A 72,089-nucleotide genomic window follows, 5' to 3' on the forward strand; every position below is an offset into this window, starting at 1 on the left:
ACTATTAATATGTGTCAATTATTTTTACCTAATGTCAAGTGTAATTAGGCAAAGGTAATACACATAAAAGGAGTAGGCTGAAAGTGTTCAAGGAAAAGGGAACAGTTTATGCAAAAGCCCTGAGGCGGGAAAGAGCTGGGCTGGTTCCAGGAACTGAAAGGACAAGAAGTTTAAGCTCTGTGGGCGAAGGAGAGAACGGAATAAGATGAGCCTGGAGAGGCTAGCGAAAGCCACATCATCCATGGCCTTGTAGGTTGTAGTAAGAAGTTCTTAAAATTTCACTTTCTAACTGGGTGAAGAGATGCAGGTTGGGGTGAAGGTGGTAAGAGATGTGTCAGAGAAGTCAGTCTCGAGGCTAGGTGTTAGCTTAGACCAAAGTGGTAGAAGAGGAATATAGAGAAATTCATTTAAGATTTTTTGTGAAGGTAGAAACCATAGAGCTTAGAAACCATGGATTAGATGTAGGGGACAAGGGAAAGGGAGAGGCTTCTGGCTGCCACAATTACATGAAATTGAATATACCATTGACTGAGTTGGGAAGACTGGAGGAGGACAGGTTGAACTGGGAGATATTGAAAGAGAATCAGGAGTTTGACTGGGGCTATGTTGGGTAAGGAGATCCAACCAGTCCATCCTAAAGGAGATCGGTCCTGGGTGTTCATTGGAAGGACTGATGTTGAAGCTGAAACTCCAATACTTTGGCCACCTGATGCAAAGAGCTGACTCACTTGAAAAAACCCTGACTCTGGGAAAGATTGAAGGGGAGAGGAGAAGGGGACGACAGAAGATGAGATGGTTGGATGGCATCACCGACTCCATGGACATGAGTTTGGGTAAACTCTGGAAATTGGTGATGGACAGGGAGGCCTGGCGTGCTGCGGTTCATGGGGTCGCAAAGAGTTGGACACGACTGAGCAACTGAACTGAACTGATGTTGTGTTTGAGATGCCTGAGAGAGATTGAGAGAGAAATGGCAAGTAAGTAATTATTTGTACCATCTACAGCCTACTGGATATATGGTTGATCAGTGTATATTAACAGTATTTAATGATATGTTAGTGGGACTCTGTATTTTAGAGATTGAAGAGGAGAGGTTAAGAAGATAGAGAAGGAATGGAGAAAGGAAACAGAAAGGAAACCAGGAGGTACAATGTACCAGAGGTCAAGAGAAGAAAATGGTCAGCTGAGAAGTGCGCAGCTCAAAAGCCACTGAGAAGTGTAAGGAGAATAAAGTGACTATTAGATTGGCCAACATCAAGGTACTGGAGGCCTTAACTAGGTCATTTGGAGAGCATGACAGAGCTGAGCAATTTGAGACAGTACAAGCAGATAACTCTTGGGGGAGATTCAGAGAGCACATAAAAAGGAAATTCAAGAGGAAGAGATTGATTTGGGGAAGGGATATGGGATGGAGATGAACTAAGTTTTTAGGTGTGGAGAGCTTCGGATAACTGTGGAACATCTAAGTGAAAATATCATGCTGCTGCTGCTAAGTCACTTCAGTCGTGTCTGACTCTGTGTGACCCCATAGACAGCAGCCCACGAGGCTCCCCCATCCCTGGGATTCTCCAGGCAAGAACACTGGAGTAGGTTGCCATTTCCTTCTCCAATGCAGGAAAGTGAAAAGTGAGAGTGAAGTCACTCAGTCGTGTCCGACTCTTAGTGACCCCATGGACTGCAGCCTACCAGGCTCCTCCATCCATGGGATTTTCCAGGCAAGAGCACTGGAGTGGGTTGCCATTGCCTTCTCCGAAAATATCATACATAAGGCTAAATTATGACTTGAGAGGGAACTTTGGAACCATGTACGTGCAGCCAAAGTGGGGGAGCAGGCATCTCTGGCCCAGATGCCCTTTTAACATACCCTGTCCCCTTATACAAGCCTTTGACTGTGTGGTTCACAATAAACTACGGAAAATTCTGAAAGAGATGGGAATACCAGACCATCTGACCTGCCTCTTGAGAAATCTGTATGCAGGTCAGGCAGCAACAGTTAGAACTGGACATGGAACAACAGACTGGTTCCAAATAGGAAAAGGAGTACGTCAAGGCTGTATATTGTCACTCTGCTTATTTAACTTCTATGCAGAGTACATCATGAGAAACGCTGGACTGGAAGAAACACAAGCTGGAATCAAGATTGCCGGGAGAAATATCAATAACCTCAGATATGCAGATGACACCACCCTTATGGCAGAAAGTGAAGAGGAACTCAAAAGCCTCTTGATGAAAGTGAAAGTGGAGAGTGAAAAAGTTGGCTTAAAGCTCAACATTCAGAAAATGAAGATCATGGCATCCAGTCCCATCACTTCATGGGAAATAGATGGGGAAACAGTGGAAACAGAGTCAGACTTTATTTTTCTGGGCTCCAAAATCACTACAGATAGTGACTGCAGCCATGAAATTAAAAGACGCTTACTCCTTGGAAGGAAAGTTATGACCAACCTAGACAGCATATTCAAAAGCAGAGACATTACTTTGCCAACAAAGGTTCATCTAGTCAAGGCTATGGTTTTTCCTGTGGTCATGTATGGATGTGAGAGTTGGACTGTGAAGAAGGCTGAGCGCTGAAGAATTGATGCTTTTGAACTGTGGTGTTGGAGAAGACTCTTGAGAGTCCCTTGGACTGCAAGGAGATCCAACCAGTCCATTCTGAAGGAGATCAGCCCTGGGATTTCTTTGGAGGGAATGATGCTGAAGCTGAAACTCCAGTATTTTGGCCACCTCATGTGAAGAGTTGACTCATTGGAAAAGACTCTGATGCTGGGAGGGATTGGGGGCAGGAGGAGAAGGGGATGCCAGAGGATGAGATGGCTGGATGGCATCACTGACTCGATGGACGTGAGTCTGAGTGAACTCTGGGAGTTGGTGATGGACAGGGAGGCCTGGCGTGCTGTGATTCATGGGGTCGCAAAGAGTTGGACACGACTGAATGACTGAACTGAACTGTCCCCTTATACAGTCCATGTTCAAGGTTCTGATGTTATATGGGAGACTTAGCATCTTATTTCTCTTCTAGACATAAGTCTTGGGAGACTACCGCTGAACTCAGCTAATAACCACTGGCTCCTTCCTCTCTCCATATGCCACCCTAGTCCTTTCTGTGACCCTTCATTTTTTTTTTTTTTTTCCTGTAAGTGAAATTTCTAGAAGTAGCATTTCTGGGCCACAAGATACATATTGATCTGACATGTCAGAGGCATGATCGTGGGAGGTTGGAGATAGCTGAATGAGATTAGCTGTCTCTCTCTGTTCCTGCTCTCAGTGGTACCCTTACTTCTGCTTAGTTTCTGTAGTCTTTGCTAAATAAATCATGCTGTTCCTCTTTTTTTAGTCAGTAAGTGTGGCCTCTCGAGCCAGTCAGTGGCCCAAGACTTTCTTTCAGTGTTGCGAAGGAGAGAATAGCTATGAAAATTAGAGAAAGTGGGAGGATATTTGGAAGTGGAGCCCATTATGTATGATTGCTGAGAACTTTTCTCAACGCTTTGGTTTAGACTATGTTTTAAGATTCCTCATGGGAACTCTTTCTTGTGAGAATTGCATGCAGGTATATTTTACAGGCTTCTTTTCCTTTTTCCAAAATAACTTTAACACCCACCTACTCACATAAGCTACCCGTCTTACATGAAATGACTCATTTGTCAATACTAAGTGCAGAAGCCAGTGTGGAGGCTGACTGTTTCATCAAGAACACAAAGGGTATTGTATTTCAGCTTAAGCGTGTCAAGTAGTGAACTTTTTCTTGTTCTTAGGACATCCTTTGACTTACACATGAGTTCTCAGTGTCCTGAGAGAGACTGTGGTGGTGGTGGTGGTGTCACTCAGTCATGTCTGCTCTTGCAATACAGTGGACTATAGCCAGTCAGGCTCCTCTATCCATGGGTTTTCCCAGGCAAGAATACTGAAGTGGGTTGCCATTTCCTTCTCCAGGGGATCTCCCAACACAGGAATTGAACCTGGGTTTCTTGAATCACAGGCAGATTCTTTACTCACAGAGCTACAAGGGAAGTTCAATGAAAAGGAGACAGGGACGCAAAATGGGCAGAATGTAATAGAGATAGATGATTTATGGTGCATCAAGACAGGACTGTCTCATTGTATTCATTATTGTAGTAGTGTCCTAGGGCAATCATAACAAAGTACCACAAATGGGTGGCTTAGAACAACAGAGATGTATTGTCTCCCAGTTTTGAAGGCTAGGAGCCCCAAATCAAGATGTCAGCAGGACCCTGCTCTCTTCTGAAACCTGCAGAGGAAGTCTTCTTTGCTTCTTTCTAGCTTCCAGTGGTTGGCTAGTGACCTTTGGCATTTATTGGATTATAGCTGCGTAACTAGTCTCTGCTTTCATCACTAAGTGCGTTCTGGGTTTGCCTGTGGCTGTGTCTTTCAAGGACACTATTATATTGAATTAGGGCCCACCCTTCTCCAGTATGATCTCATCTTAATGAATTATATCTATTTTCAAATTTTTGTGGCCCTATTTCCAATTAAGTTCACAGCCTAACTTACTAGGGATAAAGACTTCAACCCATCTTTTGTTTTTTTTTTTTTTTTTGAGGAGACATAAATCATCCCAAAATGCTCATATTCACAGGAAGGAAGGCAGGGAGAGGGAAGGGAGGAGGAAAGAAAAGTGATAGTTATGGGTAATGCATTGGAAGGCTAATGTTGGAAGTGGAAGTGGAAGTAGACCACTACTTTCCTACCCTTTTTTAACAAAAAATTGCTTCTAAGGGCCTCTGTTATTTGGGTAAATTGCCTTCTCTTCCTTTCTTCTGGTAGAAACTGTTATGTACTGAACAATCTTCTGTTCTTTGCACTAAATTTTGGGCAGTGGTTGTCAGACTCTGCTGGATATTTCAGATCACCTGGGAACTTGGTAAAAATAAACAGATATCCAGTCTCTATCTTACTTCAATAAGCCCACCTCTGTATCTTCTAAATGGTGCCCTCAAGTCTGAGAACCTCTGGCCTTGGGCATATATGGCTTGCAGTCTTTCTACCCCAATCTTTGCCAACATTGTGGATGCGTCATTGTCCACAAAGAAGACTTAGCTAACACCAGACCTTTCCTGTCTTAACCTCTTCACCCTCAGTGACCTTCTAGTCCAGGCCTTTCAAGCCAGCCCCTCCCACAGGCACACTGTGGACCTCCTCAGCACTATCACACTAAAGTGTGAAAGCAATGTCTCTTGCCTCCTACTGGCTTCCTACAATTCCCTCCTCAACCCCAGGCCATCTGGTGGCCACTCCCTCTAGCCCATCTTGAAATCTGAGATAGCTCCAGACTGCGTCTTCCCACAGGCCCACGTCTGGTCCAGGAGCAATACTCCCCCACCTCTGGCCCACTGCTGGGAGATGGGCTCCCAGTACAGCCCAACGGCCCCCACCACCTCCCATTTGGCCAGAGCTTCTCTTACCAGTCCTTACACTCTTCAAACTGAAGGAGGCATGTTGTAAGCTCTTTAGGTGCTTTCTTAAATTATCTCTCTTACTTGGTTTGAGAAGAGAGGAGAACCATTCCCTTCGCCTAGGAGAGGGGAGAAGAAAGAGCCAAGGTATTCCAATTCTTAAAAGAAAATGTCTCCCAATTTTTCAACCCCTGTGCTTGTACATCCTCCAGTTGAGTGGATTTAAGGTCACAAGACCAGTTTGACCCCCTTTACAAGTCCTGCATTGGTGATACAGCCCCTCATTATAGCACCTATTGTTTTCTTCTTGATCTTTAGGGCTTCAGCCAAAAGGAAAACAGAAAGAGCCCCTACTGAACATCCTGTTTACATACAGCACTGCTCCCTAATTTAGGAAATGGCTAGTTTGTTTGTTAAACAATTTTCACTGGGCCCATTCCTTGATCTTAAGGGGACCTTTCCTTGATCTATGGTTCCCTTTACTTTCACCACAGGACTTGTCCTGCCTCCCTCCATCCCAGGTTAGATTTCATGGTTTGTACTTTCAGTAATCCTCTTGCCAATTCCTGAAATTCCCTTGTCTCCTTAACTCTGGGAGTTGGTATGGACAGGGAGACCTGGTGTGTTGTGGTCCATGGGGTTGCGAAAAGTCGGACACGACTGAGCAACTGAACTGAACTGAGCTCTGGGCCCTCACTGCTAACAACACTGTTATATTTCTTTGGCCAATTGGCTCTCTTATTCTCTGCAAGGGCCATTTCAGATCTTCTCCACTCTCTTCAATCTCTAAACTCCTACCTTGCTGCTCACTCTCAGAAAATATCTTTTATTTCTTAGAGAAAACGAAAGTCATTATACTGTAACACCTTCTCCCTGGCATATTTACCACCCAACTTACATGGGCACCCTTGGTATTCTCTGTCCCTCCTGTTAAAATAGAGGTATTCATACTTTGGCCCAAGACCAATGCCTCTGTTTCTTCTTCAGATCTCATTCCCTCTCACCTTCTTAGGAATCATATCCATTATCCCTTCTTCAATCTGGATTCCTATGGTATCTGGATATATTAAAGTCTCCCCTAGATGAACAAACCTGCAATAGCTTATACTTATAAAGTAATTACTGTGTATCACTATTGTGCTAAGTACTTTATATATGTAACCTATTTATTTATTTTTAAAAATTTATGTATTTCTTTATTTTTGGCTGCACTGGTCTTTATGACTATGCTTGGGCTTTCTCTGAAAATGGCACCCCACTCCAGTACTCTTGCCTGGAAAATTCCATGGACAGAGGAACCGGTAGGCTACAGTCCATGGAGTCACAAAGAGTTGGACACGACTGAGCGGCTTCACTTTCACTTCACTTTGGGCTTTCTCTACTTGCTGTGTGCTGGCTTCTGAATGTGGTGGCATCTCCTGTTGCCATGCCAATGCTCTAGGGTGCGCAGGTGCAGTAGTTGTGGTACACAGGCTCAGTTGATCCAAGGCATGTGGATTCTTCCCAGACCATGGGTCAAACCTGTGTCCCCTGCATTGGCAGGCAGATTCTTAACCACTGGACCAACTGGGAAGTCCATATACAACTTATTTAGTCATCATATTACCAAGTGAAGTAGGTAGCATTTTTAACTCCATTTTTTTAAGAGGAAATCAATTCAAAGAATACATAACCTGTCCCAGATCATACAGCTGATGGGTAAAGTGGAATTCAAACTGAAGCAGTCTAATTCCACAGCCTTTTCTATTCTCTGGATTCCCTGTTGGTCTGTTTTTGTTGCCTATTATTTCTCTACATTTTTTTATTTCCTTGTTTCCTCCACGACCTGCTTATTTCCCCCTGTCTTGCTCCAATTTTTATTATGACAAATTCGAAATTACAGAAAGCTGCCAGAATAGTGCAATGGGTATCTATATATCTTTTATTGAGACTCACACACATAAATAGGTGTACACACACAGAGAGAGGCAGTTACACAATGACATGATTCAAATTTCAATTAACATGGTATGCTGCTGCTGCTAAATCGCTTCAGTCGTGTCCGATTCTGTGCGACCTCATAGATGGAAGCCCACCAGGCTCCCCTGTCCTTGGGATTCTCCAGGCAAGAACACTGGAGTGGGTTGCCATTTCCTTCTCCAATGCATGAAAGTGAAAAGTGAAAGGGAAGTCGCTCAGTCGTGTCCGACTCTTAGCGACCCCATGAACTACAGCCTACCAGGCTCCTCCACCATGTATACTAACTATAATTGTGTAAAGTACAAACTTCACTGCCAGAGCTTCAGTCTTCAAATAGCTACATAATTAACAGATGCTTGTAATGACCAGTGACAGTGACCAATCATGACACTCTTTCAAATCTGTTAGAATGGTCACTACACATCTGTTACTCAGTTCATGCAGAGATAGCACAGCATACAATTGTATTGCCTCCTTGCCTCTCAGTGATAAATTCACATGACATTTTATAAAAAGGATATTGACCAAAAAAGATGAAAATGCAGGAAAGAAATTAAAAGTAATAATGATGAAAGTGAAATTCAAATCAAACATATATGGAGTTATGCAAGACTTAACTGGGAATATTGACACTGCTACCATTAGATATGCTCTGGAAATGCAGCCAGAGGAACTTAGTGGAGGCAAATCTATCAAGATTAATGAGGAAAGTGGTTGTGATAAAAAGGATTAAGATGTTCCAGGGAAGTGACATTATCAAAAACTTCACATTATAGGAGCGTTTGAAGATATTTCACAACATTGTAAGTGAAAGGGATGAAGGGCGGCAAACTGACTCAAACTTAGGAGTATGACAACTTGAAAGGCACAGAGAAGATTCCATATAGTTACATGATCAGAAGAACAGTTCAAAGTACTCTTCAGTTTTTTATGAAGAAATAAAATACTTTAATCCTCGATATTTCTAGTGTTTTAAATTACAGTACCACTTCATGGCAGATAGAAGGGGAAAAAGTGGAAGCAGTGACAGATTTTATTTTCTTGGGCTCTCGAATCACTGTGGATGGTGACTGCAGCCATGAAATTAAGAGATACTTGCCCCTTGAAAGGAAAGCTGTGACAAACATAGACGGCATATTAAAAAGTAGAGACATCACTTTGCCAACAAAGGTCTGTACAGTCAAAGCTATGGTTTTTCCAGTAGTCATGTATGGATAATAGAGTTGGTCCGTAAAGAAGACTAAGTGCCAAAGAATTGATGCTTTTGAACTGTGGTGTTGGAGAAGACTCTTGAGAATCTCTTGAACTGCAAGGAGATCAAACAGTCAATCCTAAAGGAAATCAACCCTAAATATTAATTGGAAGGACTGATGCTGAAACTGAAGCTCCAATAACTTTGGCCACCTGATGCAAAGAGCCATCTTATTGGAAAAGACCCTGATGCTGGAAAAGATTGAAGGCGAAAGGAGAAGGGGGCAGCAGAGGATAAGATGGTTAGATATTATCACCAGCTCAGTGGATATGAATTTGAGAAAACTCCAGGAGATAGTAGTGGACAGCGGAGCCTGGTGTGCTGCAGTTCATGGGGTTGCAGAGTTAGACACGACTTAGCAACTGAATGATATCATACTAAACAAAAATTGAAAGTGAAAGTGAAGTCGCTCAGTCATGTCGACTCTTTGTGACCCCATGGACTGTAGCATACCAGGCTCCTTTGTCCATGGGATTTTCCAGGCAAGACTACTGGAGTGGGTTGCCATTTCCTTCTCCAAAACAAAAATTAGTTTTACTAATTTTTCCTTTTCCTACATTTATAACTGAACATAAGAGTTTATAGTGTTTTGATATAACTGTTTAAAAGTCATAGAACAGTGGTAATTTCCCCCACTGATCATTAAAAATAATTGTGCACAGTTTCACTTTACACAGTCACTTACTTTTTTATTGTTTTTATTTTTGGTTGCACTGTGTAGGCTTTCTCTAGTTGCAGTGAGCAAGGGCTACTCTTCACTGCAGTGTGAGGACTTCTCATTGCAGTGGCTTCTTTTGTGGCAGAGCACAGGTTCTAGGGTATGTGGCCTTCAGTAGTCACGGCACATGGGCTTAGTTGCTCTATGGCATGTGGAATAATCCTGGACCAGGGATCACACCCATGTCCCCTTGCATTGGCCGGTGGATTTTTATCCACTATGCCACCAGTCTTTTTTTTTTAACGTGGTCATTTTTGAGTTTTACACTACCAGGCAAAATGAGGACTGCATATATGTATACATTTTTTTTTTTGCCTGAGCCATTTGATGTCGTGATGCTTCATCCCGTAAATATTTCAACATGTATTTCTGTCTCTTAAGAACAAGGACATTCTTCTACATAATCACAATACCTCTCTTACCACTCTCAAGAAGTTTGATTAATAACATATCTAATATTCATTATGTATTCAACTGTCTGAATAATATTCTTTGCAGCATTTTTTAATATCCAATGTCTATATAAAGCTCAGACATGGCCTTTAGTTTCCTTTAACCTAGAATAGTTCTGCTGTTTTTGTTTTCTTTTCCTCTCATAACACTGCTATTCTTTAATGAGTTCTGCAGAGTGTCTCACTATTTGTGTGATTATTCTCTCATGCTTAGATTAAGACATTTATGTTCTAGAAATTGTTTCCTCCACCTGCCCTACTCCCACTTCCCATCCAGGCCCCTGGTAGCTGTGGGAAGGTATGCTGACATTTCTGTAATGACCTTCTCTTCTTTATATTCCTTTCTTTCTCCTTAACCAAGTAACTAACCAATCCTCTTCTCTCTAAAAAACAAAACCAAACTATTCTACAACTAGCTCCCTCAACCCTCCCACACATTCTTAAGAAGGACTGAAATTCCATCATGCACTTCCTTCATTCTATTGTTTCTAGGGCAGTTCCTCTTTTAACTCCTTGAGTGCTCAAATGCCTGCACATTCCATCAAAATGCACTCTCCAGAAAAGACTGAAAAGTCTTTCACTAAACTTGAAATGACTACCAGCAGTTTAAAAAAGACACATCTCCCAGAGGAGAGTTTGCCTTTTGAGAAATATGTTCAGCGCCCAGCCAGTTGCCAAGGCATAATAGAATCTCTAATTTTTTGTTCAGTTAAATTGCCATATAGCTCAGTAGGTGAACTAGAGATTTCCATATCAAACTCTGTCTTCATTAAAGCACTGCTTTCAGAGTGTTAACACTTTCTATTGGTAAGTTTATATAGGAGAGAGCTAGAGTCTTGGATGATTAGCTGGGCATTTGCAGAGGATCTTTGTGATATTGCTGTTTTACCCTTGGTAAAGAAAGTAATTCTTATAATTTTCATGGATGGCTTATCTCATGAACTATTTATAAACTTGAATTCAGAGAAGACAAAGTTTTATCTTAAGGTCTCATTCATCTAAAGCTCCAAACACATGCCTTACACAGTAATCAAAGTTCAATATATTTGACAAGAATACTACATAGACGATGGTTTGTCTTCTTTTGTTCCTCATATCAGAAGGTTTATAATGTCTGTTAGCAGTCATTTAAGTTTGACCATTGGGTTAAGCTGGTGTGTGATTTCTTTAATGGTCAGATTACTTCTTTACTTATTTTTAAAAAATATTTATTTGGCTGCATCAGGTCTTAGTTACGTCATCTGGGATCTTTTGTTGCCTTGTGTGGACTCTATAGTTGTGGAATGTGCTGCTCCGAAGCATGAGGAGTCTTAGATCCCCAACAAGGGAACCCAAGTTTAGAACCCAAGTCTTCTGCACTTCAAGGCAGATTCTTAACCACAGGACCATCAGGGAAATCCCATCTTTCCTTTAGTTATTAATGAGTAATGTTTGGGCTTCCCTGGTGGCTCAGACAGTAAAGAATCTGCCTGCAATGCAGCAGACCGAAGTTTGATCCCTAGGTCAGGAAGGTCCCCTAGAGAAGGGAATGGCAATCCACTCCAGTATTCCTGTCTGGAGAATTCCACGGACAGAGGAGCCTAGTGGGCTACAGTCCATGTAGTCAAAAAGAGTTGGACACAGCTGAGCGACTAACACTTTGACTTTTTCTTTCTATCAATGTATAAGGAGATACTTGAGACTATGTGAATGTTTTATCTTCCAACCTTTCACCCAGTAGTGTTAACATCCATTGATGATCTTTCCTTGTCAATTATTATATTAGTTGTTATGAAATGATGATTTTCTAATCCTGTCAATCCATCTACATTTATTACCTGGAACCCTTCTGTAAAGAAGAGCTTTCTTTCCCTCCTCCTCTGTGCCCTGCCTTCACTCCCTGCCTTTTTTTTCTTTTTTTGAGTGTTTTGATTGACTCATGGATTCTTTTTCATTCAATATATTATAATGAATTGCCGTCATTATTTTTAGAATTCAAATTGCCCTGTTTTGGCCAGTAGGAGAACCTTTAAATCTGGCTTCTGTGTCCTTTGACATATCCCATTAGTTTGGAATGCTTATCTGGTTGCTTTTAATTGAGTGCCAGATATTGCATTTAGATAATTGTAAAAATAGTTTGAGGCCTACAATAATATTATCTTTCTCCAAGGAGGATTTATGTTTGCTTCTGGCAAGAGGTTAAGGCCACTAGCAATCCTAGATCATTTTAATCCAACTGCAGAACCTGAGAGGATTTGAAGCTAGGAGGGCTGGTCTATGTCTGGTTTACCCTCACTCCCCATGTAGTCCTTTGGGTCCCAACCCCAAACCTGGCGTCTTTCCTCTTGACCTTCCCTGAACTTCAGTTTTTATACCTCGATCCCTGCTAGGCTGTCAAAAGTTCTCTTCAGCTTCTCAACCACCTCTTTGGGAAAAGTGGCTTGAAATGTTCTGCTCACCTCTGAGTCTTCTTCTCTCAGGTCTAATTACCATAATTCTTTATGTTAGCTCTTGGAATAATTAAAACAAAATTTTTTTCCCAACTTTGTGGGTTGTCTGGGTAAGAGGGCTAACCTGAATTACCTAATCTATTACTGGAAGTGGAAGTTCTCCTGACCCCAGAGCTGACTTTTAAAAATAAACTATGGTCACATCATTTTTATAATTTAAACACTGAAGTGACTGCCTATTTTTCTGCCGAATTCTTAATCAAGCCTGAAGGTCTATATCCCCACAACATCTCTAGCTACTCTCCTCACTTTCTACTTTCTAGACATACTTTCTGTCTTTGCATGCCACACCTTCACAATTTTGGCTTTGCACTTGGCAGTTCCTATCTCCTGACCTCTGTTCATTTCTCCCACTCAACTCGCTCTGAGCTAGTTAATGCTTCCTCAATCTTCAGAGCTCAGTCAAATGTTTCTTCATCAATGAAGCCTTCCCTGGCTCCCCCAGCCTAGGTAGGTCTCAGTGATGACACCCTGCTGTTCTTCAAAGCATTTAGTAAAGTTTGTAATTTTAGATTGATTTGAGTGATTATTCAAGTAATGTCTGTCATCTTCCATATCCTATATGAAGGCAGGAATCATGTCTGTTTTGCTCACCATTACACACCCAGCAACTATTTGTGGCAGGCATTCAACAAAATAGAAGAATGAATAAAATTAATTGTCAATCAACACTCCTTTTCTAGGTCACTTACATATGCAATTAGCCCACTTATTTTTTTTACCAGTGGGTCCACATACAGGATTTTGTTGATGCTGTTACAGTTTCCTGGCTTTTAACTTTGAAGCCTGATAAACAGTTTCGGTTTCCTTTTCTCTTACGGTCACATTGATTTCACGTCTGTAGAAGATCCTTTTTAACCAAAGAAACATTTTGATGTTTTTTGATGACTTTACATAACTCTGAAACCAAGAGGTTTCCTTCGTTTCAATGTAAACACACTGATGGAGAAATAACCAGTTCAGAGCCTTGATTTCCAATTAAGTGAAGTCTTCAGAAAGTGAAAAATAAAAGTCAGAGTGTCAGGTAGGTGATAGAGTCAAAAGAATTCAGTTAATAATGTTGCAAATATTTTCTTTTGTTTAATATAGATTTCCTGGTAAATTTCCATCTGCTTTGTATTTGAAAATAAAAGACAGCTGCTTTTTAAAAGTTTGTAGGCAAGAAGTCAATAAATAATGGGAACGCTAATTGATACTATAGGTTTTTGTTTTAAAACCAGACTTTGGCTTACATTGCTAGAAACTTATACGCACCTGTGCCAATTTTTTTTTTTTTTTTAATATTTATTTATTTGGCTGCTGCACTGAGTCTTAGTTGCGGCATACAGGATCTTTAGTGGTGGCATTTGAACCCTTAGTTGTGGCATGTGGTATCTAGTTCCCTGACCAGGAATCAAACCCCAGGACCCCTGCATTGGGAATGTGGAGTCTTAGCCACTGGACCACTAGGGAAGTCCCTCAATTTTTTTTAAAATAAATTTGTTTGTTTTTCATATTGTAATATGCTTGACTTGACTTGGCTATTTTTCTTCCTCTAAACCCATAGAACCCATACAAATGTCTGTTGTTTCTTTAGACTCAAATTAATTTCTTAGCTTCCCCAAATGGGGTCTTCATTAACAAAGTCAGATAATAAGAACTGTAAATTAGCTTAGATTTATAGATGTTTTTTTCCCTAACATGTCAAGCTTGCCTCTATCTCAGATGCTATGCCACCTACCTGAAATGCTCTTCCCCTAATATCCTCATGGCTAGTGACTGTATCTTCCTCAGGCTTCTGCTTAGATGTTTCTCTTGAAGGAACTGCCTTTCTGAATGGCACATCATTTTTTAAAAGGCCCTCATTATTTATTCAAACTATGTTTTTTAACATCTTGCCCAGAGTGACTATATATCTTTATCCAGGACAGTCCTGGTTTCATTTGCATTCTCTTAACATAATTATAAATAATTACTCTCAATGTGTCCTTGTTTGATGCATTATGTGGCTTGTCTACCCTTGAAAAAAAAACGTGAAAGTGTTAGTCACTAGTCACGTCTGACTCTTTTTGGCCCCGTGAACTAACTATAGCCCCCCAGGTTCCTCTATCCGTGGAATTCTCCAGGCAATAACACTGGAAGTGGGTAGCCATTCCCTTTTCCAGGGGAGCTTCCAAACTGTTACCATGTCTTATTTTTATAGCACTCATCACTACCTGATACCATCTGTCTGTCTCCTCCTATTAGAATATTGATAGGAATTGAGCATTTTTTCTATTCTCTAGTATCCCTAGCACTTAGAAATGCTTAGAGCACAAATATTCAGTAAATGTGTTGAATGAATGAGGGAATAGGTCATTGAGTACGTGCTAATGTTAAATGTTGAATCCATTGGATCATAGAAAAAGCAAGAGAGTTCCAGAAAAACATCTGCTTTACTGGCTATGCCAAAGCCTTTGACTGTGTAGATCACAACAAATTGTGGAAAATTCTTAGAGATGGGAATACCAGATCACCTTATCTGCCTCATGAGAAATCTGTATGGAGGTCAAGAAGTAACAGTTGGAACCAGACATGGAACAATAGACTGGTTCCAAATTGGGAAAGGAGTATGACAAGGCTATATATTGTCACCCTGCTTATTTAACTTATATTCAGAGTACATCATGTGAAATGCCAGGCTGGATGAAGCACAACCTGAAATCAAGTTTGTCAGGAGAAACATCAGTAACCTCAGATATGGAGATGACACCACCCTTATGGCAGAAAGCCATAAGAACAAAGAACAAGAAAGCCTCTTGATGAAACTGAAAGAAGAAAGTGAAAAAGTTTGCTTAAAACTCAACATTCAAAAAACTAAGATCATGACATCTGGTCCCATTACTTCATGGCAAATAGATGGGGAAACAGTGGAAAATAGTGAGAGACTTTATCTTTTTTGGCTCCAAAATCACTGTAGATGGTGACTGCAGCCATGAAATTAAAAGACACTTGCTCCTTGGAAGAAAAGTCATGACCAACCTAGACAGCATGTTAAAAAGCAGAGACATTACTTAACTAACAAAGGTTCACCTAGTCAAAGCTATGGCTTTTTCATTAGTCATGTATGGATGTGAGAGTTGGATTATAAAAAAAGCTGAGTACTGAAGAATTGACCCTTTTGAACTGTGGTGTTGGAGAAGATTCTTGAGAGTCCCTTGGACTGCAAGGAGATCAAACCAGTCAATCTTACAGAAAATCAATCCTGAATATTCGTTGGAAGGACTGATGCTGAAGCTGAAACCCCAATACTTTGGCCACCTGATGTGAAGAACTGACTCATTTGAAAAGACCCTGATGCTGGGAAAGACTGAAGGCAGAAAGAGAAGGGAATGACCGAGGATGAGATGGTTGGATGGTATCACCGACTCGATGGACATGAGTTTGAGCAAGCTCTGGGAGTTGGTGATGGACAGGGAAGCCTGGAGTGCTACAGTCCATAGGGTCTCAAAGAGTCGGACACAACTGAGCGATTGGACTGAACTGAATGTTAAATGCTCTCCTGTGAATTAGAGAGGAAAAGCTAAGACGGTCTATGTTCAATGCACAAGTCCCAGCTGAAAGATTCTGGTTTGACTGGTCTTATGTAAAGAATATATATATATATATTCTTTATATATATAAACAGATATGTATATACATAGGTATATGTGTACACACACACATATATATAATAAGTAGCTGAAGTGATTCTCAGGCCAAGTTGAAAACCTATGGTCTAGGTGTTACATGCCTAGAGGAGTCAGAGATGAAAGGCAGGTGGACTTTAGAGCCATCTCTTTTCAGTGAATAGCTAGCATATCCAGTCTATCAAAATCAACACACTGAACTTGGACAGTAGCATGAAAATTTATGCTCTGTACATGATCCTGCCCAGTGTGGCCAGGGCTAATGATGAATTAAATTCCTAAATTCTGTTTTTGTCACTGGAAAACGTTTAATATAGACAGAGTACGGGCTTTGCAGGGCCTGAAAAGAAATGGAAACTATTTATAGTCCAGAATGCCTTATAACAATATATAAGTGGGAACAGGGAGGTTGTCCATGGAGAACTAATTCTGAAACTTGGTGAAAATGGACACTTGGTCACAATTTATTCACTACAGGCAATAACTTTGTTATCAAACCTGTGCATACACCCTAATTATATCACTAGGATAAATTCACACAGAGAAATGCTTTTAATTCAGATGATGCTGCTGCTGCTGGAGAAATGCTTTTAAGTCAGATGATACCTGTATACAATTTTCAAGATTACTTGGGAATCTTTAATTACTTGGGAATTCACTTTTTTAAAAATATAAACCTTTTCCCTATTAAATTTAGGTGTACTTCAAGTATAAACAACTGAGTTGCTTAACATGCTAAGAAATAATATCAATAATACTAGATACAATAATTCTAGAAATCTTAGTAATTCTCTGACAATATGTGATTCAGCTTAATTCTTCCTCACTATATATTCTTAGCACTTTGCATGTATAACTCTATTAAAGCACCCACCACACTATAATGTATATATTTGTTTTCCTTTTTGGTCATACCCGCCAAGTCTCTCTTCCCTCCTAGCATATGTACCTCCCCAAATCCACCCCCCTCCACCCCTTCCTCCAACCCCAGAGTGTTTTAAACTCTGAACTCTTAAAGCCGCAGTGTCTGGAACATCTTGAAAGTGCAGAATCCTCTGCCTTCTGACATTTCGATTTCAAGAGGTCTAGGGTGGGGCTGGGCAATCTGTAGCTGACTTTTCCAGGTGATCTGGGTGGTCAGTTCACAACCAACCAACAGAAAGTAGGACTTATCTTAGTCATCATTGCATAACTAGTACTTGGTATGTACACACCCAATAGAAGTGAATTGAATAAACTGAATGAATGGCCTGGTAAAAACGTGGGACTTCTCTGAAGGAATCATTTAATACAGATGAAAACCAGTTAGATCAGACAGCACTTTGATTGTGTGCTGTATGAATTAACCAACAGGTCTAAAATGAAGGGGATTAAAGATTACACCTGGCTGTCATGGATTCTGTGAAGATAAGAACAGTCCAATAAGCAACTAAGCCTGTGCACCACAACCATTGAACCTGTGCTCTAGAGCCTGGGAATCACAACTACTGAGCCCACGTGCTGCAACTGCTGAAGCCTGCGTGCCCCAGAGCCTGTGCTCTGCAACAGGAGAAGTCACTGCAATGAGAAGCCCACACATCTCAAATGGAGTAGCCCCTGCTTGCCACAACTAGAGAAAAGCCTGAGAGCAGCAACAAAGACCCAGCATAGTCATAAATAAATAAAATTATTTTTTAAAAAAAGAACAAGCCAATAGATTATTAGGCACTTTACAAATAAAATTTGGATAAACACAATAGATTGTGATCTGGCATAAGCATTTTAGAATTCATTCTATTTTCTCTGTATCATTTTCCAGTAAGCCTTCACTTTTCCCAGACAGAAGTATCTTGTTGCCTCATCAGAGGTGGAGAAAAGATGTGAGTTTCAAGAAAGGAGATTATAAATGAGAAATATTTTTAAAACTTGGAAATGGTCTGCAAAGTGAACATTCTATCACTTTTTGAAAATACGAATCTTAAATTTACATTTATCAAAACATGTTCATGTCAAGCTGTAAGCCATCCTACCTCTAAGCTTTATTCACCCTTCATTCCTGCTGATGAAATTCTCTACTTTTAGTTGCTGTGACATATTGTCTAGTAGCATTTTCCAATCTTCTCCCACCAACACTATATTTAAGATCCACTTGAGGTAAATAAATTTCAGCCAGAATCTTTTCTTACTCTAGGATCCAAGAGTAGAGAAGTGCCTCTCAGGAAAATAGGAAATCTTCCTTCAGATAAATTCCAAGAGTGGCCCATTAGTAACAACATCAAGATAGGGTTTTCACCAATAGGTTTCATGTTTTAAAACATCAGTAATTCAGTTGCATAAAAATAGTATGACTTTTCTTTCACTTTGAATATATCACATACATGCACTTTGAGTTAGACAATAAGCTGTCCTTATATACACAGCCAGAAAAAATTACAGCTTGGACTTAGCACTCAAAGATAAGGAATTGTCAACCTGCCATTTATGCAAATTGGCTGTTCTCAGAACAAAGTCGCTGAGAGCCCAGCCCTCCGTTTTCAAATCTCAGGTCTTCATTGTGCTTTCTGAGTCATGCTAGTCACTGTTTCCTTCTTGGACTGGTAACCAGAAATGATTGTCTTTCCACCAGAAGGTTGTTGGGGAATTAACTATTACTAATAATTGTGAAAACAGAAAGCAAGAAAGAGATATTAATACTTTACAGCACGCATTCTGTTAATAAAAATGAAAACAGGAGATCTTCAGTCACTTGAAGTTTCGAGTAATCTCAGCTTTTACATGAATAAATTGTTCATCGGAAGTACTATACTGAACTGATCAGTCATGCTAAAGTAAATCCAGCAGAAAAGAATCATGGGAATTAGCAATAAAAGGAGTACGTGTGTGCTTGCTTAGTCGTGTCTGACTCTTTGTGACCCCACAGGCTGTAGCCTGCCAGGCTCCTCTGTTCATGGAATTCTCCAGGGAAGAATACTAGAATGGGTTGCCATTTCCTCCTCCAGGGAAAAAGGAGTACATTGAAAAGAAATTGGAATATTTCAATCCTATAAGCATATTTAAAAACAAATGACTTAGGGCCACATATAGAAAGTATGCACGTGCATCTGCCATATATGTTGCATGTATGTTTGTGTCTTGTAGTTTTGAAGAGCATTCAAATAGGCACTTCTTCATGTACACAGTTAATCTAGTGACTTGAATGTAGTACTCAGTGAATAAATGATTTTTTTTTTAAGTGAAAAGTTAAAAAGTTTTTTAAGTTGAGTGACAAGAAACCAGTTAAGTAAAACTTAGTTACTCAGAATGTTAAACAGCTATTTGTTTCCACATGGAAAACTGCTTATAATATAATGTTAGGTAAAATACGAATATACTGTAACATTATAATAAAAAACCTTTGAATAAAATAAGACAGAATAACTATAGCAGGGCTATACCAGGGCTTCCCTGGTAGCTCAGTAGTAAAGTATTCGCCTGCCAATGCAGGAGATGAGGGTTTGATCCCTGAGTTGGGACTATCCCCTGGAGAAGGAAATGGCAACCAGTTCCAATACTCTTGCCTGGGAAATCCCATGGACAGAGGAGCCTGGCGGGCTGCACTTCATGGTGTTGCAAAGAGTCAGATATGATTTAATGACCAAACAACAACAGCTATAGCAAAGTGTTAAAATGGGACTTGGGAAGTTTCACCTATGGGTAGTCTTATGTCTCCTCTCTGCTTTCTATCTTTTTCTTTAATAAACATGTATCATAAAATGTTATATAATATATGTACTATATAACATGTGTATAATTTGGCATATCTGGAATTGGCAGGAAATGCTATAGGAGTAGAAATATTGCTTTGTGACAGTTCTTATGTTTCTGACATTCTAGGTCATGCTGCTGTCTAATTGGTAGAGCCTGCAAGCAGGAAGACTTAGTTAGAAGATAACTTGTGGCAGTTTCTGCTTTAGCCAAGAATATGTTTAGCTACATGTAACAGAAAACAGTTTAGCCAAATTGGGGGTTTATTTTTCAGATATAACAATGAGTCCAGTGGTAGCCATTCTAGGACTACTGTAGCAGCTTTAAGAGGCCATGAATGACCCAGCTCCTCATATAATTCTGCTCCAGGGTCCTTAGCTTGTAGATACCATCTTCTTATTTTCCACATCATGTTTGCCTTCATTTTTGTCATGAGGTTCCAGTTCTATCTTCATGTTAGTATTCTATCAGGAAGAAAAAAAAAGGAAGTAAAGAATTGGGGTATCTTTATTTAGGAAAAAAAAAATCTTTCTTTTAGAAATCATCACTCTACGTCTAGAACCATATCTCATGGCCACCTACACGTGTACAGGATGTAGGGAAATGCATTTTGAGGCTAGGCATATTGCTAGCCCTTCTAAAAAAAAAAGTATCAGAATCTTTCTATTAAAAAAGGGGTAACAAGCAATGTCATTCCTTTCTTCTCATATAAGGAATACTCAACCCCTCCCTAAGAGAAAAAAGAAATCCCAAGGTTTCTGCAATGAGCTTAGAGTCCAAGATTCAGAAATCCCAACGATGTGGGATACTCTGCAGTAGCAATGTGTATCTTCACGTACCAGCATCAGTTTTTTTAAAAAGTTATCTGCAATGTAATGATAAAGTAATTAAGTAATGGTGAGAGTGGAAAAATTTGCTTAAAGCTCAACATTCAGAAAACTAAGATCATGGCATCTGGTCCCATCACTTTATGGCAAATAGATGGGGAAACAGTGAAAACAGTGGCTTACTTTATTTTGGGGGCTCCAAAATCACTGCAGATGGTGACTGCAGCCATGAAATTAAAAGACGCTTACTGCTTGGAAGCAAAGTTATGACCAACCTAGACAGCATATTAAAAAGCAGAGACATTACTTTGTCAACAAAGGTCTGTCTAGTCAAGGCTGTGGTTTTTCCAGTGGTCATGTATGGATGTGAGAGTTGGACTATAAAGAAAGCTGAGCACGGAAGAATTGATGCTTTTGAACTGTGGTGTTAGAGAAGACTCTTGAGAGTCCCTTGGATTGCAAGGAGATCCAACCAGTCCATCCTAAAGGAAATCAGTCCTGGGTGTTCATTGAAAGGACTGATGTTGAAGCTGAAACTCCAGTAGTTTGGCCACCTGTTACAAAGAGCTGACTCATTTGAAAAGACCCTGATGCTGGGAAAGATTGAAGGCAGGAAGAAAAGGGGATGACAGAGGATGAGATGGTTAGATGGCATCACCGACTCAATGGACGTGAGTTTGGGTAAACCCCAGGAGTTGGTGATGGACAGAGAGGCCTGGTGTGCTGCAGTTCATGGGGTCACAAAGAGTCGGACACGACTGAGCGACTGAACTGAACTGATAAGGAACATGTTGTTGTTAAAACGCCTATTCAGAAAAGGGAAGACAGAAACACAGTGGTCACTGGTCCATGCTGCTGCTGCTGCTGCTAAGTCGCTTCAGTCGTGTCCGACTCTGTGCGACCCCATAGACGGCAGCCCACCAGGCTCCACCGTCCCTGGGATTCTCCAGGCAAGAACACTGGAGTGGGTTGCCATTTCCTTCTCCAATGCAGGAAAGTGAAAAATGAAAGGGAAGTCGCCCATAGAGCATCTCAAATCCTGCTGGCTAGAGCAAAGAATCCATGCCAGTTAGTTAATCTGTCAGCTCCTGGTTCTGTTCTTCAGGAAGATCTTATTACTGCATTATATTCCAGGGATCACATCTGAGGCAGACATTGTGGAGGAGATACATTTTCGGAGCAGTAAAATTTTAGCAGTACAAGAAGCCTAGATCCAAGAGTGGTGAGTCCAGATTTTGGTGCAATTTTTCCCTTTGAGCCAACTGACACTGAAAACAGTAGTGGAGAGGGTGAGAACTAGTTAGAGTTCTCTGTTGCCTCAAGGGGAGTAAGTGGGGAGTGGTGGGTAAAAAACAAGCTGGAATTCCAAAGGGCTACACCCTGGGAATAACTTTTGATTATTAATCCTTGATTGGATTAAGGTGATCTGCTTTTATTCTACGGAGAAGGCGATGGCACCCCACTCCAGTACTCTTGCCTGGAAAGTCCCTTGGATGGAGGAGCCTGGTGGGCTGCAGTCCATGGGGTCGAAAAGAGTCGGACACGACTGAGCGACTTCCCTTTCACTCTTCACTTTCATGCATTGGAGAAGGAAATGGCAACCCACTCCAGTGTTCTTGCCTGGAGAATCCCAGGGGTGGGGGAGCCTGGTGGGCTGCCGTCTATGGGGTCACACAGAGTTGGACACGACTGAAGTGACGTAGCTTTTATTCTAAGTATCTCCCAATATTCCCAGCCTCCAGCTGTCCCCTCCCATGTAGACTCTGAGCTTGGCTGTGTGATTTGCTTTGGCTGATAGTACATTACTAAGCATGATTCAACCAAAGGCTTGTGCATTGAGACTTGTCCCCTTGAAATGTTCCCTCTTGGAAACCCGAGAAGTTTCCATGTTGTGGGGAAGCCCAAGTTAGTCACATGAAGAATTCTTGTAGGAAAAAAAACAGGGAAGTCAGCCAAGAGCCAGAACATACACATGACCCTCCCTGAACCAGGCCCCAGCCATCTGAGCCACCCTAACTGAGACTCCAGATATGGCGGAGCAGAGATGAGCCATCTGCACTATGCCCTGAATGAATTCTTTAGCCAGAGACTCCAGAATCATAAGTAAATAAGAGTTGTTGTTTTAAGTCATAAGTTTTGGGGTCATTTGTTCACAGCAATAAATAACTGAAACACTACTAAAAGAATAAAGTATGTATAACAAGTAACCTAATTGTTGAGAGAGAATAGAATTTAAAATACTTTAAAAGGCATGAAAGGAAAAAACACAGAACAGATGAGACAAACAGAAAGCAAACAGTAAACTGGCAGATTTAAACTCAGATACTTGATTCTAGGAAACTCCACATATGAGTAGGCACAGATCAAGATTTGTCTCAATACAATTAAAAAAGTTTTATTCATTTTTGGCTGCACTGAATCTTTGTTGCTGCACACAGGCTTTGTTGAGTTGCAATGAAACGGGGCTACTCTTCATTGTGGTGTGCAGGCTTCTCACTGCGGTGACATTTCTTGTGGAGCACAGGAGCTCTAGCTGTTCAGGCTTCAGTATCTGTGGCTTGCAGTCTCCTAGTTGCAGCTCAGGGGCTCGAGAGCCCAGGTTCAGTAGATGTGGCACACAGGCTTAGTTGCCCCCTTGCATGTGGGATCTTTCCACACCAGGGATCTAATCTATGTCCCCTGTATCGCTGCTGCTGCTAAGTCGCTTCAGTCGTGCCCAACTCTGTGCGACCCCATAGATGGCAGTCCACCAGGCTCCTCTGTCCCTGGGATTCTCCAGGCAAGAATACTGGAATGGGTTGCCATTTCCTTCTCTGTCCCCTGCATTGGCAGGCAGATTTTAAACCCCTGGACTAACTGGGAAGTCCTTCAGTACAATCTTTAAAGCTTGGAAATTCTTGTCTTTTACTTAGCAGTTTCTGAATTCTGTCCATAACATTCTCACCTTAAAGACCCTGGGGGAGCATATTGTTGTCACTGTGTCGTGTCTGACTCTTTATGACCCCATGGACTATAGCCTGCCAGGCTCCTCTGTCCATGGGACTTCCCAGGCAAGAATACTGGAGTGGGTTGCCATTGCCTTCTCCAGGAGATCTTCCTTACCCAGGGATTGAACTCGTGTCTCCTATATTGGCAGGCAGATTCTTTGCCACTGAGCCACCTAGTAAACCCAGGGTGCTAGGGGAGATACTACCCTTAATCTCTTCTTTGCTGGTGTGTCACTCAGTTTGGTTTATAACAATTTAAGTAAGGCTTGGAATTGTAGTATTTATTATTATCCCTTCTTATTTTTTAACAAACTTGATAAGGTTATATTAATACTGACTTTTTCAGCCCATAATGGCTCCAAGCTATGGAATTAAGTCACTTTAGATTTCAGGTCACAGGAGAGCAACTCTTTGGGAACTGTGTTCTTTTTCTACCACCTGATGGGGATACAGTCATGATTAATTTCCCTTGATTTTGACCAGGGCCTACTTTCTCCATAGTGAAGTGAAAAGTCGCTCAGTCGTGTCCAACTCTTTGCGACCCCATGGACTATATAGTCCATGGAATTCTCCAGGCCAGAATACTGGAGTGGGTAGCCTTTCCCTTCTCCAGGGGATCTTCCCAACCCAGGGATCGAACCCAGGTCTCCCGCATTGTAGGCGGATTCTTTACCAGCTGAGCCACAAGGGAAGCCCAACTTTTTCCATATATAGTGATTATATAAATAGTGCTTCTTCCTCCACCGCTAAAGAAATATTCAATAGGTTGATTCACCACCCAGGATGTTTTACAATCCAGAAAATATGGCAAATTCGGGATATATGGCAAATATTTGAGAGGCGAGCACATGGTACTACGAAAGCTCCATGAGGACAGAGAAGGTGTCTGGGCTGATCAGGACAGTAGTCTAAACCTCCACTTCGCCCTCAGCATGCAATCCGCACTCGAAAAAATATTTGTTGAATGAAAAGACAAGTCATCATGGTGTTTGTATCCTTTAAAACACACACCTCAACACCCCAAAAGTAAGTTTCCCTTCTGCAATGCTGCGAATGTTTCCCGTGAAACAGGAATGCCTGCAACCAGGTAGGGCAAGCGCTGGCGCCGGTGCGGTGCGGGCCCGCCCGTCCGGAACGGGGCGGGCGACCCCGTCTGGCCGCAGCAGCCATAGCAGCCGATCACCTCCTCTCGGGGTCGGCGGCTTCAGCGGCAGGAGGCCTCTGGTGAGGAGGCAAATAAACAAAGCCAACCGCACAAAAACGGGTTGTTCTGTTTCACATCCTCCCTCGGGTTTCCTCCGAACAAAGTGACCCTCCATCTGTCCGCAGGCAGGTGGAGCTCGCCCCACCCACGCGGCGCGCACCTCCCCTCCTCACAGCTGCTCGACCCTAGACGCGTGTAGATGCGGACCCTCCAGGACAGAGCAGGCGGCTAAAGGACACGCCTCCTCCAGGGAGCACGCGGCCCCGCACGCACACCTCTCGCGCGCCTCCTCGCGAGTGAGCGCGCACGCGCACGTGGGGCGGGCCGCCTTCCCGGCACCCACTGAGCTCCCAGTCCCCTCACCCCACCCCACCCTCCAGCTGCTCAGGCTCCGCCTCCGCGCCGGGGCTGCTGAGAGGAGGCGACCGGAAGCCACTTTAAAGCAGAGCTCGAGGTGACAGGCGAGCGAGCTGCTTCGGGAGTGCAGTCGCGGCTTTCTGCGCTCCCCGCGGCAGAATGGCCCGAGTGCCGCTCGCCGCTTCTCCAGCCTATGACCCCTAGACGCCGGAGCCCACCCTCCGCGCCCACCCCCTGGCGCGGACCCTGCCTGCGAACCGGCGTCGCCCGGCTCAGCTCCTGTGGTCAGTTCTCTCAGACAACCCGTTTCAGGTAAAGGACTCGGTTCTGAGGGGCCGATGAGGGACCCTCGCTGGGATGGTGGTCACGGAAGGGGGTGCCGGCCTTGCTGCCTGCTTTCACAGATCTGGGGTGATTGGTGTTTAGACTACCTTTTTGTACCGAATTCACTTGGATCCAGTCAATATCAGGATGGCATTGATTTACACTTTTAGTCACTTCGGGTCTCTAGCAGGTGTATAAATTGGAGTAAGACACTGGGTTTAGTCGAGGGCGCCGGCGGCTCCCCATTTCCCACTGTGTAAGGGAGGCTCGGGGGCGCGTCTATGCGGTCGTTCCTGCCGGGCAGACCCCTGGCGTTCTGAGGCGCACATCGCGGGGGAGAGCACGGCTGCTGAGGGGAGCCTTCCGGCAGACCCGCGTTACGGCTGCAGCCCAGAAGTTTGCAAGCTGTTTTCAGATTAACTTTAAAGTCCTCGCTTTCCTCCCCGCCAGCCCGAGAAACGCCCTTTGCGTTTCCTCCGCTCTGCTCAGGTCGGTCCTCCGAGCCTCGCAGGACAATCTTCTCGGGAAGGTCGGTCAAGGAAAGAAAGAAATTGAGGCGCCGCGAGTGGCTTCTGGAAAGGGGAGGGCAGCCGGGGCGGGGGGTCGCTGGGGGGTGGGAGGAGGCTGGCCCGGGGGTATAGGAGCAGGAGGGGGTGGGATCCTCGGGAACACCAGAGATCTGGCCGCGAATAGGCGTCGCCGGGCACAGTTCGTGCGGTCCCGGGCGCCGAGCTGCGCAAACCGCCGCGGCCGGCAGGAGGCGTCCCTCGGACCCCCGGCCGAGATCCGAGCCCAGACGGAGTCATGAGTCGGGAGCGGGGCGGTTTCCCCGACGGTGGTGGGGTGCAGAGTGCCTGAGAACTGGGCCATCACCCGGGGGTATCGTGAGGTGAATGGTGAAGCTATAGGTCGCTGGCAGAGGGACTGGAGGAAGTGTCCTTCCAATCTTTTTTTTTTTTTTTTTCTGTTATGCAAACTAATTGAGGAACTAGGTTCTAGTGACTTCCTCACTCCAGCCACTCCTCCAGTTCTCTGCCTCTTTCTCGGTTTTATTTCTGAGTTTGACAGAGGGCAAAAATAGGAAAAGTTGTGGCGTGTGTGTGCCCTCGTATAAATAAACTGGGTTTCGTGTCTGTTTTGCCTTGACTGGGTGTGATAGGAGTGGTTATTGTGTGTGTGTGTGTGTGTGTGTGTGTGTGTGCGTGCGTGGGGGGAAGGCACAGGCCAGTTTGGTGTGGAGAGGGAATACCACAATCTGTGCCAATTGTGCCTTAAGGCAAGAGCACCAAATGATGAATAATAACGCCTGGCTTGGCTGCTTTCCAGTTGATTTATGTCTTATGTCAAGTCCCTCCTTCTTCGTGAAGCTTTCCCTAACAATGCCAGCTCACACTGAACTCTCCTTTTTCTACCTTTTCTTTTGTACTTGCCCTGTACATTAACGCCTTGTTATATACTGTTTTTAATTTTTCTGAGTTTGATTTATTATGCACTTTTTACACATGTAGACTTATAAATCCCTCCAGTTAGATCTTTTATTCTTTTTTCTGGGGACTCAATTTTTTTCATTTTGTTGCTTTTCTTGACTCATAAAGGCTCACGGAACTTGCCATTTAATTGGTGCTTTTTCTTCAATAATTCAGCTAGAAAATATTATGGAGCACCCACTGTGTGCATGTGCTAGGCACTGTACCCTGGATGCCTACTTGGTGAAGTCATGAGCCCTTGCGTCAAAGATTTCTTTCAGTCTATTGGATAAGGGAGAAGAGGATTAATTGCTCATCACCACCCCTTTTCCACCTGGCATAATGCTCAGTAAATATTTTCAGAATTAGTTAATGAATGCTAGATTGTGGAGGAGACACCATTCATCATTTTACAAAGTTTTCTTTGCTTTTTAAGTTCTAGTTTTTTTCAATGGGTCTGATTCTTCAAAGAAAGCACTATTTAAGTCCCTGAGTAGTTCATTCGGAATCTGAAATTTGGTGTGTTTTGTTTTCTTGTGTTATTTTTCTGTGCCTTCTTTTTTTTTAATTCACATATGTAGCTTTTCCAAAGACAGGGAGGCCCCTTTCTGTATTAGGAAGTTGTTTTTGGTTTCTAAAAGTGTGCAGTGGTTGTTGCTGATATAGCTTCTGTTGCTAAATCAACCCTGGTATTCTTCCGCTAGTAGTGGTAATGTTTTGGGGATTGCAAAAGTAAACCCTTAACATCCTTGGGGAATGTATTGGAACTTTCTGCATCTAGACGTGCTTCAACAGGTTCCTGGTTTTCTCCCATATAATATTTCGGTTGAGAGCCTGCTTCCTGCATATAGCCTCATACTGCAAATTCACTCACAGTTAATTTGCGGTTTTTCCTGCATTTGACAAATTTTTTTTTTTTTTTTTTTACAGTTTTTGTCACCTCATGAAACAGGAGATACATAAACAGCTGTGAAGAGAACCACAAAGCAATAGAGATGTGGTTTCCTCACTGTCATAGATGCACATATTTCTACCCCTCTCTCCACTCCATCCTAGACTTAAACTGTAAAAATTCATATCCCAGCAGAATTACAAATCATTATATATTAAGTCCACAAATAAATGTCAGGAGCCTCGTAGAAGATGCTCTCTCTCTTTCATCTTTACCTGTCTGTGGGCTTTTGAATAACCTTGGCTCCTTTGGAGCCTTGATTCTCAACAAAATTAAAAAGTGACCTGTAAAGATGAAATATAGTATAGGAGGAAGCATTTCAGGAACTTAGAGAATAAAACAAAATGTATTGATGAATGAAAAGGATTCTGTTGTTGTCAGCTGGTAATTGATCTTCTTTCCTTTCCTGGTAGGATTTTTAGACTGAGGAGCAATTGGAGCTAATCTACATCATGGAAGTGGAAACCACCGAACCTGAGCCAGACTGTGTAGTGCAGCCTCCTTCTCCTGATGAATTTTCATGCCCAGTGAGACTCTCTGAGAATATCACTCCATTGAAGACTTGTTTTAAGAAAAAAGATCAGAAGAGGTTGGGAACCGGAACCTTGAGGTCTTTGAGGCCAATATTAAACACTTTGTTAGAATCTGGCTCACTTGATGGGGTTTTTAGATCTAGAAACCAGAGTGCAGAAGAGAGCAGCTTACATGAACCTATGGTGAAGAAACCCTTGGAAATCAATACATCGTGTCCACCTACTGAAAACAGTATGCCTGTCCTGATTCCCAGTGGGACAAATGTTGGGGCCCAGATGCCAGAAGCCCATCCTCCCACTGATGCTCCGGAGCAGGTGGTTCCAATCCAGGATCATAGCTTTCCACCAGAAACCATCAGTGGGACAGTGGCAGATTCTACAGCAGGGCACTTCCAGACTGACCTTTTGCACCCAGTTTCAAGTGATGTTCCTGCTAGTCCTGACTGCATAGACAAAGTCATGGATTATGTTCCAGGGGTTTTCCAAGATAACAGTTTTACAATCCAGTACATTTTGGACACCAGTGACAAGTTGAGTACCGAGCTCTTTCAGGATAAAAGTGAGGAGGCCTCCCTTGACCTTGTGTTTGAGCTAGTGAACCAGCTACAATACCACACTCACCAAGAGAACGGAATTGAAATTTGCATGGACTTTTTGCAAGGCACTTGTATTTATGGCAGGGATTGTTTGAAGCACCACACGATCTTGCCATATCACTGGCAGATCAAGAGGACAACTACGCAAAAGTGGCAGAGTGTATCCAATGACTCCCAGGAGCACTTGGAAAGATTTTACTGTAACCCAGAAAATGATAGAATGAGAATGAAGTATGGGTATGTATTCATAACTACTCTAAAGCTATTGTTAAATCCTAGAGAGAAGGTAAAAAGGCTAAAGGCTTAGTAGGGTGGTTTCTTTCAGTAGTAACCTAACAGGTTTTATCCTCTTTCTACTTTTGTTCTTTTGGCTGTGTGCTATCCTGATTTTTCATGGCAGTTGAATGCAGGCTATTTATCTAACCAGACAATGAAGGTTTTATGATTTGAACAGTTCAGATGTCACTCTGCGCAATATGTGTGTGACTGAGAAGTTGCATATACATTGAATATTGTGAATCAAATACTGTTTTAATCACACAGGAGAGCTTGCTTTTGAAAGAAAATCTATGGTGAATCTTATAAATTATGAATGCTTAATTTATCTAATTTTAAAGTTTTGCATACTGAGAAGTTGCTATATTTTTAAAAGAACGTAGTGGTAGTTGGAGATTTTCATGACCCTCTTTTCATTTTGAATAGTTCAGAAAATTTTTCTGTGCATGACTCTGAGACCTTCCCAAACTTCTGAATTATGCCCAAACATGTTAAGTTTCTTTTTTAGTTTCCTTAAAGCTTTTTATCATTAATTTTATTATTCTATTTATCTCACAGATAAATTGTTCCACAACCCAGTATTTTTTTAAACCTGAAAGAGTCTTTTAACAGTGAGTGAAGGGAAAATCTATGCTAATGGACATATTTATTTGTCATTTACATAAAAGCAGTTATCCTCATGTTTTTGTAGGCAAGACCTATATTGGGTTGACCAGGAAGTTCATTTGGAAAAAAGATTGTATAGAAAAACCCAAATGACCTTTCTGGCCAACTCAATAAGTACATTGGTTCTTTTAGTACGGATATCCAAGCATTATTCACTGATAGGGGAACTGAAATTTCCACATCTACGTTCTTTAATGAACTTGGAAATAGAGAAATAATAGTTGCTACATATAATGTTGCTAGTGCAAAAATGGTTGTATAATAAGCACTGATCTTTTGTTTCTCCTGTAGTATAAAGGGACTTACAACAGGCGGACTAGCCTAACTCAAAAGTTCAGAAGAACTTTGTGGAGAGTCAGTTTTGTTCACTGATAAGTTATACGACCCAAGTGTCTGGAGAGTCTGAAGGCAAATGGTGGTAGTGAACCATTTCCATGTTGTCCAGTGCTATTAGTTTTGATGTTAACCTTCCGTGTTCTAACAGTGCCAGAGCATTGTTGGCATCACAGTAACCTGGCCTTTGTTTAACGTCTCTTGCTCCCATTTAGTCTTAGGTAAGTGGTTTTCTTTGAATATTTCAGTACACAGACCCATCTGTCTTTTTAGCAGTTTAATTATCATCAGACTGGAATTTTTTATCTTGTGTTTCAAAAGCTACCTGTGGAGCAAGATGTGAAGCAATATAAAGCCCAAGTTTAGAGGCATTATTATGTAGCAGACCTTGGGATAAAAGTAAAGTTTATGTCCAGAATACAGTTTTCCTGATCATAAATGTATTCTCTTAATAATATAATGCACTCAAGATCCCGTCCTGCTTGGGTAGCAGAATTCTTAGATCCTGTAATAAAGCTAACTACTTTTGACTTATTTTTTTAAGCCAGCATTGAAAGACAGAAAAATGTTTTCCATTTTGTCTTAAAAATATTTTTAATGTATTGTCCAAAATCTCTGTTGCCTATGAGCTAGCAATTCTAATTGGTATGTCAAGGGTAATTAATTTTATATACTCTCAAAGCCACTCTAATCCTTCCATCTGCAGATGGCAAAACTGTGCATAACAGTGGCCTCCCACTTCACTCTTATGAAGCAGATTTCCAGTCTGCTGAGTACTTGAGCATCTTGGTACATTAAGTTTGTCTGTTTGAATTGCTTGGGAAGAAACTAGCAGAATTATTGTCCAACACATTATGTTATCTTACCATGAGCAAGACAAGACAGGTATTTTGATCCCAGAAAATCCAGGAACTCTTAGGACAGCAGCGTATTGAGTATTTTATCCTTTGGTAAACTTTCTTTACTGAAAAATAGACGTAGAGGAAAGCCCATATGCATTCATTGTTGGATCAGTTATAAAGTGATTACAGTGAGTGCTTGATTTCCAACCCAGTTTAAAGGAAGTAAATATTTATTTGACACTTCAGAGGAAAAGTTTGAGAGAATTGTCATTATAGTTACTATTGCTGGCACTGTATTGTTACTGGTGGTAAGTGGTCCTGCCCTGATAAAAATAGCCAAAAGTATTGTTAATTACTAGTAAAGTGAAGTTCTCCGTGGACTACAGTAAGAAATGTTGTAAGATTGTAGATAGCTAAGTGTCAAAAATGGGTTTTTGGGAAGTTGACCTGTGGTCACTGCAACCTGGTTTTCCTTGTATTCCAAAGCGATGTTGTGTTTCCTGGCAACAAGATGCAGATAACGGCATGTTGAGCCTTGCTGAGAGATTCACAAACAAGCTGGAGCAGCCCAGGTTCACATGGTTACCACATTATTTGGCTAAAGCTATTAATCTCTGTGGTCAGGCCTGTAAAGCTGGTCTGTCTGTGCAGATTGCACATAACCAGGAAGTGTGTGTTCAGCTGTGTATATGCCCAGGTCGAACCTGGCAGTCTCTGGATTCAGGAATAATGAATGGCAGTTGTTTATCCCAGTTGTTTTCAGCAGTTTATATGACTTGGTAAATCATTATTATATACTATACCCATAGTAGTTCATTGTGTGGAACTTGGGGAAAGTTCACAGTTCTGCGTCTCTAGCAAAGATAAGAGTTCATAGTTTCAAACTGTGTAGATGAAATTCTTTGGTTTTTGCAAATGGATTTAACATCTGATTTAACTCAAATGAGATGTGCAGTGTTCATTTTATTCTTAAGAGTGAATGGAAGGAAAGTTGAGCTAGGTAAGTTCACAGGTACCTTCCAACTATTAGTCAGGATGCTTAGCTACTAAAAACACTTACGAAAACGGGATTTCAATAATAAAAGTGTTTATATGGTTCATTATAATGAAATTATTTTAACTATTCTTTTCCAATTTTGCCTTCACTCCAAATTGTATTATTCCACTTTGCTTTCGTACTGCTTTTGTAACATCAACTGAAAACTAGTTGTATGTATGAACTCCCCATATTTAGTTGCTGAGGCTTCTTTTGCACACAGGATGAGCTTTGGAGAATTTCCAAATCCAAATACACAGTTAAGAAAACAACATTGAATGTTGTGTTTTCCATTAAGAAAACATAGTCTCTGACAGTTTAGGCACTCATCCTTAGTAGAAAATGGTAACTAAATGGCAGGACTAAGCGGTTTTAAAAGGGTCTCACTAACTGTGCAGAATACTGTTGTGGAGGATGTGCAAATCTCCCTTTAGCAACTGAGATCGCCATTAGTTTTCACATTACATTCATTTTAAAGTGTGCCAGAATAGTCTCCTAGTTATTATCACCCATAAGGAAGAGGCACTGTGCTGACCTTATTTTGGAGGTAACCTATAGTTGAAAAATATGACCAGTGATTATTTCTAATTCTGAATTTCCTGGAAAAGGGAAGGATGAAGAAGAAAGTTGCGAACACTGAGTCCATGGTTAATTTTTGTCAGAAGATAGTGTTTTCTCCTCTTTAGAATTAAAACATTGATAAAAGAAGTTTGGGGCTTAAGCCTAGAATGTTGTCATAGCTGTAGTTCATTAGTTTTGAGTGATTTTGATTGCTCATTGCTCTTAGAAGTTTGTTTCTGTTTTTTAAAAAACTGTCCAAGGGACAGTACCATTAGAAGACTTCACAGGAACTGTGTGAAAGAAGAATTGCTTATTAGTGATAATGAAGAGCACTTGCTGTTCTTTTCTATATGACTTGCAGAGTGGATTATCTAAAGTAGACCAAGCTCCTGACTGAACTCTGCTGGAATAGTTAAATTAGCCAAGTTAGCGCTGGCCTGCACAGCTGTGATGATGTATGAACTAACTCATTATGTGTTATTGATAACACAGAGAGAGGAGAACAGCTGAAACTTACTATGCCTTGTGACTTTTTGGTATTTCTTGAATATACACAGCTGGATGAGTTTGAATTTATTTAAAAAATTCCTGCCGAAGAGAAAGAGAGCTCCATAAGCAAGAACTGTGTTTGAAGTGACTTTCAAAATGTGTGCCTTGTGCTTCAGGAGAAAGCAATCCAGTGAATTATTTTCTGTACCTCTTTATGATGTTATTTACATATGAAATAAAGCTAATTGGCTTCTGTCTATACTAATCCAGGGAAGTTACTGGGTCTGTGTAGCGCCTTCATGGGAATCAATAGCAATCATTCATTTATTCCCTTTCTGGTTTTGTCAGTAAGCAGATTAGACTTTTTGAAGCAGCTGTCACCTGGCTTCAGGTTGGGGTCAGTCTGTTCCTGATATATTCATGGTCATGAAAATGAATCTTGTAGAGAGCAAAGATGTATAACTTTTAAATCAGACAGTTGGAGGAAATAACTTACAAGGTTATCTGATAGTTCCTAAAAATAATTGCATGATACATTATACATTTTCTTGTTGAGTTGACTCTAAAGCTTTTACTTTTTATTATAAATAGAAAAAATAATAATTCAACATTTAAAACTTCATTCTGCATATATGAACGTGCAGAAAATGCAACTTTTGAGTGATTACTCTGTTCCTGTAAAACTACTCCCTAGTGTTAGACTAGAATTTCTAGATTATAACTTTGCATTCTACCATAAAGCAAAGGTAAATTCATAAATTTCTTCTGGGTGCATCTTTGATCTTAGTGATTCTTAGTTTCATATTGGGTTTGGGGACTATTTCTAAAGGGTGTGAAGCAGTAGGTAACCCTTACAAACCTTGCCTACTTAGGGAATTTGAATAAAATGCAGCCATTTAAGACTGTGACTGCCTGTAGCCTCTTGTATCTTATCCCCTGATATGAGGCCACCAGATTCTGCATCCTTTGTCAAAAAATAATTTTTTTCACATTTAAAATTAGGACCTGAGATCCTCTTAACCTAGGTCAGTACCCTTTGATACTTACCAGTATCCTGTTAGTTGCAGTTGGCTTCTTGTGAAAGGAAAGCTTATTTTTGAGTTACAAGATGATTCTTGGTTATTCTAAAAAATTTTTTTGTAAGGCTGGTTCAGATCGGACATGGTAAGTTTTACAAGAAACTCTCTTTGTAAAAGCAGTAGAGTTTCTCTTTTAAATAAATCTGAGAATATTAAGCTAAAAGGAAGTGAATATGAATGATGTTTGTACCTTTGGAAGATAGCAGAGTGCTGAGGGTTGAGACATTTTGTGTTTCACTCTGGGCTTGAAATCTGTAGGTAACAGCTTAAGATCTTGAGGTGAACTGCACTTTGCAACACCATCAGCAGAAACTGTACAGAAGAATAAAATATTTATAATTAAAGTTCACCATTTCTAGGAGCAAACAAGTTATGTTTTTAGATATGAAGGGACTCCCGTAGCAAAACAAAATGTTATTTTTATATTTATAGATTATTTATGGCAGTGCTTTCTAGGGACCAGGGATCATACTGCACAGACTCGCCTCTCTTTAAAATCCCTGTAAGTGTTAAACATAATCCAGTCCAATCCCCAACACATTAGCTGAAAGCCTCAAATTTCTAATGTAGATTAATTTCTAGTTAATAGGAGGATTTGAAATTATAAGGGATAGTTTCTGAGATACATTTTGAGATCTTCAAAAATGAAGGATTTTATATAAAAATAAATTCCACTTACTGAGCTTGGTATTTTGATTTATATTTGATTTGTGCAAAAAATAGTATTGTAGTAGTGTTGTGCTAAATAAATATGAGTAATTCTGTGAGGAGCTCATTTTAGAAAGTTGATTATATTAATAAACTTCTGATTATGAAAATTCCAGGTTTCCTTGCTGACCTAGCCTATTGCTGTTGCTAAGACAAGCATAGAAGGGAGTTAACTAAGCACTTCTGTTTGCTGTGACCACACAAGAAAATATGTCTGTCTCCTCTATCTTTCTCTGCTTGGTGCTGTTTACTTACTGGTAACACCCACTTGACCAGTAAAGAACCTTTACATGGTCATCACAATGAAAGGATAAGCATGTTATGAGAGTGAGAATGCTAGAGCAACTGTTCTGTTTCATGTTCTACAGAAACCAGTGATTTGTGAATGTGTGTACCACAAAATGTGTAAGGAGTGCATTAAAATCCCTCATGACTAAGTTGTCTGAGAAAGAGTTTGGGAAATTTGTATTCTGTATGCAAATAGATATCATTTGTTTTGGTGCTGTTGCCTCTGAGCATAAGGAAGGATTTGTCAATAGTCTTATGTTGAAACCTAGCACTTCTCATAATGATTGGAAAATAGTTTAGGCCACATTTACAGGAATTTCTCTTCATTAATTTTTTCCTCTTTTTGGATTAAGAGCTTTTAAACTGTTACCTTCTCATTTGACGTATAGCCATAAAGTTTGTGTGATTTTCTTTGCTCTAAGTTTTTACCAGCACTGAATAGTCAGTGAAGAATGGCAGGGGTAGGTCCAAGAGTGAACTTTGCTTGCAGTGAACTTTCAGAATCTTGCCTGCACCCTGTGATCTTCACAGTTCTGCAGCTGATCTGGGCCTAGGGAGGGCAAATGGCACAAACTACTCTAAATAATTTCCTGCTGCGGTTGGTCTTTGGTTTCTGACTGTCACCTGGCTTTGCTCTTTCATTTCCAGGCATTGCAAGAATAAAAATAAGCACAGGAGAAATACTAGGTTTGCCTTCCAAGGTAATATAAGAAAGACATCTTTGAATGGAGGGCAGAGAATGTAAAACAGAAGGAACTTTGCTTTCTGATGTTAGGATCGTCCAAATGCTGCCACTCATCAGTAATTAATGCCACTTATGTAAAGTGTTCCACAATTAATTTGTTACTAAAAAATAATTTTTAATTTGGTCATTTATCAGTTAGTTTGTCTGTACTGAGGAAAAAGGCAAAATTTTATTTTTTTTTATTGGAGTTTAAATGTTCTACAGTATTGTGTTAATTTCTGCTACACAACAAAGTGTATCAGCTACATGCAAAATTTTAAATAACCTTTCTTTAAAGGAGTTATTTATAAAAGTCAATTCAGAAATTAACAGATTGTACCTAGTCTAGGGGCTACTAGGAGATAAATTTTGTAATTATTTATAATTAGTATTTCATTTATGAGTAAACAAATTCTAAATTGATATTATTTGAAAATTATTTTTAAGCAGTTTGCATAGTTGATTTTATAATTATGTAGAAAAGTTTTATAAGTAAATAAAATTCAGCCTACTTTAAGTATTGTCAGATTTCATATCCACAGAACTTAATCAGTTGAGTACATGGCAGACATTTTTTATTTTCTACTTTGAGATTAGAAACCTCTCGTTTTAAAAATACTTCACTTGACAAGGGGATATTTATTAATCTTCATAAAAAGTGATAACTACTAATTTAAGGTAGTATAAGACATGATACATTTCTTTTTAATCTGCTATATGTTTCTTATCCCAGCTGTTCTTATAGAAATTGTTTCACTTCCTCTTCAGGCCATGATTGAGATGTCTCACTTAAGTTGCCTTCTGAGAGTCTCAGGACATGTGACTGAACAGGGATAAAAGTTAAGGCTATATGACATTTTTGATGTCTTCAGGGTGTGAAATTTAGGCCCCTGCCTCCATAAATAGATAGCTGCGAGATCTTCTGATCTCAGAATATAATTTTTATTTATGAAAGATTTTAGGCTTATCCACATATTATTAAAAAGTTCTCTTGCATTACTTGCTTTGAACTGATAGTTTTGTAATTTAAGGAAAAGCCCAATATAACAGTGTTTTAGTAGGTTCTCTTCCTCAGGTAGCTATTGTAATTTGCTTTCAGGGGTTGCCTGAGGTAGAGAGGGCTTATGATTTGTTAGGGGTTTAGGAAACACTTAGGTGTACTCAGATCTGGGCCATGTCCTAGTACAGAGTTCTTTGAGAATAAACTGTTACGTGTCTGTTTAGTTCCCCACATGCTTTTGGATAATATAGAATTATAAAAACTTAAAAAAACAAGGTATCCTTTCATATAGACAGCCTACCTGCCTGCCTTTTTTCTCCTATTTCTTATCCTCTCATTTTTATTTCACTGTGTTCACTTCTAGAATCACTTTAACACCACAGATTAGATGTCTGACAGTTTGTAAATCAAGCATGCGGTTTAGCACACAGATTATCCACTGTGTGGATAAATCCACTCATTAACTTACTGCCTTCTCATTCGCCTGTTTCCAAGATGTCCTAGGAGGGACCAAGAGAGCAGCACACACAGCTAGAAGTTTGCTCTAAGACAGCTGATCCCCGGACACTCGAAGCCCCATTGAATCTTAAAGTGGGAAATATTTTTACCTACCCCCCAAATCTTTTGCGGTAAATATATCATCCAGGTTTAATGTTAATTGTTTTACACAGTGCTCTAAGTCTAAGCAATCCTGCTTTGAATAAGTCAGGGTCTCCTTAGAGGTGGGCAGATTTAATTGCGAGTCAACATTTGATTCTTAGCTTGCTTATAACTACTGAGGGTCATACGCAAAGTAACGTTAAAATAAAAACAAAACAAAACTCTTTGAGTTCTGATTTGTAGGTATGTCTGTATTTACAACTACTTCTGGATACCAAGTGGGAAAACCCAGTTGTTACCAGGACCCAAAGTCATACTGTAGAAGTTAAGTAGAGAAATTTAACCTCTGGAAAACAGTGAAAGGTGTTGCTTTGTATGTAGGCAACATACAAAGATAGATAATTTTTATTGCCTCCCCAAATAACTTCCTGCTATGTATTCAAGTCAGTGTTAGCAAAAATCTTAATTAGTGACAGAATAAATGACAGTTATTATGCTTCTAAAGCAGAAAGAGTACATAGTCCTCTGAAGTTTAATAACTACACTGCTTTCACAGTGTATTTTGGTATTATATATGCCATGGCTTTGATTCTCATCACCTTGTAACATATTTGAAGGAATCTATAAGCTTCCAGATATTCCAGCACTGCTAAATGAGTTCCTGGAAACATCAAAGCTAGGTATCAAAAGCCAGCTATATTTTGTGCGCCTGTGGAATTTCTTTAGCAGCAGCAAACATACCCCATCTGTCATGCCTGTCTCAAGTCTGTAGCAGAAGAGCCTAAATAACTCTCGATACTGCATTTGATCTTTATCCTTCTCTCATCGTGACCTTCAGCTAGGGGTGACATTTTCCCTTTATATCGTAGTAATAAATAATTGTGTCTGATTAATCCAGCTGATTAGGGTGGGTGTTGATTAGTTTGAGGTCACAGGTTTATCCTTACAGAAACCAGTTAACTTTTATAGGCAGGAAGCCAGGGTTCCGAAGTCTAACTCATCTAGTTAAAACTGTACAGAGTAAGGTCCAGAAAACTCAACTTAACTGACGTTTGCTAAAGTCTGAGTTCTGTATCTTATTTGCATCATCTTCCCACTTAAATGTGTTCCATCTTCTGTGATTCTAGTCTCATGTAATGGCACCATTAATCCAGTCACCAGAATATAAACGTGGGACACATCCTGGACTCCTTCTGCTCCATTCAGCCCCTCCATGCAGTTAGTCTAACTCTTAAATACTCTCACATCATCCCCATTGTTGCCTCTTCAGTTCTTTGCCATAATTTGTCTCATTTGCAGTTTTAGTAGCTATAGATGGCTAAGCATAGAATGATAAATATTTATAATAAACATGCTAATAAATATTTAGCAAATAAGTGCCTATCTCCACCCTTCCCCCACCTCCCTCTACCAAAATAAGCAAATCAGCCCTCCCTACCACTGCTGTTGGAGTGACCTTTATAAAAGGCAAATCTGACCCTTGTTGAAATCCACCGGTGATTCCTGTAGCCCACAGAATCAAGTCCTAACCTCTTAACCCAGCACACAAAGCTCTTCATTATCTGGCCCCAGCCAACCTGTTCAGTTCAGGCTTATCTGTTATCATCCCGCTCACACACACAGACACCCTGACCTCCCACATGAACTGCATGTGCTGCTTGCTCTGGATTGCTTGAGCCGCGCTTGGTTGGCTTCTGCACATGTCAGTCACTCTGCATGTGGTGTCCTGCCTCTCGGGGTCTGCCTCGCGGCTGGCCAGACCTGGCTCTCATTTCACCTACTCTGGGACACCTCCCTTGACCACCTTCCGTGACCCTGTTCCCAGCAATTAGGCCTTCTGCCTCTGGATTGTTCCCAGACCACCTTTGTGCCACACTTTACACTGTGCCACAGAGTTTGCTTGTCTTTTTCCCCACTGACTTTTGGGCATTTTACCTTTTTCATCTTATCCTGGCCATAGCCCAGCACTTAATCATTGTGTCTACTTATGATTACTTTTGTTTGTTGTCACATTTCTTTCTTGGTTTTGAACAATTTGTAAATAGAGAACTTGTCTAAAATGGTTACATTCTCCTGAGCTCCCAAACACATAATCCCAAGAACTATTTATCCAGCGAAGGGATTCTGTCCTAATTTCTGGTTTATTCAGCAACTGTTTCTTTAATAGTTTTGGTTTCCATTCCATTCCATTCTGTCATTTATATGGCAGGCCCTTTTTACTTTTTAGGATCTGACATACACATTCGAGAACATATGATGGTGTAGGTGTTGGTACACTGTGTGTTGATACTGTATGTTGGAAATGTTGGTATGTCAAGATATTTGTTGAGTGGGAAGAGAGTCATTGTTCGTAAGCATCTAAATTATGAGAATGGGTGTTCTCTTCAGAATTTTTAATTAATTTTGCAAAATTAATTCTTACATTGGTATGTGTGCTGGTGTGTTTGGTGAAGCATGTTGACACAGAATTGTTAATATTTCTGCAGTCCAGTCTCCTTCCCATTAAAGCGAAAATCACCCATTGGTTCACAATTCTTTTTTCTAATTTATTGTGATAAAGTTTTATTTTGAGTGAGTCCAGATGGATTGATTCAGCCACATGATATATTTAACTAAATCTAAAGCATACTGCGCAGTGGCTGTCTCCCATTCTTGCTCTTCTCTGGCCATCCCTCAGTCAGGCTGTCTGTAAGTCAGACAGGGTTCCCATCTGCCAGGATGACTGCACCCTGCTTTTAGGAAGCCCTGTCTCCTCTCTCCAACCCGGTCTCTGGCACTGTCTCTGCTGCTCAGTTAATACACATCCTGTATTGACCACTTTGACCTTTTACCTCCATCCTGTTGAAGTGAAGTGTTAGGTTACTTAGTCATGTCTGACTGTGATCCTGTGGACTGTAGCCCACCGGGCTCCTCTGTCCTTGGGATTCTTCAGGCAGGAATACTGGAGTGGATTGCCATTCCTGTCTCCAGGGGATCTTCCCAACTCAGGGATCGAACCCAGGTTTCCTGCATTGTAGGCAGATTCTTTACTGTCTGAACTACCGAGAAATCCCTATTTCCTATTAAACTGTTCCTAAAATTCTTTCCCTTACAGAAATTTAGCTTTCTCTTACAGAAAGCTATCTTGGATTGATTACCTTTATGTATTCCTGGAGCAGTAGCCACCTCCGCTCCCATAATGCTGCACGCATTTTCTTTGTCCTCTCATTCCCAGAATGTACTTGTGTTAGATAGGCAGATGTACTGCTTCTTTGGTTTTAGATTTTGTTAGTTTTTTCTCTCTTGAAGCCAGGGACTACATCTGTTTGATTCTTTGTGTATTGCCTAAAACAGCCCACCCTCGCCATTTCCATACACACGACTCATAACTGGTTTCTGATAATACAAAACAATGGTTTGATAAGAGTGGTGAATGTTGAACATTTGGCTTTCATGTTGGATGAATTTTATACTGATGCAGATTGAAGAGAATAAAAACTCTTGGCTTTGGATTTTTTAAGCATTCTCTGTTTAAGGGAGAGCAGGTGGTAAAATTAATCTTATAAAAAGATAATTTAATGTTTTTCAAATTTGTTATTTTGTCTCTGTCAAGTCTAGAAAATCATATTGAAAATCAAATAGAGCTAAAACAGTACTTTGATACATCAATCCACAGAACAGTTGATTGTAGTAAATTAGGATTTGTCATAGAAATTTCATAATGCCCAAAAGACTGAAGTGCTCAGAGAATGTAGCAAAGGCTGCAGTTTTAGATGCCTTTCTCATGCAAATCATTATCTATGAAGTCTTAATAACATAGGCGTAAACAGAAATTGCTAGAGAGATGTCTAGAATAAAATCTGATACTTTAACAGCAAAAAGCATTGGCTGTTTATAGTATAATGTATGTTAACGTATTAACTGCACTACTAAGAACTCCATAAAGAAAATACTGAGGATTTGTTGACTCATAATTGGGAACATTTACTGGGAAGTAAACTTAAAGCAGGAAAATCTGTTTAGAAACTGGAAGTGAACTTAAGATGAAGAAAGAGGTTAATATCTCTCCACTCGATAACATAAGATTCTCCTAAAATTAAGGGAAAATTGTTTAAAGCAACTTGATGTGAAGTTTCAGTATAGGAGTTCCAGGTTTCAATATTTTTCTTTTTTGTAGAATTTCCCAGAAACGTTTTTTTTTAAATTCTGGATTATGTATTCCTATTTACCATAAATAATTTTAAACAAAGTAGTGTTCAAATGTGATATAAACTGCATTTTATTGTCTTCCTATTTCACACTTTAAATTATATGTTCTTTTTAAGACTACATCCTGCTAGTTAGGATGAAATTAGGCATTCTAATCCTCACTTGGAATTAAGTAAGAAATTAGGGTTTGGGGAAGTTCTTTAGGACTTTTTAAAGGAACATAACTGCTTTTTACAAGTTATGTGCTCCATGGCCGCATCAGTTCGTATATGACTTTTAGTTTTTTGGTTTTTGTTTTTTTCCCAAAGAGAAGCTAATTCACAAATTATGAACATTGGGGTGGAGGGTAGGAAATATTTTCTTTCCCTCACATTTGCCAGGAGTGTTTAGTGAGAGATGTTAATAGGTATTCATAGTAAAAGGGAGAGTATTGTCATAGGTTTGGAAGAGTACTTTCTAGCCCTCATCATGGTATTGATACTTCAGTATCTACCTTCACATATTTACGGGACAGAGGAGTAGATGCAATAAGTAAATTGTTTAACTCTGTGTAGACAACTTTTTCAGACTTGACCACAGAATGTTTTTTTGTGCGTAGTACCTATTTAACAGTCCTTGGAACAAGTATTCCAAGGGCACAGTCTGGAGTTTCACAGTAACCAACAAAACCCATAGGTCAAAATTCATACCCTTTTCAAAATCCTAATTTATGACAAGAAAACATGTCAGTTATTGGGAATATCTGTCCAAACACCTCGATTTCATATGAGCCAGTTTCGAGTGCCACTGGATCTGGAGTATCTGGATGTGTGTTAAAGACATTCATTTAGAAATCTGTGGTAGAAAGAATGAAACAATGCATTTAAAAACTTAGTCACTCTGTTTATAGCTGTGATGTTATGTTTTCTTGAAATATACACAAGAAAAATGAACATTTTGCCATTAATGGTTCAGATGAGTCAAACACTAGATGAAGTCCCATTAAAAAAGAAACAAAAATTTTTTGTACCACGCTTTATAAATTTAAGTGATTCTGATTTATATAGTGGGACCTCCCCCTCCCCAATAAAGTATGGATGCAGCAGCAGCGGACCATATAACAAAATGACAAAACTATTCTCATAGCTGAACGTTATGATAATCCAGACTATTTTTTCGCATCATATTTTGTCAACCTTTTTTTTTCCCCACCCACAGGATAAAAAATGATGTTAGGTAGATTAGCAGTACTTGCCTTATCTGAGGTCATTTTATTTTTCCTATCTTTCATCAGGCAGTATTGTGTATTCCTATGTTGGCTTAGGTGAACTGATGCCTCTGAAAAAAAAGACAGGCTTCAAGAGAAGTTTCTTTTGTGTCTCTCTCTGCTTTCCATGTCAGCTTCATCCAGAGCTGACTCCCTGATTGGTTGAGACCAGGTTTGGCTCATCCTACTGTGGTGGGAAGAGCAGGACTGTGTTGATTGGTTCAGGCCAGTGATGCTGTAGGATAGACTCAGTCCCTGCTCCATGGCTTGGACATTTTGGTCTTGTTAAGAAAAGACATAAAGGAAACGGGGAAACCACTTACAATGATATCTTTTTACTCCAAACAAAACAAGCTTTGAAAATTCTACAATATACTATACTAGGTATTTGTAATGTCATATGAGATGTTTAGGTATTTCTGTTTTGCAAATGTACTGCTATTAACAGTTCATTTTTTCTTGGGTCTTTTTAGAGGACAAGAATTTTGGGCAGATTTGAATGCCATGAATGTGTATGAAACAGCTGAATTTGACCAACTACGAAGGCTGTCCACACCACCCTCTAGCAATGTCAACTCTATTTACCACACAGTCTGGAAATTCTTCTGTAGGGACCACTTTGGATGGAGGGAGTATCCTGAGGTATTTACAGAATCTTTTTCCAAAAAGTACATTTAAATTTTTTTGTCTTTCACTGTTCCTTTATGACGATGACTAGACAGAACCACAAACCAGAGAGCTTATGGATATAAAATTGAATCTTGTTGACAGTGAGTAATACTTTTCTCTCTTGATTTTTCTGGAAATGTATTTTTTTCCCGTTAATTTCTTGGAGCCCATAAATGGAATACCATTGTTATCAGAGAGAAAATGCTTTTCCCAGTATCTTATTACAATAGGGACCAAGTATTTACTGTGATAAGTACTCAGACTCAGTGCCAACTTTGGAGTAATTTTAATGAGATGAACACTAGTGTAACTTTTGGCTATATCTGGCTCCTGGTGATTGGATCATGTGTTACACTATTAGCATTTTAGAAGACTGGGGAAATCAATTGCCCTTAAGCCCCTGGAAGAAGTACTTGAAAATGTTTATTGAACCATGTGGTCAAGCAAATCAGTCATTTAAAATTCTGTCACAAGTGCACACGTATTCTTAGTTTGAGATGGTAAGAATAGTCCATCCATTACACAGTGAGGTTTTAAAATGATGGTAGTTTACTTTGCCTCTGAATGAGAATTCTGAGTCACAATTAATTGCCCTGAAATGGATTTAAAGATTAATTTCACATTTCAAAGATCTGACTTCTTTAATTGGTTAAATTCATTTCCAGCATTACAAAAAGGGAGAACTGACTTACCTACCTTAGATTTTCTTTTAAGGAAACAGCAAAAGAAAACAACCTAGTATGTTAATTAGTGTAAAACACAATATTGAGTTAAAATTTCTTCTTAAGTCGTCACTAGTATCTAGTATCTTCTGAAGAGAATAGAGGCTGTTTAAAGTATATTTGGATAGTCCAGTGTAGTTGGAGTGTCTTTGTGTTTTTACTCTTGAGAGGTTTCTTGGGTTTGGAACTTAATTGATTTATGTAAGCAGTATATACTACCATCTTTAATCTTCTTCTGAAACCCTCTTAAGGAATAGAAACAATAAAATCTCCAGGAAATTTGTAAGGCCTTTAATTAGGATAGACTTAACCCTTCACATGTTTCATAAGGTGGGAAAACCATGAAAGCATCTTTCTGTTCTGCATCTTAGAAAAAAATAAAATTCCTGCATATAACAGGAAGTAATTTGATTCACTGTACTTTTTGGCACTCTTCTGATGTTAACAGCAAAGTTAACTTTTTACCTTTTGTTACATTAACATTTTTCCTGTCTTATAGTGACTGTTTATTGCTTAACTTGCTATGTTTTTTCTTTACCTTCTGTTTTCTCCTCCATAGTCTGTTATTCGATTGATTGAAGAAGCCAACTCTCGAGGTTTGAAAGAAGTCCGATTTATGATGTGGAACAACCACTACATTCTCCACAACTCATTCTTCAGAAGAGAAATAAAAAGGAGACCCCTTTTCCGTTCCTGTTTTATACTGCTTCCATATTTACAGTAAGTGTCCAGCAGAAATTCTCACCCTCCATTTTATGTAAATGTACAACTTTTAATGCCAAAACGACTTTAAAAGATTATTATCTCTAAAATGTAAAATTGAGTTATTCTTTAGGTTTAATTCTTCCAAAAATAGAGTTCAGATGAGCTATAATTAACCCAGCACTAAAAGAGTGAGCATCCTCTTGCATTTTTTTGGACTAGAAAGCAAACATTTTTCCACAACTAAAAGTAGTTCTGTCTAGATTAAGTCAGAGTTTGCATTTGCCTCTTTCATGGAAGATTAAGACACCCTTCCATGTTATGGAACTGTTTTCTAGGCCAGGTAAATGGCCTTGGCAAGTAGAGATTGTCCCTCAAGGTAGGGTTCTCCATTCGGCTCCCTTCAGTGAATTTGCATGGAGCCGTGGAGAGAATTCACCTTTTCAAGCAATTTGCATTCTCATTTGCTCAGTAAGGCCCATTTTCCTGTAACACTCTGAAAGTACCTGTCATACTTCTGGGTTTGAGACTGAAGTCATCCTTCTGAATTAAAGGTGAGCTCTCCTTCCAGTTTCCCCAGTGCCATTTTTCTTTTCTTTAGAGAGCCTACTGGCATATCTCCATATTTGGCAAAAGCTGGGGCACATTGCCATTAGCAAGGCCATCTGAAAGGTAGTGTCTCTAGGGAAATCATTATCTACTCTAGTCAGGTAGATCATATTTAAAGCTTGATTTTTAAAATACAACTTGGTTTACTTGGCTTTATGAACTGGGGAGATCTAGGGTAATAGTGGTTGGCATCTTATATTCTTATTAGTAGTTTATTTCAAGTCCAAAGTGTGTTTTTTGCATATCATTATGGTAGTCTTAATGATCCTAATTCTGAGATTGCAAAAGGAACATTAAAAACAAAATATAAACAAAAATCCTTGAAATGCTCAGTACCTAAAAGCAGTTTGTCAGTAAGGCAGATTTTAGAAATATATGTTTCTAAACTTGAGGTAAATATGTGCTTTCTTCTTAGTTTAGGTGTGAAAATTTTACCCTGTGTTTTTTTTTAATTAGAAACTAATAAAAATGCCGTTCTGTAATTACACTAGCACAGCTGGAGACAGTGTCAGCGTCCAGTAGCTAGGAACATGCTGTCCTCCTAGTGAGACAGTAGAGCTCATCAGTGAGACCCGCAGCTTGGCATGCTGGGCCAATCAGGCATGATGCAGCTTCTGAGTGAGAGGAAGAACGCTCGTTCAATGCTGCATTGTTGGGAGAGTTTTACGGAAGAGTGAAAATTGATTTGTTTTGATCCTAAGACTGGCAATTACGGAATACCCTTCCCTTCACCTTTTTTTACTCTTAGGCTTGTTTTGTAGAAGTATGAACTGTAAAAATAGTATGAGCAGTAATAGAGTTAATGCCACAAATATGGCCTTCCTATTTATAACGTTGGCTTACAAGAGAACAAAGAAAGTCACTCTTTTCCTTTTCAAAATTTCCTATTTTAGTCTTCTTATCTGGACCAGTAATCATCAGGTAAAAAGTAAGAGCTTAGCAAATCAAAGAGATTATGCAGACATTTCAGTGCAAAAAGAGTAGAGCAGCAGCAAGTTCACCAGGGTGTGATGGTACATGCAGCCATTGCGTTCCTGTCTGCCCTAGAGTCCAGGGCTGGCCTAGAGGGGAGAAAGAGGACAAGGACCAATTCCAAAAACAGATTTCAGAAATGGATTTCTAGAGAGACCATGATCTTAGTCAGGAAGAAAGTTTTGTTTTGAAGTCTTAGTAAGTGCAAAGAGTCCAAGAAAATCATAGGTGTCAAAAAGGCTTTAACTATCAGGGGATCAGAGATACCTAAGAATTGGAAATGCTAGAGTAGGGAGGTGGGGGTGGTGGTGCAAGCTTAACTCATGAGTTTCCTGCAAAGTTGACTCTTTTTAAAGGGTTTCCCTGCTTTTTCCCCACGTCCAGTTTTATTAACATAATTGACATAAAACACTGTATAAGTTGAAAGTGCACAGCATAATGACTTTATATATATTATAGAATTATTACCACAATCAAGTTTAGCTAGTGTTTCTCATAGTTAATTTTTTTTCCATGTGCTTGCTGGTTTTTAATAGGGCTAGTAAAAACAGAAATATTACTTTGCCAACAAAGGTCCGTCTAGTCAAGGCTATGGTTTTTCCAGTGGTCATGTATGTATGTGAGAATTGGACTATGAAGAAAGCTGAGCACCGAAGAATTGATGCTTTTGAATTGTGGTGTTGGAGAGGACTCTTGAGAGTCCCTTGGACTGCAAGGAGATCCAACCAGTCCATTCTGAAGGAGATCAGTCCTTGGTGTTCATTGGAAGGACTAATGCTGAAGCTGAAACTCCAATACTTTGGCCACCTCATGTGAAGAGTTGACTCATTGGAAAAGACCCTGATGCTGGGAGGGATTGGGGGCAGGAGGAGAAGGGGACGACAGGATGAGATGGTTGGATGGCATCACCAACTCCATGGACATGAGTTTGAGTGAACTCCGGGAGTTGGTGATGGACAGGGAGGCCTGGCATGCTGCAATTCATGGGGTCGCAAAGAGTTGGACATGACTGAGAGACTGAACTGAGTAAAAATCTTATTCTTGAATATTCTTAGAATGCTTGAGCTAAACACACAAATACCAGCTTTCGAAGTTTGGAAGTCCATTTCAATTGACAGGACATCTGTCCTGTGCAGTCACCTCATGGTCTTGAATAAGGCCTGAGACCCAGAAAGCAGTGATCCTCAGCCTTTCTGGCACCAGCGACGGGTTCCATGGAAGACAGTTTTTCCACAGACTAGAGGGGTCAGAGGAGGAGAAGGCAATGGCACCCCACTCCAGTACTCTTGCCTGGAAAATCCCATGGACGGAGGAGCCTGGTAGGCTGCAGTCCATGGGGTCACTAAGAGTGGGATACAACCGAGCAACTTCACTTTCACTTTTCACTTTCATGCACTGGAGAAGGAAATGGCAACCCACTCCAGTGTTCTTGCCTGGAGAATCCCAGGGACGGGGGAGCCTGGTGGGCTGCCGTCTATGGGGTCGCACAGAGTCGGACACGACTGAAGTGACTTAGCAGCAGCAGCAGCAGGGGTCAGAGGGAGGTTTCTGGGTGATTCAAGCATGTTACATTTATTGTGCATCTTATTTTTATGATTATTATAGCAGCTCCACCTCAGATCATCAGGCATTAGCTCCGGGAGGTTGGGGACCACTCCCCAAAAGGATAAAATTAATTTTTACTTCATCACTGAAGTTAGGAAATGTCATTCAGAATGGCCAGGGGAGGGAAGGAGAGTGATAAACGGTGACCTTAGATTAGGAGAATTCATTCTTCAGAGGTCCTTGAGTACATGCTCCATAGCCTTTGACTGACTCTGGCTCTCTAGAGAAGGCTAGGTATGTGGGAAGCTTGCAGTGTGTCACTGGAATACCTATGAGCTGAATGTGAAGCTTCCGTTTGGTGAACTGATTTCCAGGCAGGAATGGCAGAAGAAAGAGGAGCCGTCTCTCCTGGTGTCAGTGCCAGGTTTTCAGTACAGCTGTGACCGCCTATAACCTATTTTGGGCAGAGTGGTTGGGAGAAGCTTACCTTCCTCCTTCAACCCAGAAACCTCTGTTGGTAACATCAACCCCTAACAATACTGGGAAACCTGGTGGGTTAGGATTTAGACTCTTCACAGAGCAGGAATAGAGGGAACAGCTAAAAATAAGGAGATTACAGTCTGTGTTTCCTGCCATTCCTCTAGAATAGTGACGGCTTTTTAAAGAGTTATGTACCTGTCAGAATTTGATTAAAGCAGTGGGGCCTCTCTTTAGAAAAATGTACCAGACAGGAAAGGCTCTGGAGGAATCTGTCAGGTCTTTGTGAAAATGCTCCAGAAGAGAACTGGCAGGCCTTCTTTGCCCTGAATCTGACCATCAGGGTTAGGATTCCCTTTATCTCTGCTTGTTTCCTTTTGCTGTATTTTGAAAATGGCCCAGAAATAGGATTTAAATCATTTAATCAGGTAGGAATAAGTAAGTGCTTATCTAAACTCATCCTTTAGAGTAATAGACCTGAATTTAAGGTTCAAGGATAGTCTAGTGTCTAGGGCTTAAGATAATTAGCTCTATCTTAAGCACATCTAAAGCTATAACATTTGAATTGTATTGATGGTTTTTTGTTATATGTGATATTTAAAACTGAAGCAAATGCCAAATGTTAGCTTTCTTTTGATGCCTACTCCATGATCTATTTGTTTTTATACAAAAACTAAAAGTATAAGCTTTTTTTTTTTTTAATATTTTCTGTCGTCTCCCTGTAAGCTCCCTCTTACCCACCTGCCTCACTGTCTCCATTCACTATGCTTCCCCATCTAAGTAGCCTTTAGTAGTGATACGTTTTCTGCTTAGTACAACAAAGTTTGAGGAACACATACAAATTGTTGTTACCTTGAAATGGAGTGTAACTATATAGGCAAAAGAGGAATCCAGGACTCAGGAAAGATATTTATAAATTGGCACTTGCTTACTTGCCTTGCAGGAGTACATTCCAGAGTTTTCTCCATAAGGAAGCCGGGGGGAGCTAATAATAGGTTATCTGTACAGTGTTCACTCTAAGGTTTTTTTCTTTCCTTTAATTGATAGCATTTTCTATAATTTTTTAAACTATTTTATATTGGAGTATCAGCCAGTTTTTTAAATATGCATTTTAGCTATTCAAATGGTAATGTTAGAGCACTGTAATGTGAGTTGGACTTACGCTGAGGTTTTCCTCCCTCTCCCTTCCAGGACACTTGGTGGTGTTCCCACACAGGCTCCTCCACCTCTTGAAGCAACCTCCTCATCGCAGATCATCTGTCCAGATGGGGTCACCTCAGCAAACTTTTACCCTGAAACTTGGGTTTATATGCATCCTTCTCAGGACTTCATCCAAGTGCCTGTTTCTGCAGAGGACAAAAGTTACCGAATCATCTATAATCTTTTTCATAAGACTGTGCCTGAGTTTAAATATAGAATTTTGCAAATATTGAGAGTCCAAAATCAGTTTCTTTGGGAGAAATATAAAAGGTGAGTCAGCAGTATTAAAAGTTCAAAAGAGGTTTTCTTGATGTAGTTAATGATAAATGCAGAACATAATAGGAAGGTCTTGCATAGAACTTAATGTCATATTTTTTCTTACATTAACTCATAATTCTCATAACAGACCTTCCAAGTAGGATTATTACAGTCTGCATTTGACAGAAAGAAAACTGAGTCACAGAAAAGTTAGATAACTTGCCACAGGTCATACAGCTAATAAGATATGGTGCTGGAATTTGAACCCAGGCAGGCTAGCACCAGAGGCCTTGTTATTGATCATTTTATGGTGCTGTATTTCAAGTCAGCCACAAATTAATGTAATTCTGTAGAGGGGAGCTTGCATGTAGATTTGAGGAACCTCAGAATTGAGAGACTTTCAGGTTGGTGGAATTAGGTAAGGAAGTCACCCTGAGAAGGTAAGCTGTGAGAGCTAGATTTGAAATGAAAGAGCAAGTGAACAAATGGTTGGTGGAGCAAAGAGGGAAAGTGCTTTTGTCTGCTGTGCAAAAGAGGGGTTTAAACTTGCAGTATGATCTTTGATGATATTTTTGCCCTTGAAGGCTATGTTAACATTTCCTCCCCATTGAAACCATAAAGAGAATATCATGCCTATTAAACTGATTATACCTTCCTTCTTCTGAATTTCCTGTCCACTTTTTGCATTAGGAAAAAGGAATATATGAACCGGAAAATGTTTGGCCGTGACAGAATAATAAATGAGAGACATTTATTTCATGGAACATCCCAGGATGTGGTAGATGGGATCTGCAAGCACAACTTTGATCCGCGAGTCTGTGGAAAGCATGCTACAATGTTTGGACAGGGCAGTTACTTTGCAAAGAAGGCAAGCTACTCTCACAACTTTTCTAAGAAGTCCTCCAAAGGAGTCCATTTCATGTTTCTGGCTAAAGTGCTAACTGGCAGATACACAATGGGCAGTCACGGCATGAGAAGGCCCCCTCCCGTCAACCCTGGCAGCGTCACCAGTGACCTGTATGACTCTTGTGTTGATAATTTCTTTGAGCCTCAGATTTTTGTCATTTTTAATGATGACCAGAGTTACCCTTATTTTGTTATCCAATATGAAGAAGTCAGTAACACTGTTTCCATTTGAAAAATCTTGGTACTGCTAAATTATTTGTATAAACTCAATCCAGCATTTGTAGCAGGTTTTGGATGGGTGGGCAGAGTAGGGAACAGCACTGGAAATAGGGCAGTTTTAAGACCATTTTTTTAAGTGCTAGAAAGTAAAAAAAAAATTTTTTTAAGAAAAACACAAGTTTTAAAATGACCACTTATTCTTTAATTATTTACTAATTGTTGTTACTGTACTCAGTGTGGAAAAGACTACGATTGCATACTCTTTTCATTCACACCTGTACATTATAGGCAGCAATGTTATTAGAAGCATTTTTAATAAAGAAACGGAACAGCCTAACTAAATGTGACTTAAGCCTGGTAGAAGTTTGGCCAAATGGAGGCTGTGAGCAAATGTGAGGATCCAGTTTATTTACAAAGATTAAAACTGACTGGAACTAGTACTACCATATTTACTCTGTCCAAAGCACTGCTGCTGTGGTGTAGGATGAGTTTATGGCATTCTAGTGGGTGGAAAGAAATTTCTGTTTCTATCAGTAGGACTGAAATATGTCACCCTACCACAGAGTTAAATCAGTGACTTTAACTGTTCTGCAGAGTTTGCCTGAGAACTCAGTTCTGTTTAGAGAAAGTAAGAGAAAAAAAGAACCATTTGAAAAATTTGTCACCAGCAAAATTTTTCATTAACTAGTTATATAAAATGTGGTTCTTCTGTTAAACTTCAGCCTTAGAAAACTCAGTCTCTCATTATCTATCGTCCACCCCAGTTTGAAGGAGTTGGGCACCTGATTTGCTTAAAGCCAGTCTTAAGAATTAAAAGTATTACTTTTAGGGTTCCAGACATAGGCCCTGACTGAAGGTTTTAGAGAAAGAAATAATACATCTGTAACTGAATTGGTTAGAGTTTATTAGTATACTTTGCACAAAGTAGATCTCAAAAAAGTATTTGTTGACATGGCAATATTGTTAAAGGTGGACCCCCACCCCTCTGCCTGCTTTGCCAGGTGTAGCTGGGTTCCCTGGTCAACTCTGTATCTTACACTACTTCACAGAAACACAGACTTGGAAATTGTGCCACTGGCCCAGCAGGAGCAGTGTTAGGAGACCGGGCCCCTGCCTGAGCTGAGAGGTAACTGCTCCGTGTACTTTGCCTTAAGCAAAGCAAACAGACCTGGATTTACAAAAGTGGAAGTGGTTGTTCACAAAAGAATTCACTATGGAACTCTTTCAGATTCCAAGCTCTCCTAGTATGTTTGCAGTTATTTCATTTATACACAACTCTTCAGGAACTTCTGTGTTGTTCAAAGCAAGATCTATCCTGATGTCTCAGTGACTTGGCCTGTTTAAGCACTTACCAGGGCTTCCACACAGTTATTTATTTTGCCCTTGTTGATCTTTTTGTTTGCTGCCATTGGCATGAAATAGCCAGCTGAGGCTGGGTTAGTTGTCCTTTCATTCAGTTGTAACTTGTAAACCAGTAATTCCCAATCTTTTTCAAGTTAAGACATCTTACTGTTGCTTATTTGGTTTTATGAAACTTGTTCCTTTTTTTCTCCCTAAAGGAAAAAAAAAGCTTTATGACATATTTATTTTTTTAATAAAACTAAAGCAAAAATAAAAGTTCTGGTAATTCTTTAAAAACTTTGTTGTTTTGGTTCTCTTTAAGACAGCTGCATTATGATCTGTAAATGCTGGTCAATTGCGTGAATGAATGTGTGATTGAATGACTGAGTGAACAGACCTAACCAGAAACTGCTGCCTAAACACTTGTGCTCTGAGAAATCAGCAAAAAGTGCATTATCTGGCAATTGACTTAAATCACAAGAGAATAGTAAATATTTTGCAGGTAAGCGCTTGAGGGAAAGGGATAAGTTTTATATTAGCAAACAGCAATAGGAAAAAAAAAAAAAAAATATATATATATTACCAGATTGTCCCCTTCAGAAGGTGTTGAAGGAAATATAAAAAGGAAGTGTAAAAATTTCATCCGCTCTCAAGCACCTTGCTGCTGCTGTTTGGCCACTCAGTTGTGTCCCACTCTTTTGCAACCTCATTAACTGTAGCCCACCTGGTTCCTCTGTCCATAGAATTCTCCAGACAAGAATACTGGAGCAGGTTGCCATTTTCTTCTCCAGGGGAATCTTCCGTACTCAAGAATCAAACACCTGAGTGGGTCTCCTGCATTGGCAGGCGGAGTCTTTACCACTGAGCCACCAGGGAAGCCCCTCAAGTGCCTTAGCTGCTTTCAGCTAACCTAAAGTGACCTGACTGGTAAAGAAGCTTCTTCAATGTACTTTCTCTCCAGTGTGATTTTTAAATTCATGTATCAGATCAGATCAGATCAGGTCAGTCGCTCAGTCGTGTCCGACTCTTTGCGACCCCATGAATCGCAGCATGCCAGGCCTCCCTGTCCATCACCAACTCCTGGAGTTCACTCAGACTCATATCCATCGAGTCAGTGATGCCATCCAGCCATCTCATCCTCTGGCGTCCCCTTCTCCTCCTGCCCCCAATCCCTCCCAGCATCAGTCTTTTCCAATGAGTCAACTCTTCGCATGAGGTGGCCAAAGTACTGGAGTTTCAGCTTTAGCATCATTCCTTCCAAAGAAATCCCAGGGCTGATCTCCTTCAGAATGGACTGGTTGGATCTCCCTGCAGTCCAAGGGACTCTCAAGAGTCTTCTCCAACACCACAGTTCAAAAGCATCAATTCTTCGGCGCTCAGCCTTCTTCACAGTCCAACTCTCACATCCATACATGACCATAGGAAAAACCATAGCCTTGACTAGACGGACCTTTGTTGGCAAAGTAATGTCTCTGCTTTTGAATATGCTATCTAGGTTGGTCATAACTTTTCTTACAAGGAGTAAGCGTCTTTTAATTTCATGGCTGCAGTCACTATCTGTAGTGATTTTGAAGCCCAGAAAAATAAAGTCTGACACTGTTTCCACTGTTTCCCCATCTATTTGTCATGAAGTGATGGGACCGGTTGCCATGATCTTCGTTTTCTGAATGTTGAGCTTTAAGCCAACTTTTTCACTCTCCACTTTCACTTTCATCAAGAGGCTTTTGAGTTCCTCTTCACTTTCTGTCATAAGGGTGGTGTCATCTGCATATCTGAGGTTATTGATATTTCTTCCGGCAATCTTGATTTCAGCTTGTGTTTCTTCCAGTCCAGCGTTTCTCATGATGTACTCTACATATAAGTTAAATAAACAGGGTGACAATATACAGCCTTGACGAACTCCTTTTCCTATTTGGAACCAGTCTGTTGTTCCATGTCCAGTTCTAACTGTTGCTGCCTGACCTGCATACAGATTTCTCAAGAGGCAGGTCAGGTGGTCTGTTATTCCCATCTCTTTCAGAATTTTCCACAGTTTATTGTGATCCATACAGTCAAAGGCTTTGGCATAGTCAATAAAGCAGAAATAGATGTTTTTCTGGAACTCTCTTGCTTTTTCCATGATCCAGCAGATGTTGGCAATTTGATCTCTGGTTCCTCTGCCCTTTCTAAAACCAGCTTGAACATCAGGAAGTTCACAGTTCACATATTGCTGAAGGCTGGCTTGGAGAATTTTGAGCATTACTTTACTAGCGTGTGAGATGAGTGCAATTGTGCAGTAGTTTGAGCATTCTTTGGCATTGCCTTTCTTTGGAATTGGAAAGAAAACTGACCTTTTCCAGTCCTGTGGCCACTGCTGAGTTTTCCAAATTTGCTGGCATATTGAGTGCAGCACTTTCACAGCATCATCTTTCAGGATTTGAAATAGCTCAACTGGAATTCCATCACCTCCACTAGCTTTGTTCATGTATAGTATTGTATATTTTAACTAAGCAAAGACCTGTGGAGTCAGACCAAATTTTATAATGGTTCCATGGATTTAAAACAGGGATTCAGCAAATTTGTCTCCTTCCTGGCACCACTGTAATTTATACCATTTTAGAAAGCTGGAACTGTGGTTAAGATTTTTAAGGGGAGTCTGCAAACCAAGATATTCCAGTATCATACAATTCTGTGGATGAGAAAGTTTACATGTGCAAGGTTAATAATTACTGGGCCCTTTGTATTTATAAATTCTAAAGCCCAATCCACCTTTTTGCTATAAACCTCCTTCAGTAAATGGTTTAGATACAAAAATAATCATTAGGGCCTGAAATATTGATCTTTGAGGAAAAATTTTTATGATACTAGGTCTGAAAATGACTTTTAAAAATGATGCCAAACAGTCCCGTATGGTCGTTTTAAATCAGAGGGGTTTCCGTTAATTAAGGAAGGTAAGTGGTTTTGTGTAGTCAGTTTTCTCATCTTTGTAGGTTTTTTTCCTGACTACAAATGATAAGAATGTTCTTTGAGACTTTACAATCCAGTTTTTATAAAATGCTATACAAACCAATAATATTTATATACAAATTAAAAGCCAGAAGCAGTACGGAGGTTCCTCAGAAAACTAAAAATAGAATTAGCATATGATCCAGCAATCCCACTCCTGGGCACATATCCAGACAAAACCAATTCAAAGAAACATGGCACCCCTATGTTCATAGCAGCAGTATTCACAATAGCCAAGACATGGAAGCAACCTAAATGTCCACCGACAGATGAATGGATAAAGGTGATGTGGGGTGTGTGTATACACAACACAATGGAATACTACTCAGCCATAAAAGAGAATGAAACACCCATTTGCAGCAACATCGGTGCACCAGCATTTATCATATTAAGTCAGTCAAAAGAAAAATACCATATGATATCATTTAATGTGGAATCTAAAATATGGTACAAATGAAAACTCACTGGTGCCATATGACTCACAGACAGAAAATAGATACATGGTTGCCAAGGAGGAGGGGAGAAGGAAGAGGGATGGACTGAGAGTTTGGGGTTAGTAGATGCAAACTAGTATATATAGGATGTATATATACCAACAAGGTCCTACTGTGTGGTACAGGAAACTCCAATCTCCTGGGATAAACCATAATGGAAAAGAATATTTTAAAAAGAATGTATAAATGTGTATAAGTCACTTCACTGTACAGCAGAAAACACAACATTGTAAATCAACTATACTTCAGTATTGAAAAAGCCAGAAGCATTTTCCTTAGCAATGATAGTGTCAGGTTTTAAAAACAGACTCATTTAGTTTATTGACTTAGGTACTCTGATTGCAGGCAAAATAAATAGGACTACTTTTCCTTAGCTTGCTTACCTTACAAGCTATTATCATCCTAGGCAGAAAGAAGATGCTATTGAAGAGTTTCATCACCATTATTAGCTGGTCTTCTTTTATTGCTTTACTCACTCTTTAGCATATTTTTTGGGTGACTAATGCCTGACTAGAACTCTCAGATGGCAGCTCTTTTAAGGCTTTAATCTTACATAAATATGGAAGATTTGTATGTTAGAATACTGCTAAATTCTTCCAAACCAGAGCAGATAGCCACCCACTTTGATGATAGAATTTTAAGGGCTTAATTGTACTTAAAGTGAAGTCGCTCAGTTGTGTCCAACTCTTTGCGACCCCATGGATTGTAGCCTACCAGGTTCCTCCATCCATGGGATTTTCCAAGCAAGAGTACTGGAGTGGGGCGCCATTTCTTTCTCCAGGAGATCTTCCCAACCCAGGTATTGTAGGCAGATGCTTTACTGTCTGAGCCACTAGGGAAGTCCTAATTGTGCTGAAGTACCTAATTAATGGACTTCCCTGGTGGCTCAGATGGTTCGATCCCTGGGTTGGGAAGATCTCCTGGAGAAGGAAATGGCAACCCACTCCAGTATTCCTGCCTGGAGAATCCCAGGGACGGAGGAGCCTGGTAGACTACAGTCCATGGGGTCGCAAAGAGTTAGACATGACTGAGCGATGCGACTTCACTTCACCTAAATAATAAGATGAAAATGACCAAAAGCTCCTATGAATTCAGTGATCTTTTAAAGCAAATTCATATTAACATGACAACCATATCTACATTTTATGTGTAGGATATACTTAGTTTCTCAACAACATTTAGGGCTCACGTGTATTAATGGACTCCTTACAATAATTCCTACATGCTGCTAAAGTTTACAGCTAATAGGCTGGAAACAACTGGGCTGGACTATTTCTAAATTCAAGTTTTATAACTATTTATCTCCTTAATTATATCCAACCCTAAAATTTAGCCTTAATCAAATCAGCTCAGAGGCTCAACACAGTGTTCAGAAGCCTCTCTTATAAAATAAGTTTTAGGTGCCAAATTGTCATTGGTCGGGCCTTCTGTCTACATACATCAGCTGCACTTCGGTGTTTCACAGCACATTAAGTACAGTATTTAACAGGTCTGAGTGGCAAGAGTATACTGCTGCTGCTGCTGCCAAGTCACTTCAGTCATGTCCGACTCTGTGCGACCCCATAGACGGCGGCCCACCAGGCTCCCCCGTCCCTGGGATTCTCCAGGCAAAAACACTGGAGTGGGTTGCCATTTCCTTCTCCAATGCATGAAAGTGAAAAAAAGTGAAGTCACTCAGTCATCTCCGACCCTCAGCAACCCCATGGACTGCAGCCTTCCAGGCTCCTCCATCCATGGGACTTTCCAGGCAAGAGTACTAGAGTGGGGTGCCATTTCCTTCTCCGGCAAGAGTACACTAAAGAGATGCTATCCAACTATATGAGACTGTGGGACTCTTCCAAGCTAATACGAATTCCTTTTGCAGCCACCAGTTTATAAATTTTTTTTTGAGCAGCAGTGATGGATTTGGGGCATTAACCCACACTTTTCTGACAAAGGTCCTACTTGAAGGTTTGCATTTCAAAGTATCTTGGTTATGGGTTTAAATCATAATTTCTAAGCTGAGTGAAATAAACTATGCTACTTCAGAGTAGCAACCATAAATCGAATGAGAATTACTCTCAGTGATCTAAGCCAACTGAACACAGTAACTACAGCTTTAGTTCCAACCACTCATAAATGCAGCTGAATTTCTTCTAAATGTAAATTTCTACCCATATGAATACATTTTCTAAAAAAAAAAAAAAGTTTGTAGTCTCATTTATAATTAACTTGTAGGCATATATAAGTCAGTGCTAGATAGGAGTGGGAATGCAGATTTTGTGAATCATTGTTACTCAATTTTGCAATGAATTACTGTCACAGAGAGCAGTGGCTTAGTCACAAGCCTGTCTAAGAAAGTTACACAATCTTAGTGTTCGCTTGTGGACTGAGATACAGAATGTGAAGCAGCACAGTACCTGGCTCACGGTATACGATCACATTTTAGCTAGTGGGAGTAAAACAGAAGTAGTATTATGGTACGCTGGATAATGGCCCCCAAAACACACAAGTCCTAATTCCAGGAACCTGTTCATATGGTATATGGCAAACAAGGCGTTGCAGACATGATTTAAGGCCTTGGGATGGGGAGATGATTCTGGATTACTCTAGAAGCCCAGTGTAATCAAGGGTTCTTCCAAGAGTGAGGCAGGGGACTTCCCTGGAGGTCCAGTGGCTAGTGGTCCACTGAAAGGTGAACACCCCAGGTCAGTAGGTGTCCAATACGCTACTGGAGAAGCACAGAGAAATAGCTCCAGAAGGAATGAAGAGGCTGAGTACAAAAGAAATGATGCCCAGTTGTGGATGTGTCTGGTGATGAAAGTAAACTCCAATGCTGTAAACAACAATACTGCATAGGAACCTGGAATGTTAGGTCCATGAACCAAGGTAAATTGGAAGTGGTCAAACAGGAGATGGCAAGAGTGAACATCGACATTTTAAGAATCAGTGACCTAAAATGGATGAGAATGGGTAAATTTAAATCAGATGACTGTTGTATCTACTACTATCTACTGCGGGCAAGAATCCCTTAGAAGAAATGGAATAGCCCTCATAGTCAACAAAAGAGTCTGAAATGCAGTACTTGGATGCAATCTTAAAAATGATAGAATGATCTCAGTTCATTTCCAAGGCAAACCATTCAATATCATAGTAAACCAAGTTTATGCCCCAACCACTAATGCTGAAGAAGCTGAATGGTTCTATGAAGACCTACAAGACCTTCTAGAACTAGCACCAGAAAAAGATGTCCTTTTCACCATAGGGGATTGGAATGCAAAAGTAGGAAGTCAAGAGATACCTGGAGTAACAGGCAAGTTTGGCCTTGGAGTACAAAATGAAGCAGGGCAAAGGCTAACAGAGTTTTGCCAAAAGAGTGCACTGGTCATGGCAAACACCCTCTTCCAACAACACAAGAGAAGACTCTACACATGGACATCACCAGATGGTCAATACTGAAATCACATTGACTATATCCTTCACAGCCAAAGATGAAGAAGTTCTATACAGTCACCCTAAACAAGAACTGGAGCCGACTGTGGTTCAGATTGTGAACTCCTTATTGAAAAATTCAGACTTAAATTGAAGAAAGAAGAGAAAACCACTAGACCATTCAGGTATGACCTAAATCAAATCCTTTATAATTATACAATGGAAGTGACAAATAGATTCAAGGGATTAGATCTGATAGAGTGCCTGAAGAACTAGGGATGGAGGTTTGCAACATTGTGTAGGAGGTGGTGAGCAAAACCATCCCCAAGAAAAAGAAATGCGAAAAGGCAAAATAATTGTCTGAGGAAGCTTTACAAATAGCTGAGAAAAGAAGAGAAGCAAAAGGCAAAGGAGAATAGGAAAATATACCTATTTGAATGCAGAGTTCCAAAGAATAGCAAGGAGAGATAAGAAAGACTAGAGATCTCTTCAAGAAAATCAGAGATACCAAGGGAACATTTCATGCAAAGATGGGCTCAATAAAGGACAGAAATGGTATGGACCTAACAGAAGCAGAAGATATTAAGAAGAGGTGGCAAGAATACACAGAAGAACTGTACAAAAAAGAGCTTCACGACCCAGATAATCACAATGGTGTGATCACTCACCTAGAGCCAGACATCCTAGAATGTGAAGTCAAGTGGGCCTTAGGAAACATTACTACAAACAAAGCTAGTGGATGTGATGGAATTCCAGTTGAGCTATTTCAAACCCTAAAAAATGATGCTGTGAAAGTGCTGCACTCAATATGCCAGCAAATCTGGAAAACTCAGCAGTGGCCACAGGACTGGAAATCCCAAAGAAAGGCAATGCCAAAGAATGCTAAAACTACCACACAATTGCACTCATCTCACACGCTAGCAAAGTAATGCTCAAAACTCTCCAAACCAAGCTTCAACAATACATGAACCCTGAAATTCCAAATGTTCAAGCTGGATTTAGAAAAGGCAGAGGAACCAGAGATCAAATTGCCAACATCTATTGGATCATCAAAAAAGCAAGAGTTCCAGAAAAACATCTACTTCTGCTTTATTGACTATACCAAAGCCTTTGACTGTGTGGGTCACAATAAACTGTGGGAAATTCTTAGAGATGGGAATACCAGACCACCTGACCTGCCTTCTGAGAAATCTGTATGTAGGTCAAGAAGCAACAGTTAGAACTGAACATGGAACAACAGACTGGTTCCAAACCAGGAAAGGAGTACATCAAGGCTGTATATTGTCACCCTGTTTATTTAACTTATAGGCAGAGTACATCATGCGAAATGCTGGGCTGGATGAAACACAAGCTGAAGTCAAGATTGCCAGGAGAAATATCAATAACCTCAGATATGCCAATGACACCACCCTTATGGCAGAAAGCAAAGAACTAAAGAGCTCCTGGTGAAAGTGAAAGAGGAGAGTGAAAAAGTTGGCTTAAAACTCAACATGCAAAACACTAAGATTATGGCAGCCAGTCCCATCACTTCATGGAAAATAGATGGGGAAAAAATGGAAACAGTGACAGACTATTTTTGGGGGCTCCAAAATCACTGCAGATGGTGACTGCAGCCATCAAATTAAAAGACACTTGCTCCTTGGAAGAAAAGCTATGACAAACCTAGATAGCGTATTTAAAAGCAGAGACATTCCTTGATTGACAAAGGTCTGTCTAGTCAAAGCTATGTTTTTTTCTAGTAGTCATGTATGGATATGAGAGTTGGAGTATAAGGAAAGCTGAGCACCAAAGAATTGATGCTTTTGAACTGTGGTATTGGAGAAGACTCGAGAGTCCCCTGGATTGCAGGGAGATCCAACCAGTCCATCCTAAAGGAAATCAGTCCTGAATATTCATTGAAAGGACTGATGTTAAAGCCGAAACTCTAATACTTTGGCCACCTGATGCGAAGAACTGACTCATTTGAAAAGACGCTGATGCTGGGAAAGATTGAAGGTGGGAGTAGAAGGGGACAAGAGAGGATGAGATGGTTGGATGGCATCACTGACTCGATGGACATGAGTTTGAGTAAGCTCTGGGAGCTGGTGATGGACAGGGAAGCATGGCATGCTGCAGTCCATGGGGTTGCAAAGAGTTGGACACAACTGAGCGACTGAACTGAACTGAACCTCAGGATGTGCTAAGACACCATAGGCCTTGAATTTGTGGCAGTGAGATAAAACTACTTGGAGATGACAAACTTAAATTGTCTTATTACCAGCTAACTCAGTTAGCTTTCTCCATTCATGCACACAAACATATCATGTATGTATGCTAAGTCATTTCAGTCATGTCCAACTCTTTGTGACCCTGTGTGGACTTTAGCCTGCCAGATTCTTCTGTCCATAGGATTCTCCAGGCAAGAATACTGGACTAGGTTGCCATACCCTCCTCCAGGGGATCTTCCCAACCCAGTTAAGGTACTAACAGGTAGCATCTGACTGAGAAACTCAGGAATACCCCATCATGAGTGTGACCTGTTCTGCTTTGGATCTACCACTTCACCTTCCTACAAGGTCTCTGAGAAGGTATTTGCCCAAAGGAAGCAAAGCAAAGAGATTATTATCAGCCAAGGTCTTGACTTTAATCTCCAATACAGTAAACTGGACGAAAGGTTGAAAGGCAGAAGGCTACTGTGTCTATCAATGCTGCTACTGCTAATTCGCTTCAGTCGTGTCCGACTCTGTGCGACCCCATAGATGGCAACCCACCAGGCTCCGCCATCCCTGGGATTCTCTAGGCAAGAACACTGGAGTGGGTTGCCATTTCCTTCTCCAATGCATGAAACTGAAAAGTGAAAGTGAAGTTGCTCAGTTGTGTCCGACTCTTAGTGACCCCATGGACTGCAGCCCACCAGACTCCTCCATCCATGGGGTTTTCCAGGAAAGAGTACTGGAGTGGGGTGCCATCGCTTTAGGACCAAACACCCTGGATCTAGCAGGATATATAGAAGCCCTGCTTCAACTACTCTCTACATCTAATGCCTTAAGTAAAGTTAAGCCTTCACTTCTACGACACAAAGAAAAACCATTTCTAAGAAGAAAAAATATTCATTATTTAGAGCAAGGGTTGCCAAACTTTTTTGTATAAAGAGCCTGATAATAAATATTTTAGACTTGGTGGATCACACATTCACCCATCCCACAGCTATTGAACCCTGCCATTGTAGCACAAAAACAGCACAGATGATGTGTAAGTGAATGAGAATAGCTATGATCCAATAAAACCTTATCCTAGCCTCAGGTCACCTATGCTGCATAGCACTTTTCTTTTTTTTTTTTTTTTTTTTTTAGCACTTTTCATTCAGTGTAATTGAACCAAAGTTAGTTTATTTTATTTCTTACTTGAGATGTCCAGGTGCTGTATCAAATTTTTGTTTCTAACTCCTACTGTAGCTGTGCTCCTAATTACAGGGAATGCATTATTATTACTTATTAATATTTTTTCCCCTCTCTATCCTATATTAGACCATGTTCAACTCAAAAAGAAGACTGAAAACCTTTAAGAAGGCTATGTTCTCGTGGCCAACATTACTTACAAAGGCCCGTTTTCCACTTTGGAGGCAGCGGATCATGAGGGCACTACTGGAAGGTGTCCATCGTTGCACTGACAGACACCCCAGTTGAAAGGAAATCCAGTTGTTGATGTTCTATGAGAAACCTCCCATTAGACCATGAATAGATGAGAAACTAACTAGATCCACTAATGGCAAGTGGTCAGTCCCTTACTATGGTACCAAGTGGATGGAAAACTTTTCTGACTTGGGATTTTTGGTCATAGGATGGCCAAGCACATAAAGAAGTCCCTAAAGGCAATTGGTCACTTATAATAACTCATCCCCCTTTTTCAAAAAATTAGAGTTGTCTGGATGGTGGTGGGGTTCCCTGGAGCCAAGAAATAGCCCAGGGAAGTCCTCTGGAGACAATGGGAGACAACAAGATGGAAAGGGTAGAAACTATATTATAGAACTATGACCATATGTTTGATAAGGCTCAGGATCAGCCCCAAGTCTGAAGAGGCCTCAATGTCTGATCTATAAGACATCAGGACTGGGACATCAGTTTTATTCTGGTCTTCTCTCCAGCGATGGAAGAAAAGGGTATCTGATGAGCAAAAAAGAAACAAACAAACAAAATAAATGCTGGAAACTCACAGACATACCTATAGATAAAATAAAGACCTCTAGACACCTTTGATGGCTTTTCATAGAATTGCCACAGGTCTCAGAAAAGTCAAGGTGGTAGTGATGGCTATGGTGCTAGTGACGATGATCACTGGGGAGATGATGGCAGTCCTTCATGTTGATGCTGACCATGTTGGTGATGGAGAAAGTGACAGTGATGGTGGTAGTGGAAAGAGTGATGCTCGTGGCCAAGGTGGTCATGTAGGTCGTGATGGTGATGATAGTTCTGTTGCTGTTTGTAGTGGTGGTGGTTGAAAGAGGGGGGAAAAATAGACATCTAGTACTTGATTTAGAAAGAAAGTAGGGGTAATAAATTATATAGTGTCCAGCTCCATTATAAAGACTCACAAGGAAAGTACAAAAAATTCTGACCTTGAGCCCTGCCTCAGAATTCAACCTGATAACTTTGAAGTCAGAAAAGAAAAACAGTAGGTTCAAACACTGGTTTTAATTGGTTAGTAAAAAAGAGAGACCTATGGTAATTTTTATTTATTTTTTTAATTTTAGGAAGATATGTTAAAAGAGTCTTGATTTTGAAACTGAAGCTTTTTCACCACCTCCACTCATGATGAAAAGGGTCGGGGCTGCCTTACTGTGTAACTCCAGAAAGTGTTACTCACACATCTGTGTGAATAGCACCCTGGAGGAGTTTAAAGCTCAGAGTGCAGCTATGCTTAAGGCACTGGCATGACACAGTAGCCTGTAGTAGTCTGAGAAACCGGGGCAGAGATTCAAGGAAGAGCTAAGAAGGCAGAAAGTTCTCAAAAGTTCTTAGTGCTAACAACAGGGAGACAGACCAGGCCCAAAGCCACACAGAATCAATAAGAGATTCCCAACAGTGGACAGCAGTCCATGAACTTCAGAAGGACATTGTGTGATATCGAAATTTTAAGTTGATTCCCTTATTAACACAAGGTAAATACAGGGTAAACTGTATTTTTTTGAATTGCGGTGCTGGACAAGATTCTTGAAAGAACTTTGGACTGCAAGGAGATCCAACCAGTCAATCCTAAAGGAAATCAACCCTGAATATTTATTAGAAGGATGGATGCTGAACCTGAAGCTCCAATACTTTCGCAACCTGATGCGAAGAGCCAACTCATTGAAAAAGACTCTGATGCTGGGAAGAATTGAAGGCAAATAGAGAAGAGGGTGGCAGAGGATGAGACAGTTAGATAGCATCCCTGAATCAATGGACAATGAGTCTGAGCAAACTTGGAGATAGTGATGGACAGGGAAGCCTGGCGTGCTGCAGTCCATGGAGTCACAAAGAGTCAGACACAACTCAGCAACTGAACAACAACAATAGCAAACTGTATTTACCTTTTGTTATCCACAAATCTTAAGGAAAATCTTACAATAGCTTTGAGTCTCAAGGAACGCTGGAAAGGAGATTATGCCCACTCTTGAAAGTCATGTAGAGAAGGAATAGGATGAAAGACTACGGGTGGTGGACAATTGACCCAGGATAAAGACATCAGGCAGCCACAGGAGAAGTGTAACCACCAAAAGAATTTAAGCACCTCCTACCGAAATTCAGGGGCATATGCTGGCCTTCTCATAAATAAGGTGGGAGGAACTGAGTTATTTATCGTGATATTAAACAAAAGGGTGATCCTGGAAGACTGGAGAACTTGGAAATACTTAGGCACAATGATAATGTCTACTGATTTTTACTGAACATTCATGATATTTATTGAACATTTACTACATGGTACACTCTATTAAATGCTTTGTGGGCCTTATCCCAATTTACAGTGAGAAAATAAGACCTATAATAGATTATTTAGATCAAGGGAATGCAGCCAGTGAGTGGCAGAGCCCTATTTAAACCTGTCTGCTAAATTCCAAACTCATACTCGAAAATCATTGGTCTCCAATTATTGTGATGATACATTCCCATAATTAAAAACTTCAGGGCATGCACTATAATCTATGTATATTTATTTATTCATAAACTATATACATATATGTGTATACCTTCTTCTCCACTAATAAATTATATGCATTATAAAATAAATATGAAAATAGAGAAAGATGAAGCAAATAATTTTTATGTTTTAAAAACAAGAAATGTAGTGTTTTTATATTGTTTTATTGTTTTATATTGTTGCTCTTGCTAAAAAATAATAGTATTAATAGCTGGTAAAAGTATATCATGACTGTATCTAAATGGAATATTCCCATCACTGACAAAGCTTACTAAATCATTATAGTAATTTTTTCATTCTTAACCATAGTTTTGGAATGTTTACTATCCACAGTAATCATCAAAGAAAAAGATATAAAAGGAATCCAAATTGGAAAAGAAGAAGTAAAACTGTAACTGTTTGCTGATAACCATGATACTATACATAGAAAATCCTTGCAGGATACAACATTAATACACAGAAATCTTTTGCATTTCTATACACTATCAATGAAAGATCAGAAAGAGAAATTAAGGAAATAATCCCATTTGCCGCTGCATCAAAAACAATAAAATATCTAGGAATAAATCTACCTATGGAAGAAAAAGACCTATACCCTGAAAATAAGATGTTGATGAAAGAAATAGAAGATAACACAAACGATGGATACACCATGTTCTTAGATTGGAAGAATCAATATTGTGAAAACAACTATACTACCCAAGACAATCTACTGATTCAATGCAATTCCTATCAAATTACCAACAGCATTTTTCACAGAACTAGAAAAAAAATTTTTTTTTTTTAATTTGCATGGAAACATAAAAGATCCCAAAGAGCCAAAGCAATCCTAAGAAAGGAAAAAATAGAGCTGGAGGAATCTGGTTCCCTGGCTTCAGACTATCCTACAAAGCCACAGTAATCAAAGCAGTTTGGTACTGGTACAAAAACGGAAACATAGATCAATGGAACAGAATAGAAAGTCTCGAAATAAATGCATGCACCTATGGTCAATTAATCTATGACAAAGGAGGCAAGAATATACAATTGGAGAAAAGACAGTCTCTTCAATAAGTATGCTGGAAAACTGAACAGCTACATGTAAAGTAATGAAATTAGAACATTCTCTAGCTTCTCAGGTGGTGCTAGTGGAAAGAACCCGCCTGCCAATGCAGGAGACAAAAGAGACGCAGGTTCAATCCCTGGATTGAGAAGATTCCTGGAGGAGGAAATGGCAATCCACTCCAGTATTCTTGTCTGGAGAATTCCACAGACAGAGGAGCCTGGTGGGCTACAGTCCACGGCATTGAAAACAGTCCGTGACTGAAGCGACCTAGCACACACCCAACATCTAACATACACAAAAATAAACTCAAAATGGATTAACGTCTTAAATGTAAGGCTGGATACTATAAAGGTCTTAGAGGAAAACAGGAAGAACACTCTATAAATTGCAGCGATATTTTTTTGATCCACCTCCTAGACTAATGAAAACTAAAAAATAAACAAATGGGACTTAATTAACTTAAAAGATTTTACACAGCCTTGGAAACCATAAACAAAACAAAAAGACAGTCCCCAGAATGGGAGAAAATATTTGCAAATGAAGCAGCTGACAAAGGATTAATCTCCAAAATATATAAGCAGCTCATGCAGCTCAATATCAGAAAAACAACCCAATCAAAAAAATTGGTAGAAGACCTAAATAGACATTGCTCCACAGAAGACATACAGATGGCCAAAAAGCACATGAAAAGATACTCAATATCACTCAGTATTAGAGAAATGCAAATCAAAACTACAATGAGATATCACCTCACACTGGTCAGAATGGTCGTCATAAAAAAATCTACAAATGATAAATGCTGGAGAGAATGTGGAGAAAAAGGAACCCTCTTGCACTGTTGGTGGGAATGTAAGTTGACACAGCCACTATGGAAGACAGTAGAGAGATTCCCTAAAAAACTAGGAACAAAATTACCATATGACCCAGCAATCCCAGTACTGGGCATATACCCTGAGAAAACCATAGTTCAAAATGACACATGTACCCCAGTGTTCATTTTTTCACCCCAGTGTTCATTGCAGCACTATTAACAATCATCAGGACATGGAGTCGACCAAGATGTCCACTGACAGATGAACGGATAAAGAAGATGTGGTATATATGTACAATGGAATATTACTCAGCCATTAAAAGGAATGAATTTGAGTCAGCTGTGGTGAGGTAGATGATCCTAGAGCCTGTTACACAGAGTGCCATAAGTTGGCAAGAGAAAAACAAATATCACATACTAACACATATCTGTGGAATCTAGAAAAATGCTGCTGTTGCTAAGTTGCTTCAGTCGTGTCCGACTCTGTACAACCCCATAGACGGCAGCCTACCAGGCTCCTCCGTCCCTGGGATTCTCCAGGCAAGAATACTGGAGCGGGTTGCCATTTCCTTCTCCAATGCATGAAAGTGAAAAGTGAAAGTGAAGTTGCTCAGTTGCGCCCAACTCTTAGCGACCCCATGGACTGCAGCCTACCAGGCTTCTCCATCCATGGGATGTTCCAGGCAAGAGTACTGGAGTGGGTTGCCATTGCCTTCTCCGAAAAAAATGCTACTGATGAACATATTTGCAGGGCAGCAGTGGAGAAGCTGACATGGGGAACAGACTTGTGGACACAGCAGGGGAAAGAGAAAGTGGGACGACTTGAGAGAGTAGCACTGACATATATACATTACCACGAGTAAAACAGATAGCTAATGAAAAGCTGCTGCATAATTCAGGGAGCCCACTCGGTGCTCTGTGAGGACGTAAAGGGGTGGAATATGGGGGTGAGGCAGGGAGGCTCATGAGGGAAGGGATATATGTATACTTATAGCTTATGCATGTTGCTATAGAGTAGAAACCAACACAACATTGTAAAGCTATTATCCTCCAATTAAAAATAAATTTAAATTAAAAGAAATTTTGTATGGAAACACAAAAGTAATCCTGAGAAAGAAAAACAAAGCTGGAGGAATCTGGTGCCCTAGCTTAAGACTATATTACAAAGTCACAGCAATCAAAACAATTTGGTACTGGTACAAAAAACAGAAATAGAGATCAATGGAACAGGACAGAAAGCCCAGAAAAGCTAGTGGAGGTGACAGAATTCCAGCTGAGCTATTCCAAATCCTGAAAGATGATGCTGTGAAAGTGCTGCACTCAATATGCCAGCAAATTTGGAAAACTCAGCAGTGGCCACAGGACTGGAAAAGGTCAGTCTTCATTCCAATCCCAAAGAAAGGCAATGCCAAAGAATGCTCAAACTACTGCACAATTGCACTCATCTCACACGCTGCTGCTGCTGCTGCTGCTAAGTGGCTTCAGTCGTGTCCGACTCTGTGCGACCCCATAGATGGCAGCCCACCAGGCCCCGCCATCCCTGGGATACTCCAGGCAAGAACACTGGAATGGATTGCCATTTCCTCCTCCAATGCATGAAAGTGAAAAGGGAAAGTGAAGTCGCTCAGTCGTGTCCGACTCTTAGCCACCCCATTGACTGCAGCCTACCAGGCTCACATGCTAGTAAAGTAATGCTCAAAATTCTCCAAGCCAGGCTTCAGCAATATGTGAACCATGAATTTCCTGATGTTCAAGCTGGTTTTAGAAAATGCAGAGGAACCAGAGATCAAATTGCCAACATCTGCTGGATCATGGAAAAAGCAAGAGAGTTCCAGAAAAACATCTATTTCTGTTTTATTGACTATGCCAAAGCCCTTGACTGTGTGGATCACAATAAACTGTGGAAAATTCTGAAAGAGATGGGAATACCAGAACACCTGATCTGCCTCTTGAGAAATTTGTATGCAGGTCAGGAAGCAAAAATTAGAACTGGACATGGAACAACAGACTGGTTCCAAATAGGAAAAGGAGTACATCAAGGCTGTATAATGTCACCCTGTTTATTTAACTTCTATTCAGAGTACATCATGAGAAACGCTGGACTGGAAGAAGCACAAGCAGGAATCAAGATTGCCAGGAGAAATATCCATAACCTCAGATATGCAGATGACACCACCCTTATGACAGAAAGTGAAGAGGAACTAAAAAGCCTCTTGATGAAGGTGAAAGTGGACAGTGAAAAAGTTGGCTTAAAGCTCAACATTCAGAAAAGGAAGATCATGGCATCTGGTCCCATCACTTCATGGGAAAAGGATGGGGAAACAGTGGAAACAGTGTCAGACTTTATTTTTCTGGGTTCCAAAATCACTACAGATGGTGACTGCAGCCATGAAATTAAAAGACGCTAACTCCTTGGAAGAAGTTATGACCAACCTAGATAGCATATTCAAAAGCAGAGACATTACTTTGTCAACAAAGGTCCGTCTAGTCAAGGCTATGGTTTTTCCTGTGGTCATGTATGGATGTGAGAGTTGGACTGTGAAGAAGGCTGAGCACCGAAGAATTGATGCTTTTGAACTGTGGTGTTGGAGAAGACTCTTGAGAGTCCCTTGGACTGCAAGGAGATCCAACCAGTCCATTCTGAAGGAGATCAGCCCTGGGATTTCTTTGGAGAGAATGATGCTAAAGCTGAAACTCCAGTACTTTGGCCACCTCATGCGAAGAGTTGACTCATTGGAAAAGACTCTGATGCTGGGAGGGATTGGGGGCAAGAGAAGAAGGGGACGCCAGAGGATGAGATGGCTGGATGGCATCACTGACTCGATGGACGTGAGTCTGGGTGAACTCCGGGAGTTGTTGATGGACAGGGAGGCCTGGCGTGCTGTGATTCATGGGGTCCCAAAGAGTCGGACACGACTGAGCGACTGATCTGATCTGATCTGATGGTCAATGAATCTGCAACAAAGAAGACAAGAATATATAGTGGTGAAAAGAGTCCCTTCAATAAGTGGTAATGGGAAAACTGGACAGCTACATGTAAAAGAATGAAACTAGAACATTCTCTAACACCATACAGAAAAATAAATGCAAAATGGATTAAAGACCTGAATGTAAGGCTGGATACTATAAAATTCTTAGAGGAACACATATGTAGAACATTCTTTGATATAAATTGCAGCAAAATCTTTTGTGAGCCTAGAGTAATGAGCCACCTCCTAGAGTAATGAAAATTTAAAAAAACAAGGCAGATCTAATTAACTTTACAGCTCTTGTACAGCAAAGTAAACCATAAGCAAAAAGGCAACCCACAAAAAGGGATAAAATATTTGCAAACGAAGTGACCAACAAGGGATTAATCTCCAAAATATATAAACAGCTCATGAAGCTCAAGATAAAAAAACCAAACAACCCAATCAAATAATGGGCAGATCTATATAGATATTTCTTTAAAGAAGACATATAGTCAAAAAATACATGAAAAGTTACTCATTATTCAGTTCAGTTCAGTTCAGTCGCTCAGTTGTGTCCGACTCTTTGAGACCCCATGAATCGCAGCACGCCAGGCCTCCCTGTCCATCACCAACTCCTGGAGTTCACTCAGACTCCCATCCATCGAGTCAGTGATGCCATCCAGCCATCTCATCCTCTGTCCTCCCCTTCTCCTCTTGCCCCGGATCCCTCCCAGCATCAGAGTCTTTTCCAATGAGTCAACTCCTCCCATGAGGTGGCCAAAGTACTGGAGTTTCAGCTTTAGCATCATTCCTTCCAAAGAAATCCCAGGGCTGATCTCCTTCAGAATGGACTGGTTGGATCTCCTTGCAGTCCAAGGGACTCTCAAGAGTCTTCTCCAACACCACAGTTCAAAAGCATCAATTCTCTGGTGCTCAGCTTTCTTCACAGTCCAACTCTCGCATCTGTACATGACCACAGGAAAAACCAGAGCCTTGACTAGATGGACCTTTGTTGACAAAGTAATGTCTCTGCTTTTGAATATGCTATCTAGGTTGGTCATAACTTTTCTTCCAAGAAGTAAGCGTCTTTTAATTTCATGGCTGCAGTCACCACCTGCAGTGATTTTGGAGCCCAGAAAAATAAAGTCTGACACTGTTTCCGCATCTATTTCCCATGAAGTGATGGGACCAGATGCCATGATCTTTGTTTTCTGAATGTTGAGCTTTAAGCCAACTTTTTCACTCTCCTCTTTCACCTTCATCAAGAGGCTTTTTAGAAAAAAAAAAAAAAGAGGCTTTTTAGTTCCTCTTCACTTTCTGCCATAAGGGTGGTGTCATATGCATATCTGAGGTTATTGATATTTCTCCCGGCAAACTTGATTCCAGCTTGTGCTTTCTCCAGCCCAGCGTTTCTCATGAGGTACTCTGCATAGAAGTCAAATAAGCAGGGTGACAATATACAGCCTTGACGTACTCCTTTTCCTATTTGGAACCAGTCTGTTGTTCCATGTCCAGTTCTAACTGTTGCTTCCCGACCTGCATACAGGTTTCTCAAGAGGCAGATCAGGTGGTCTGGTATTCCCATCTCTTTCAGAATTTTCCACAGTTGATTGTGATCCACACAAAGGCTTTGTCATAGTCAATAAAGCAGAAATAGATGTTTTTCTGGAACTCTCTTGCTTTTTC

General features: G+C 40.4%; 1 protein-coding gene across 1 annotated transcript; it reads left to right on the forward strand.

Moving 5' to 3' along the window:
* Positions 1–25,108: 25,108 nt before the first annotated feature.
* On the forward strand, positions 25,109–52,850 carry TIPARP (TCDD inducible poly(ADP-ribose) polymerase). The gene is made up of 6 exons (XM_086391628.1): positions 25,109–25,338; positions 28,182–29,134; positions 43,407–43,575; positions 44,884–45,044; positions 49,821–50,099; positions 50,778–52,850. Exons 2-6 carry the CDS (start codon positions 28,221–28,223, stop codon positions 51,223–51,225), a joined length of 1,971 nt encoding a protein of 656 aa, XP_086247754.1. The 5' UTR covers positions 25,109–25,338; positions 28,182–28,220; the 3' UTR covers positions 51,226–52,850.
* The last annotated feature ends 19,239 nt before the right edge of the window (positions 52,851–72,089 follow it).

Source organism: Bos grunniens, chromosome 1, assembly GCF_055505025.1.
Source record: "Bos grunniens cultivar Pamir isolate PY7600 chromosome 1, Bosgru_T2T1.0, whole genome shotgun sequence".
Taxonomy (NCBI): Eukaryota; Metazoa; Chordata; class Mammalia; order Artiodactyla; family Bovidae; genus Bos; species Bos grunniens.

Excerpts from the sequence above, each read along its gene's own strand:
- TIPARP (XM_086391628.1), top strand. The coding sequence starts at position 28,221 with ATGGAAGTGGAAACCACCGAACCTGAGCCAGACTGTGTAGTGCAGCCT. Across the intron at positions 43,576-44,883 it reads GATGGAGGGAGTATCCTGAG|TCTGTTATTCGATTGATTGA; the intron begins GTATTTACAGAA and ends TCTCCTCCATAG. Across the intron at positions 50,100-50,777 it reads CTTTGGGAGAAATATAAAAG|GAAAAAGGAATATATGAACC; the intron begins GTGAGTCAGCAG and ends TTTTTGCATTAG.